Below are 72,089 nucleotides of genomic sequence, written 5' to 3'. Positions count from 1 at the left end.
ACAACTCAATGTGATATAAAAGAAATTGATATGAAAAACTCCACTGGCCAAAAGGAGGTTATTGTTTGTATAATGCATTTTTTTTTTTTTTTGACCCCTCAGATTCAGCTGGTGGTGTTTCCAATTATTATTTATGGAGATGTGTTGCTGTTTTAACCTTTCTAACCTCTTCTCATTTTTTTTTTTTTTACATGAGACTCACATTAATCATCATTCCAGATTTAGTGTGCCTGGAACATCAACAGTGTTGATTTGAGTTTTCATCTAGAGTATACGTCAGTGTCTAGAGAAAGAAAGTTAAAGAAACACAGGCATTGTTTTATTTTACTCCCCAACTAGACAGCTACCAGGGATTTTACACTTGGCAATCCCTTAACCAGCTTTCCTCAGGAGTGGTGAAGTGAAGACGGGCACAACAACACACAACACCAGAAGGTCAGTGAAGCGCTAAACAGTGATGAAAAAGTGAGAAGACTTGTTTATTCTTAGAATTAATCTGAAGACATGGGCCAGTTAGACTGGTTTTCATAAGATGCACAACAGATGGTGGAGAAACACCAGGTCTGTTAGTATTCCCATTCATTTTGTACATCAAGAAAATCAAGCTAATAACTCTCTACAGCCACTTCCATAAGAGCTGTCACAGCATGGGAAAAAACGTGTGGTGCTGATCCATGATGACCACAGAAATTGGAAAATGGAGAGTACCAAAAGCCAAATACATATGTCAAACCCTCTAACACTTTATCTGGACACTTCCATTGTATTTGCCAGTAATGTGGTGTCATGGAAGCTTTTCCAGTGGAATAAAGGTGTCATCATAGCAGCACTTTTAGAACAAAGATAATCACATATTCCATTTCCTTCTGAAGAAACATTTCCATTGTTAAGTTAATGTTTTGATAAATCAACATTATGTAAATCCAAAAAAGAAAAACACAAATCAGTCCGACCTCAACATCAAAACATCACATTCAGTGTGGGAAAAAAATGGGAATCTGAAAACCACTGTGAAACCTAAATATAAATAAATAAATAATATTTTTAAAAATATTATTGTTCCCTGATATTAGACAAATATTTTAGTCTAGGTTTAACACACATTCTTAGCTACCTAAATGGAAACATACCCACAAACATAACGTTTTGCATTTTTAAAATAATGAAAACATTCTCATGAAAACTGTAATAATTTGTTCAAGATGGCGGAATTGTTTGTACATTGTTTGTGTGTTCTCTTGTAAAACCAAACCAAACTACACTGGAATTCGCGAATGGAAAAATCAAGTGAGCCTGGACTGATCTGTGTTCACAACGGACATTGTTAGCAAACCATACCGTTAGCTGAAAGCAAACTGTACCCAACCACCTCCCGAGAACGGTTCGGTTCACTCTAAAGGGGTCTGAGATCATTTGGAGTGTTCACATATGGCCCTAAAATCTTGCAAAACACATTCAGACCTCTTAAAAGGACCAACACCCTTAACTTACTCAAAAATGGAATAGAGGATTGTGAATTTTCACTAGTATCTAAAATATCGGTGTCATAACTGCCTGTTTTTGTTTCATGGCTGGTAGTTTTGGCCAATAAATCTTCTTAAGTCACTGGCCATTGGCAGGTGTGGCACAATTTTGAAGGTCCTGCAGCCATCCGACATGCACCCTTTCACCTTTAGATGATGATCTTTCTTGAGAAAGAAAAACTATATGCAAATGCCAGAAACAAGGATCCAATTTGAGTCCCATCCAGATTAGTCAATCCAGTTTAAGAGATACTGTAACCACCATGGCTTCAGTTAAAAGAGCTGCATAAAACACGTTCCAAGCCTCTGAGCTTCACATCTGTCTGATTGCTATTAGTCAATGAACTTTTGTCACAATGAAATAGTCCAGGAAGTTCAATATTCTTTAGAAATGTCCTTAGGGGACAAGATGCAGAAATTGAGTCATTAATCTTGAGTCTTTAGAATAATAGTAATAAAGAACGCACTCTCTGAACTTTGTATTTAGTGCATAAATCAAGAAATCATCATGCATGTGTGCTTCAACATTTTGAAGTGGTTCTTCTGTGGCAGGTATACTGTGTCTTCAAATATCAAAAAGTCTACTAAACTCTCCCTTTCATCTCAAGTAAATAAGTCCTGCAATCTCAAGCGTGTTACGCAACACTGTGGGCAAGGTAAACATCGTGATGACCCTGGCCTGAGTCACTTTGGGCCAGCTGTCAGATGGTGACTCAATGTGGACTGAGTTGGGGCTGAGAATATTTTTTCTGTCTGTGAGTTTTTAGGTGAATGGGACCCTGTGGTGTCATCATCAAGTTCCCGTTGACCCCAGAGTGATAACAAAATCAGTGTCAAGTCAAAATCAAAAAATGAAGAATTGATTATATCAGGTGCATTTACGCTAATTGAAAAAGACATTCAGACCAAAGCAACAGTGACTTCCACACCTCATCTGAAGCACAAGTTTCATATTGTTTTGGAGGCTGATGACAAGATATAGTCCAAACATAACAGAACAATGTTAACATCTACCCATCTGTGTTGTTTTTATCTTCATATTTTGGTGGCTGTGAAATATTTATAGGGAAGTGAGGTAACAGAATTTGATGACGAACTTAAAAATGCCAACAATATATACTATTGTTTACTTTTTTCACTTATTTGAAATGCTCTAATAACTTACACGAATACCACCCCAACCACACAATAGACTTCAATAACAGTTGATTCTGATGTAAGCATGTTGCTAAGAAAACACGTATTATAAGAAATATTGGGCAAAATTATAAATTGCATAAATCTGAGCTTGTTGATCCTTATGGGATTATCAATGAAGTATACAAGAAATATTGTTCGTTGCCAATGTTGATAATCTTGGCAAAATATGACTTAGGAAGTCACAATCACAATTTGAGACAGTCTTTATGTAAGCAGTTGGCAAGAGAACACATTTTATTCTTAATGGGGAAAAGATGGTTCCACAGTAGGGGGACATTAAAAGCTGACCCTTGCAAGATCACCATGACGCTCCAATACAGAAAAAGCACGCAAACACAAGATTTAACTGAAAAAGACAGAGCACAAAAATACACTGCTCAAAAAAAAAAAAAAGAAATAAAGGAACACTTTGAAAACACATCAGATCTCAATGGGGAAAAATATCATGCTGGATATCTTTACTCATATGGACTGGGTAATGTGTTAGGAACGAGCGGATGCCACATCGTTTGATGGAAATGAAAATGATCAACCTACAGAGGACTGAACCCAGGACCCACTACACCAGCGTAGGGTCTGGCAATGGGTCCAAGGATTTTATCCCGATACCTAATGGCAGTCAGAGTGCCATTGTCTAGCCTGTAGATGTCTGTCCGTCTTTTCATGGATATGCCTCCCCAGACCATCACTGACCCACCACCAAACCAGTCATGCTGAATGATGTTACAGGCAGCATAACGTTCTCCACGGCTTCTCCAGACCCTTTCACGTCTATCACATGTGCTCAGGGTGAACCTGCTCTAATCTGAAAAGCACAGGGCACCAGTGGCAGACCTGCCAATTCTGGTGTTCAATGGCAAATGCCAATTGAGCGCCACGGTGCTGGGCTGTGAGCACAGGGCCCACTAGAGGATGTCGGGCCCGCAGGCCAACCTCATGAAGTCTGTTTCTGATTGTTTGGTGAGAGACATTCACACCAGTGGCCTGCTGGAGATCATTTTGTAGGGCTCTGGCAGTGTTCATCCTGTTCCTCCTTGCACAAAGGAGCAGATACCGGTCCTGCTGATGGGTTAAGGACCTTCTACGACCCTGTCCAGCTCTCCCAGAGTAACTGCCTGTCTCCTGGAATCTCCTCCATGCTCTTGAGACTGTGCTGGAAGACACAGCAAGCCTTCTGGCAATGGCACGTATTGATGTGCCATCCTGGAGGAGTTGGACTGCTTGTGCAATCTCTGTAGGGTCCAGGTATTGCCTCATGCTACCAATAGTGACACTAACCCTAGACAAATAAAAAAAAACTAGTGAAAAACAGTCAGAAAAGATGAGTAGGGAAAAACAGTGTATAAAGAAGTCCATGAAGCTTGGAGTGCCTCTGTCATTAAAGCAAAAGACAAATAAAGTAATTAATACATACAAATGCAAAATAGAAGCATGTTAAACCTCACTATGAATTTCATTCACAAATTATTGCAATTGAGCCATTTATTGTTACGGTACGGTACTAATAATCCAATGAAGAGTGAGACAGAATGAACAAGATATAAAGGGACTTTAATGAACACAGAAAATCCCTACACATCAGACATAGATGACTCCGAATAAAGAACTGAGGCTATGTTTACACGTCAACGATGTACTAAAAACAGAAAAGTTTTTTCTTTGCGTTTTTCTTGTACAGATTGTCAATGTCGATCCCCGTTCATACGGATCCGCCAAAATGACTAAAAACGCTGTATTATGCATGCCAGGCCAGTAGTTGGCGATGCCACTTTGTAAAGAAACACTATGTACCTATAGACTGAAAGCGTAATACGCATGTGCATGATGTCACCGTTTTCATTTGTCTTTTTGTAGTTTGCACGGAGACAATAACAGTATTGTTTTCAAAAACTTGCCCTTTGAATCCTGTTTTCAAAAGTTTGCAGTTTCAGGCCCCCAAAATGCTGTCATTGTGTAAATGATCGGCCAAAGCACATAAAAAGTTTTTCGTTTTTAGTTGAAAACTGTGTTGTTTAAACTGAGGGATTAAATACACATGGAATGATAATCAACGGAACAAGGAAACTCAGGCAAATAGTGATAGGGAAAACGAAACACAACAGAACATGACCGTGACATTTATACAGCAATCATTGCAATGTTAGACTAAAAGCACGACAAACAACTAATAAAGTTCCTATTTTACATCCGCGAACACTGGTACAGTTTAGAACACATGAAAAAAACATCTGTTCTTCCAATGCACTTTAAATTGTGCTAGAGGTCTGGCGAACCCTTTAGACATAATAATCTAGTCAGACTTCCACGACTTCCATTTATTGAAATTGACCCTTTTGGCAGTGTTAGTTTGTTGAAACTCCTGCTGTTTCATTTGTGGAGGCAACATACAAGTTTTCTGCCATAAAAAAATCCTAAGGGTGATATTTAGCCCTTTGTTTGAGGTAATTATAAGCGGCACTCATACCCAGAATTACTTAAATACACATGGTTTCCCGCCAAATGGTCGTCAAAATGTGCACTGTGCCAAGAGCAAATTACAGATCCATATGTGTTTACATTACAGCTTGTGTTTGATATTGGTCAGAAACACTATGAACACTGAGTGCAGTTTAGATTCTGTTTCATCCCCAAAAAGTATTACATAATGCACATCATGGATACATTTTTAAAAACAAGGATTGCTATTGTATGTTATCAATTATCTTCATACTATTAAATGCACAATAACTTTGAAGCCAAAGCATTCTGTGGTTAATAGGCAATAAATACGTCTGTACATCTTTATAGATGTCCTTTTATTCGTTATTGTTGTTTGATTCTATAACCTTGTGAAGGATGCAAGCACCGTAAACACAGAGGGCTGTGACTAGTTTGCAAATCAAAGCATGTCCTTACATAAAAGATTTATTTGCTGGGTGTGATGTTCTTGTCTATCATATGTGTCTTGCAACTCTTGAAAAAGCACCCTGAAGATACATGCATGTCATCGGGTCTTTTTTCTTTGTAACTAGCCATGACAAGGTCATGAATGCTTGTGTGTTGAGAGTCGTATGGATGTATAACTTTAAAACACGTCAAGCATGTTTATACAAAGAATCTTTTAACATGCCAGGTGAGACTGCAGTTGAAACCCTGCAAGCTTTCCAGAACCTCCATAAAATTCTTGTTGCTTAATGCAGCCTTTCAGAACATGGCCAGTAGTGATAATGACATGTAGACATTATATTTTAGGGTCTAATTTCTTTATGGCTCCATTTTCGAAGGTTTGTAATTTTAAGAGTTTTGGGACCCTGAGTTCAGAAGAACTGTGCTGAAGTGATTTGAGGTAAAAGAGATCAAGGCAATCTAACAAATGATTGTTCTCTCCAAATGTCATGAAAAGGAATGAGATCATTATGGCACTCGAATGCAGTCGTTGTGAGTCATTTTAAAGGGATAGTTCACAAAAAAAAGAGAGAATTTCTGTAATTCATGTCAATTTAAACCTGCATGACTGTCTTCTGTGAAACACAAAAAAAGATATTTTGAATTATATTTCTGTCCATACAATGAGAGTCAGTGGGATTCAAAATAACACGGGACTCTACCGACTGAAAAGCACTGGAATCTTTTTTTTTCAAATATCATCTTTTGTGTTTCACAGAAGAAAGAAAGTCTTACAGGTCTGGAACAACATCAAGTGAGATTATCTTATAGAGAGAAATGTTGCTGGGACTAATGTAAAGCTTCTTTGACACTTTTTTTTTATTCTCTGTTTCTGAAAAAAAAAAGTATAAAAACACAGCTGCACGCCTGAGTTCTACTGCAGCTCCAAAACAGAGACCATTTTAAAACATTAAAATGGTCTCATCTCTCACATATCATATTTCACCAGATTTTCCCTATAGAGCTAGGTATGACATGACAAATGAATATATGATGATACATGAATGAATGATACATTCAGCTCAGCTCATTAAACTTTAGAATTTGTAAAATGAAATTTGCATTTAATTTGCATTATTTCAGAAATGAAAATGCAAATCATCCATTCACTCAGCATAAAATAACTGCAGCCTCTTATAGACACAAACATTGTTGAGTTCATCAAACAAAATGATGAATTATTGGCCAATCTAAATGGAATTACACAGAACTAACAAAAATGCTATTGCCGTGCTGTTTGAATATGAAATGTCATAAATTAAGTTCAGATTAGTTCGTTTATTCTCTCAGTATGGTGCACAGCTGAGGAATTCCAGATATGACCAGTAAAATAATGAGCTAAGAGCCGTGAAGCTGAACTTTATGTCCTCTCCATTGGAATATTTTTTCTTCATCTAAAATGTCTCTTAAAGAGCTTAATAGAAAATTCCAAAATAAAAAAACAAACCCACAGGAGCTACAAAATTACTGATGAACATAATGTTCTCAGGGAAGCTATAAAAGCCTAAACAAAATTAAAACTAGCCAGTATGATAGCAAAAGTGTACCTGACCATGAAACCTGAAAATGTTCTTTTGGTTTTGGGTCTTCTGTTAAATGATGACTTAATTTTCCTTATAAACTTTATGTGATAGATATACATTTTGATGACAAAACAGTGTTTGCAATATATCAACAACAACAAAAGAATAAATAAAAACTGATACTACTTAAGTTTGGAGTAAATTGAAAGAAAATTTTTTTGAAAATCCTGTCATACTCACCTTATGTCACTTCAAACCCAGATGACTTTATCCGTGAAGCAAAGGATGAGGGATAATAGGTTGGGGATTGTAACAGTATCTATATGATTCGTGTCCATTACCAAGTCATACGATAGCAGTATGTGAAAAACATACAGAAATGTAAGTCGCTAATAACGTTAATAAAATTTGAATTTGGCGAGAACTTCTGTATATTTACATGTATGGCACTTATGAACATGCTCTACACCATATAAATAGAAAGAAAGTGGAGCGGAAGAAATTGCACATAAACTTTGTTGGCTCTTGCGTGTATCGTCAACAAAACTCACAATGAAATGAAAATTGACAATTCATATTTTTTATGATTGCAGTATTAAAGGTGTAGTATGTAGTTTTTCATCAGCTAGAGGTCATCTAGAGTGCCCCAGGGATGACACGTTTTTGTAGGCCAACCCGGAAGTTAGCGGCGCACGGGTTCCCTCGGTTGAAAGCCTGCATTTTTCCCATAGACTTTTGGAAAATCGCAGAAAATAAGCTCTGTGTTTAACAAAGGGTTATGACACTTACATGTTTTGTCTTTACAAGTTAACACAACATTTATAGATTTTGAAGCCTAAATAAATTCGTCAGATATAAAAGGCTAACAGTATGCTATAAACGGACTACAGCACACCATGGTCACTGATCAACGTCACCACCAACCTTCCTCAAACTTTATTTAGAAAACAACTTTATTTATAAACATGCTCGCTGATTATGATCTGTGCTGTTATGAATACTTATCCGCTTTTTCATGAGAAACGCTGTCCAAATGTCCCATTTTTCATGATGACGTCTAAAGTCCCCGCCAAAGGAAGTAGTCCCTTTTAGCAATTTGTTAGCAACCGCCGATTTTAAGACACAGTAAAAGTTTAAAAATCACAAGTGGGTTAAAGCTGGTGTGTTTTATGCCATAGATCAAAACGTGAAAATATTTAGAGGCTTTGTTTACCACAGACCTTATTTCAAGCGATTTAGCAAAACCCATTCAAAAAACCCATAGACTTCACAGCGTTGGAACCGGAAGTCCTAAAATGCTAACTCGCTTCCGGGTTTTGCCTACAAAAATGCATCATCCCTGAGGCACTCTATTCAAAACAAAGGCGTAGCTTGATGACGGCAAGTTTGAGCGTGGATTCTTGGGATGTGGTCTCCACCTCACAGCCAGTGGAAAAGAATCGGGATAGAACTCAGGTAGAAATCATGTTCATGGATGAGATACATTACTGTAGTATGAAGCAGAGCAGGACCGAGTGTTGTGGGAGCTGAACGAGGCCGCTGGAGCGATGGCGCAACACACGCCTCAAGATAGTGATGTCTGTATCGGAGCTTGATTCGTTTTGCCATAACCACGTGATCGGTGACGTCCGAAGCTTCGTTTTCGCACACAACCACGTGACTGCTTTATAATCTGATTCATAACGTGAACCCTTGCGCAGATGTAAAGTGTCATTTGAATTTTAGAAAAAGAAAATGCCATAATACGAATAAATATTTACATGTGTTCAGTTTGTATTTATTCCCAGTTAATACTTCATTCTATGACAATCATTTATTTTGATAATATATGCCAAAGCTTGCCTATTTCTCCCCCGAAATTTTATTCAGACTCATTTATTCAAATTGTGTAAGTAAAATGACACGTGAAAGACTTTTTTATGTATAATAATAATTTACATTGTTTTATACGCTTTTCATAACTGATTTATTACATGAAACAGTCCAAAAATAGCTGCGTAGCCTGGGACGCAAATAAAAAATGTTTTTTCCACCACAAGATGTCGTTAGTGTGCACCCTTAGACTGTAAAGTGTGCACCGTGTTGAAAAGCTTCGAGTAATGAACCTTTTTACGATACACTTGAGGGGAAAGCATCGGTGCTTCACAAAGCTTGATTTCGCCATCACTACCTCACGAGCAGCGGAACTTTTATTATGACACAGTCGCCAGCGCCGCTTCCGCTTTTCCGGTCAAGCGTATGCGAGTTTAGTATATCATATTAAATGCTGGATGGCTTATGTTGATAAATGGCATGGAATTAATTTTAAAACGTACTGTATGATGGAGAAAATGCTTTATTACTGTTAATAAAAATAAAGCTGCATCTGATTATGCTATGTTTGCTACTTAAAAAAATAGTGTTTTTCTCTGAGGCATGGTAAAGCATGGTACTCGCAAAAAATCAGGAAAATGAGATTTAAACAATAAGACTAAACGTGCATGAGCTATATAACAATAATTAGTTTCTATAAATGTGTATAAATGTAACACCAGTTGTTCCCTTGTCTATTAAAACATGTAATATATTATTTGCGTCTTTGTTGTTTTCATGGTTTCTACAAAATAAAACTGAAAAAAACAAGGGTAAAGCGGATATGATGCCATTGACAGGCGACTCCTCACAAGTCCAGCAGCATAGAAAAGTCGGAGAACGTGATTTCGCCAAATGCAACATGTTCCTGGATCAGCATCTTTGTTGATTCTGGAACAACGTTTCAATCAACCAATCAGATCTTGGAGACAATTTTGCAGTTTATGTCAAGTTTAGGCTTACAACCAGGGGTGCTTCTACATCATTGTTATTCACCTATCGTTTCCCTCTGATTTAGGGATAAAGTTGTGGGCAGGGTTGGGTTTAGGGGTAGGGATAGGGTTAAGATTACATTTTTGGACATGAATGTTGTTGCAGAATCAACAAAATATGTTGATCCAGGAACGCGTCTTACTTGGCAAAATCACGATGACCATGAAAGTAATAGATCTGCGTGCAAGTCCCACTTCACAACTCTTTTCTTGTTAAATTTGATCTCTAAGAGCTGACACAGAGCTTCCAGTGAAGTTTAGCTCAAAGCCAGTGTCCATCAAGACACTTCCTTGGCTGTCAAATCAACGAGAATGGTTGCTCTCATAAAAGTCACAAGGGAACACATTTTCCTCTGAATTTGGGCTTTTTGGCCGCCAGCGATGCATACAAACAGCACCATGTTGCCAGCAAGCTGCATTCTATCTGTCATTTTTACAGCTTTGTGTAAGACTCTGTAGAGCCATTAGTTTTACAGATTTGTGTTATTGACCTTACTGCCATTGATTCGCTTCACATTCTACACGATAAACTTCCATGTGCTCTGCTGAGAAACAAGGCATGATTATACATGCTTTGGTATGAGAAAACAGAGGTGTTTCAACACTCTCATTTGTAACTATTTTACATTTAAAATTCTCTATGAATCTCATTTGTACTTTTTTTTTTGTACAATCTGCTTTTCCACTAATGGTGCAGGAGTGGACCCTCATGCTTATGTATTTTTTTTCCCCAAAAAAATTATATTGTTCAAATTTATACGTAATCGCCACCTAGTAAAATAGTTATGTTCTCTGATGAGGTCTGGATGGTTGTTTGGAAACACTTTTGGAAACTCTTATTAAGGAGTTCTCTTCCATTATTAATTTATAAGAGATATCAGTTATTATCATAATTTGGGTAAAAATGTATACAGGCTAAATAATTTTCACACACAAAAAAAATATTTTTATGATGGATTTTTCTATATAAAAGACAAAGCTGTAATTCATCCTTATTCATCTGTACAGTATGTGCTAACTGCTAAATGATGCCTGTAATGTTCATTTTTTGCAAGCCAGAAAAAGGTTAGAGACCGTAATAACTTTCAGTGACAGCAAGAAGCAGAAGTACAGTTATTTACTTGTGTTTGAAAGGTCTGAAGTTCAATGATGAAACAGACCACAGCCGCTTCAGTATGTTTTATGACTTGTTTGCTCTCGTAAAAACTCCTAATCACTGCAATCATCCCCACGTGCAGGGCTGTTTTGGCAAAGACTTTTGTGCACTGCTTGAGAGCATTTTCTTCTTTCTGCAACTTGACACAGTCTGTTCTTCCATCCAGGATCTGCCACTACTGATACAAGTCCAAAACTCACACAAATGATCCAGTTTTATCTACTATGGTCATTGTGATATAAAAATAAATTTTTGACAATGAAAAAAATAAATAAATAAACTTTAAACCAAGATAGATAGATAGACAGGCAGAAACACAGCTAGATAGCTAGCTAGCTAGCTAGCTAGCTAGATAGATAGATAGATAGATAGATAGATAGATAGATAGATAGATAGATAGATAGATAGATAGATAGATAGAGACAGACAGACAGACAGACAGATAGATAGATAGATAGATAGATAGATAGATAGATAGATAGATAGATAGATAGATAGATAGATAGATAGATAGATAGATAGATAGAGACAGACAGACAGACAGACAGACAGACAGACAGATAGATAGATAGATAGATAGATAGATAGATAGATAGATAGATAGATAGATAGATAGATAGATAGATAGATAGATAGATAGAGTAAACTGAAATAACAAAATAACAGTCCATTAGATTTAACTGACCTTGAGAACCTCCAATAAATAATAATTTTTAATGATCATCTCTGATGTTTTATCACATAAATTCCCACATTCCAGCATGAATGTAGTAAAAATAGTGTTTTTTCAGTTCTATTGCCAATGGCACAGCAGATGTACTTTTGACTTTCTTAGTTGGAGCCCATCTCTCAATACTGAACCAGCCTAATGAAGGAGTTCTTGAACCCATAGGCATATCACTCATCACCTCACTCCCTATATAAATCACTGTAAAACTACATGCTTACAGTCATGATGACTTTATGTCAGATATATGACTGGAGTCAAAGGCATGCCAACACACTGATATCAGGGACAGCATCTTGTTTAACAGAAGGAGGTGCCTCTCAGCTTTATCATTCCCTTCACTGCTGATCTTGTCCCTGGGTTACTAATTAAATATAATGTGGTCTTCAAAATGTTAGTAGATAATGCAGTTAAGTAATAATCATAATTGCTTAAAGGTGCCCTAGATTCAAAAATTGAATTTACCATGGCATAGCTGAATAACAAGTGTTCAGTACATGGAAATGACATACAGAGAGTCTCAAACTCCATTGTTTCCTCCTTCTTATATAAATCTCATTTGTTTAAAAGACCTCTGAAGAACAAGCGAATCTCAACACGCCCCCAATATTTGCATATGCCAGCCCATGATCGAGGCATTACACAAGGGCAGCCAGTATTAACGTCTGGATCTGTGCACAGCTGAATCATCAGACTAGGTAAGCAAGCAAGGACAACAGCGAAAAATGGCAGATGGAGCAATAATAACTGACATGATAACATGATATTTTTAGTGATATTTGTAAATTGTCTTTCTAAATGTTTCGTTAGCATGTTGCTAATGTACTGTTAAATGTGGTTAAAGTTACCATCGTTTCTTCCTGTATTCACGGAGACAAGAGCCGACACTATTTTCTTTATTAAACACTTGCAGTCTGTATTATGCATAAACACAACTTCATTCCTTATAAATCTCTCCAGCAGCGTAGCATTAGCCGTTAGCCACGGAGCACAGCCTTAAATTCATTCAGAATCAAATGTAAACATCCAAATAAATACAATACTCACATAATCCGATTTATGCATGCAGCATGAATGACGAACACTTTGTAAAGATCCATTTTGAGGGTTATATTAGCTGTGTGAACTTTGTTTATGCAATGATAGAGTCGAGAGCTCGGGAGGGGGTGGACAGCGCGAGCAATTAAAGGGGCCGCAGCCTGAATCGGTGCATTTCTAATTATGCCTCAAAATAGGCAGTTAAAAAAATTAATTAAAACAAATCTATGGGGTATTTTGAGCTGCAACTTCACAGACACATTCAGGGAACACCTTAGACTTATATTACATCTTGTAAAAAAAAAAAAAACGTTCGATGGCACCTTTAAAAATATAAATACATTTATTTTTTATAAATACATTTATTAAATACATTTTATTTTTTTAAAATATAATAAGGGATGTAATTTTGTTTATAGTGCAATAGTATCTTTTATTTATATTTAAGTTTAATTGATCATAATAAATATTGATATAAATAATATAATATTTTATGATACATTTTATTTAAAAAAAATTGAATACTATGCGACTAATTGTTTGTTTGACCAATGGCAGGCAGGGGTAGAGTTTTTAGGAAAACCCATCTGAATTCTTTTTCCAATTTTTCTAGTAATGAACTGATGTATGAGATTATCCAAATCAATTTTGATTCTGCATCTTCTAGTAGTGTGAAGTTATCCAAGCAAGTTTTCCCTCATCTCTCCAAACATAAGAAATCATGTTCTCAATCCCCATGCAAGAACACATATGGAGAATAATAGAACTCATATGTGAACCTGCAAGTTCAGCCACAATGCACACGACTTTCTCAGATGTGTGGAGATTGAGAAAGAAATGGCCTTTGCTATTGTCCATGAGTTAAGGCCAGTTGTTGTTGGCTTGCTAAAGGCAAAGCAAGATCACTGGTCAGTTCGACACTTACACAAAGAACTGTTAAAGGAGATGTGCTGAAAGATGGCAATCTAAAGTTACATAGCAATCGCTATTATAAATAATAGAAAAGGCAAAAACATTGTATGTTACATATTAAGCAGATTAATGTCCGATTACTCACAAATGTTTCTGCAACTAGCTGAAAGTTTTTTATATTTTATTTTATTTTAATGAAAATGTTTCTTTATGGTTTTAGTTTAATTTGGATCGATATTTGGTGTGAATTTAGCAGCTTTTACTTTAGACCATGTGCAAACAATGTATGGTGAGTGAATATACATCTGAAACAACTTAGTCATGTTCATCCTCCCAATGTTTTTTCAATATAGTCTGGGGTTTCATGTTCAGGAGCAAAGCTTGACTTCTTTCAAACATTTAGTCATCCACGTGTCTTTGTGTAAAGGCATCTATGCATGCTGCCACATAATCCCTTATGCCAACATGTGTTTCTTTTACTCTGCATTGTTAGTTTTTACATTCACTTCATGTCATTTTTTACATTTATCATCACGATGCGTGGAGACTATAAAAATCAGCCATTTCAAAAGTGACTTTGTACAGTACTTGGATACAAATGATTGGTTATGGCTATCATTAGGTTCATCATTAGCAGTCATTGACATCAGGATATGGTTAAGCAAACAGTTGATGGTCCCCATTGACTACCATAGTATTTTGTTGGTCCATCAACTGTTTGCTTAACCGTATTCTTCAAAACGTCTTATTTTGTGTTCAGCAGAAGAAAGAAATTCATACAGGCTTGGAACAACTTGAGGGTGAGTTATCACTGTAATATGATTCATAAAACAATAGTTGCAACACAGATTCAAAAATGAATAGAGTTTTGAAGGTAAACAGTAAAATCACAAGTGGAGTTGTTTTAAGCAGAAATTGTTTTATTTTTTTAAGCTCCATTGAGGCTTATTTCAATATAATGATATGTCTATTAAAAAAAGTTTTACATGAATGATCTTCAGCGGAATGATAGAAAGTTACAAGCTGCATAATTTAAAGTAAACAACAGCCAAAGCTATTCTGATCCTGATCAGATAAAAATGCATTCATGTGTCTGAATGCAAGCACCACAAAATATCATGTGCACGACAAGCTCAATGACAAGGCTCATACAGTATATATTCAAAGAAACAATATAAACAGCTGGGGAAAAAAATGACCATGTCTCTCTAACCACCACCATTTCAAGTACCCCTTATCGGAGTTGAAGTGGGTTTTTGTGTTTGCCACACAGATCCAAGATATTACTGCACTGGTTTGTAATGTGTAAACATTCAGTGCAGTTTGTAGTAAAAGCATATTTTCAGGACAAACACACTGTTCTACAACAATGATTTTCACTTAAGCTGGATCTTCAGGTACAGTGAGCCTCCATTCATCTCACTGTTTGGGTTTGTAGTGATGCCTGACCAGTCTCACTCTTCGTCTTAATCCTGTGTTTTAGTCCACAAACACACACACACACACACACACACACACACACACACACACACACACACACACACACACACACACACACACACACACACACACACACACACACACACACACACACACACACACACACACACACACACACACACACACACACACACACACACATATATATTTATAAAAAGTTGCCCTACACATCTATGGTTCATTTTCCTCTTTACAATATAAAGGTCTATAGATTATGATAAAGTTGGGTTTGAAAATAAATCATTTTAAATGTCTGTATAAAAAGTTAAACTAAATGACTTAAAGGGCACATCAGATGTTAATGAACTGATATGCATACCTTGCGGTTGTCTGATGGCGGCTCGTTTTTGAGAACGTCCCTCTGAGAGAAAAAAAAATCAATTACACTTTCAGCATCAGATTCTTCTTCATATCAATTGCAACGAGCTGTGAAGCCACTAACCCTTGATGATTCTGGTGATTCTCTCTGTTTCTGATTCAAAGAGTTCTGGATTGTCCTTCAAAGATACAATCTTTGAGAAATCTGGTCCTAAAAGGGGCATAAAATTAAATTCAGTAAATAATCAAATATACAATATTAAATCAGATATTATCAAATATTACTTTTTTCTAATTATTGTTTTTAATATTATAATTTACTACACTCTATATAGAACTATATAGAAACTTAAAGGGTTTTGTCAGGCGCTTCATGCAGAACCTTTTAGGGCTTCTCAATATGGAATCATTTTATGGATTTGGTTTTAATTCATTTTGTATTTTAATTAAATTTTATAAATTAAACAGCTCGTAAACATACTTTATCACTAGACAAAGTGAAATAACCCATTAAACAAGAAAGTATTATGCAATCATTTAAGACATTTCTCCTTATATTGAACTTTTTTGGCATGAAGTGTTCTTTAAAATGTAGTCAAGAACTGTAGAGTTCTATATTAAATCTATTTTTTCTCAGAGTGTAAAGTAATTGAAACTGATAATAAAATTCTGGCCGATAGCAATTAGCCAATAATTGCCATGTTTCAACTAATAATCCAATTTTTTCTTTTTAAAACATCATTTTAAACATCACAGCTGAATTTAGGCATCAAAACATTATCAATCAATCAATCAAAATTTATTTGTATAGCACTTTCAACACCATAACAGTAGACCAAAGTGCTTTACATGGTAAAAATCATTATATAAGTCATAAAAAGTATAATCATAAACACATCAAACAAACTATTATAATGTACATAATAAAAAAAAGGACATTTTGAGATTTGATAAAGATTTCACAGTGTTAATTCATTAATGTTTTTAAAGTCTTTAAAACAACAAAAATATATAAGAAGTGTAAAATCATATCTTACCTTCAATGATCTGCGGTTCTGGTTTAATTACTCTGGTAATAGTGGTTTCCCCTGGTGCACCTTTAAGCACAAAAAGATGAACATTCAATTTGGTTCAAAATTTTAAACCACATCATATCACTAATCAGGGCTTGACATTAACTTCTTTGCCCACCAGACACTGTGTCTAGTGGTTTTCCAAAGTTACTATACACTCAGCATTTTCACTGGCCACAATTTTGACATCGATATCATGGGGGACAAAAAACTGCCATATAGTGTAGATATTTTTAATATTATCTCATAATTTGGCAGCAGGTATATTAGGCTGCTGTCACTTTAAGACCTGACACACAGATACATTATACTGTTACACATTATACTGTTTTCTTTCTGTTTACCGTTTCTTAAAAACAGTAAACAGTATCGATACGTATCAAAAAAATCTATATTTCAATATAAATCAATATAAACACTACATTGCGCTTAGTTTATTATTTCAGACGCCTTTTTAAAAGAATACAATTGAAAAATGTATATATTATAAATACAATTCAACATGCAAAAATGGCTAGTAAGAGTGACTGCATTGCTGAAATCCACCCGCATTTGGCAGGTTGGCGGGTGTTAATGTCATGTGTATGGATGTATTACATCCCACCTTCAGTGATCTGAGACTCTTTCTTGATTACTCTGGTATAGGTGGTGATCCCTGGTTCACCTTCAAGCAAAAAGACAAGTCTATGAACCAAACATCTGGGCAAAACCTATATTATATCACCATTTACTTAATCAGGTCTTACTTTCAACAACCTGGGGCTCTGGTTTGATTACTTTAGTTATAGTGGTGATGCCTGGTCCACCTTTGAGAACAAGGATACATGAGAACAATGGATGAAGAAACTTCTGGGCAAAAGTAAAAACAACCCTGAGCCAAATCAGTGAGTAATAGTCAATAATGAAACCCTTAATCTTACTTTAACTGTACTGCTTTAAGGTTCTGGATTAAAACAGATTCTTTTAGCTAAATCATCAGTGTGATCTTGCCAAAAATGAATCAAAACCATAGGGTAGGAATTTAAATCAAAAACATATGGAGTAGAGCCATGTGTGTGAGGCCATGGGAAAACCAACAGGGCTTTATTCTGTTACGTAACTAGGGATTGTAATCCATGGGCATAAAATTAGACAGACAAACAAACATTAAACATTACTAAACAAGAATGAATCACTGAGTTCACAGCTGCTCTCAATAAAAACGTCAAGCTCTTTAGGAAGCTACAAAAGAATTTTACAGATCCCAAGCCGTTCTAATCATAAATCAAACTAAGGTTTGGATCAATGGCCTAAAAAAAAAAAACAATACGGGAAAGAACACGATCACTACATGTGCCAAGGATTATGGGTAAAAGTGTTTGGCAGCAGAGAAAGATATATCTGATCTGAAGATTCAAAAACGGTCTCTTGGTTCAAGTGTAAATGGCTCAGTGTCAATGAGTTTAATGTTCAAAACACAATATTAACCTTTAAATATACAGTACAAGTACCAATTTGTATCCAGGTCAGTGTTGTTACTGTTGACTAAAATAAAAACTAATAAAAATAATTTTCGTTAACTGATATAAAGCTGAAATAAAATAAACAATAAATATTAGATGAAAAGTTTAACTTGACAACTATCTAAAATAAAATAAATTACTAAAACTGAAATGCAAATTATCTAAAGCTAAAAAGCAAGGACAAAGGCACAAAAGCTAATTCAATAAATTAAAGAAATACTTTAATAGATCAAATAATATTAATATAGCACTATGATGATGTTTATGAAAAAAAAAGAGTATATTATGCAGTTAATAACAGATAAAGGGGTTACTTTTATCATTTCAGCAACATTGCGGCCTGGATATAGGCTCTCTCACCACTCAACTCAACTAAGACTCTCTTAGACCAACCTCCCTGAGTGATTGCATCAGTGATTTTTCTGATGTCTTCATCCTGGAGTATATGTATGTCACCACCTTGAAATGGCTGCACCTTGGTTATATCTACAACATATAAAGTGATAAGATTTGACATAGCTGTGCCACAAAAATCATTTCAATGTAGACAGAATAAAAAAAACAACTCTGTTTACTGAACCAAACTGAAATGTTAAAGTAAGGGAAACTTGTCTATTTTCTTTTGAGAACAGACTTGAACATGCTGAGTATCTCAATCTAATCCAATTCTTACTGCACTAGATTTCATTTTTCAAATGTTAAAAAAATTAATGACCTTCACCCATGATTCTCTTGAGTTCTCCTTCAGCAGCAATTTCCACATCAGATGAGGCACTGTGAGCTAAGCAAAAAGAATGGAGGCTAAAAAATGTTACAAGAAATTGTGTTTTTTATAAATTAACCTTAATACTTAATTTTATGTTTGGACATACTTTCAATGAGCCTTGTGACCTTTGTAACAGATGGTTCTCCTTCAACCACTCGTGTAACTTTGGTGACGCTTGGTTCTCCTTCGACCACTCGTGTAACTTTGGTGATGCTTGGCTCTCCTTCAACCACTCTTGTAACTTTAATGGGCTCACGCTCAATGACCCTAGTGACCTTGATCTCGGGACCTGTGGGAAAGGAACAGATCCTGTCAGGTGTCATGTCAAATCATAGTGGCCATGATATTTTCAACAATGTTGTGAAAAACAAATTATTCAGAGAGTTAAATGTTAAAGTTAGGTTTGCTTCCAATTGCTGCAAACTTGTTATGAAATCAATTCGAGCATTGTGCCAAAGTGACATAAATCACAAGTAAATGATCAAAGATGAGCATGTGAGTATAAGCCAATCATTAATAGTCACTGGTGCTGACAGAGCTGTTAATGAACACCAGGTTGGCCTTTCTCTCTAGACACTGCAACGGGGATCACGTTTCATGCTACTGCTGAATTCATAAAACATAGATTAGTATATTCTGCCAAAGATGAGATAAGACATTGTGAACATGTGGCTGCGGATCAGGATCGTGTCTTTTTTTTGGAATGCAGGCTCAGCATAAATGGTAATTTGGGTTTTATGATGGAACTCAAACACAGTTTGCACTGACTGTATATAAGAAACTGTAAAAAATAAAACACTAAATTACACACACAGACACAGACACACTCTCTCTCTCTCTCTCTTTCTATACAGTACAGTTTGGGATCAGTAGCATTTTACATGTTTCAGTAATCAGTAAAAATAGTAATAATATGAAATATTTTTACAATTTAAAATAACTGTTTTCTATTTTAGTATATTTTAAAATGTAATTTATTCCTGTAATGGCAAAGCTGAATTTTCAGCATTTCTATTCTAGTCTTCAGTGTCACATGACCCTTCAGAAATCATTCTAATATGCTGATTTGGTGCTCTTTTTATTATCAATGTTGAAAACAGTTGTGCTGCTTAATATTTTTATAGGAACACTTTTTTAGGATTCTTGATGAACAGAAAGTTAAAAAACAGCATTTATTTTAAATTGAAATATTTTGTTACTTTTCATTATTATTCATATTTCATTATTATCATGATCAAATTAATGTGCCCTTGCTTAATGAAAGTATTAATTAAAAAAAAAATCTTACTGTTATGGTTCACAGATCACAATCAACATTTAATCAAAAGTTAAACCATTTACTTAAACCATTACAAAGGTTTCATTGTACTCTGTGTGGTATTAGAGACTTATTGGAACGTACAAATCGATAAATGAATGACACATGCGAATGTTACACTGTATATTAAATTAAGCCGTACAAAGACTTCAAATGACGTGACTTTCATGAGGCCCATCTGTATTTCATTTATAACTAACTTTGTCATTAAAAGATCTTTCATGGAAAAAGTTTGTCCATTATTTACTAATAAATAAGAGTCCCGATTGGGTTTTGCAAAGGTTCTGGAAATTCCAGAACCTTATAATAATAGGATATGTATAATAGGATAATAGGATATATATATATATATATATATATATATATATATATATATATATATATATATATATATATATGTGTGTGTGTGTGTGTGTGTGTATAAGCCAATGTTGGGCTTTAGCTTTACAAAATTGTGGGATTTTATTAATTTTTTCAAGAAGAAAGTTAGCCAGTCGCTGACCACTAAAGTTTGAGATCCAAAGCTCTGCTCTCTAGGTCGTAACTCTCGCAAACACTGCCAGTACCTAAGCTTTAATCAGTTTTTACCTTCACAAATACACATTTTAAGCCAAGTTTCCAATAGCATCAATGCACATAAATTCCATTTCAAATTTTCTGAGCTTCAACATTAACTCCTACTCAACAGGTAGTTCTCCTGCCATGGTCTGGGGCGAAATCCTCTCCCTCTCTGTCTCTAATGGCTCTTTATCTGCTCTATCTGTCCAGCGACTGCCAGAGGAGATGCCAGTGCTGGTTCCAGCCAACAAAACAACATGTGCTCGCTCTCCTCTGAGGCTCTATGATGAATCCGTTTACTAAGAGTTGCAGCTGAGGCAAAGTTCAGGCTTGTTGTTATATTGAATAATGACTTGAGTACATACATAATTGTACAAATACCTAAAAGAGCTTCTGGGAATAATCGGCTGGCAGAGAAAGGCTTGCCTGAGGAGCTCAGTATCACAAATAAAATAAATTAATGCTTTTATACCACTAAATGCATTTAGTAATGATAATAATTAACATAATAATAATAATTAACATAAATAAAATAAGTGATGTGATAATGCTTTACCTTTCTCAATGACATGTGTAGTTATAGTCCTCTCTGCAAGGTGAAACACAATATTCATTCATAAAAAGCATGTCAAATATAACCCATATGTCCTTGATGATGTTTTGTTATGTGGAACTTAAAGAGAGAAATGAAACTGAGAGGGATGAATCTCAACTTACTGATGAATGTAAGTGGAACCTCATGATAGGTGAATCCAGATACAAACTATACACAAACCAAACCAAAAAATAAATAAAACCAACTGATAAAACAGGATTTGTGTTTGTACAGTGATGTACTGGACTGTGATGGATCTGTTATATAATGTGAGTCAGTGTTCAGATATGAAGTGAGTTCTGTTGTACCTTCAGCTGCATGTATTTGATGAGTCTCCTCAGCAGAATCAATATGTCTTCACGGCCAACTGGCAGATCTGTGAAATGCAGTAAAGTTCTCTATTAAGCTCTAGGGACTGTGTCTTAGGTCTCAGGAATTGTACAGTTATATAAGAGTGGAAAAAACAGGTACATCGAAGATAGTCCATCTATGCAATTGATTTTGCAATTGATTAATGCTTGTAAAAGTCCCACCAAAATATAATATCTTAAACATTTCAAAGATATTTGCATATAAACGCATATTCATTGCTGTTAATACTTTACCTTGAGGATATAATATAGTCTTCACTACATGAATCACTCCATTGGATGCCATAAGATCAAAATCTGGAACCTCCACTGAATTTACATGGATGGAGTTGTTAACCTGAGTATAAGATGGTGTTAATCAATAAATGAAAATGACCATTAATTAGATGAGAGGGAAAAAAAACACAATTATTATTTTATGTAATATTATATGCATATTAAAGTATAACAATATATTTTAAAATCCATAAAATAATATGAATAAATAATAAATAAATAAATGTTGTTCTCCAATATTTATGTGAGCCTAAGTGGGATGATCTTATAAAACCATTTGAAACACTTCAGCACATGTAGACAAATACAACAGCTGCATATCATTTTAAGAAGTCACTTTCTTGTATTGGCTCTGTTTGTAAGATATCTCTTGACTAAAGTAAATTTACATTTACAGTGCTGATTTCAAAGGAAGTATCTGAACAATAGGAGACCTATTGTTCTAGCTTTTAGAGGGAGTTACGGATGGAGGCGTTTCTGAGATTTGAGCTTGATTTTGATTGATGGCAACAAACTGTCTGGATGTTATGACCTTATCACTGTAGCAAATGCTTTAAATGCACAAACAAAATGCCATAGACCCTTGGCTATACACAAACATAAAAAGAAAAAAGTTCATAGTCCTAATTAGGATGAGATGATACATGTTTTTTTATAATCAAGTTAGTTTCATACTCAGTGTTAACCTACTGGTACCCGTTTCCTGTAAAGGATTTACGTGAATGGTCTGGATTTGGTTCATGGAATTTTTGAGAACAGACACAGGAAATTTGTCCTCCGTCTAATTGCATTGTCTGATGATAATCGCATGTCAAGTCCTTCCTCTCTTGTTCTTAAAAAAACGTTATTATTGGCTCAAATTTAAAAGTCACTCTTTTGGAGTCAAACAGTTTTATTATGTGTGCAAAAGCCTTTAAACATTTATCATGTAACTGGAAAAGCTAATTACAGGACATTTTTATCATAATCACTGTTGGGAAAATGCTGACATTTGAGGAAATCTCTGTTTTCACTGATTACAGTGTTTAATCAGATAGATTTGGTTTGTTAGTCACTAAAAACCACGACCGATAGAGATCCTATCAATGTACTTACCGAAAGCACTTGAAGGTTGTTGCCCTGTATGGTCTTGAGAAGATTAGTCACTCCACCCTCCAGTCCTCCATTAATAAAGATGCCATTACTAAAATGGTAGAGCAGGATTGCCCTGAGGGCGTTGATGTCACCTGGATAAGAGGATAGTCACATGTGAGGTAATAGACATAATTGGACAAATTCGAGTGGAAAAATGGCTTACTTTTTAAAAGAGCGATGTCTTCCTCTGTCAGGGTTCCAAAGGCGGCATCGATTGGAGCAAAGAGTGTGTACGATCCCTCCTGCTTCAGCAGGTCTGTTAGTCCAGCACTCTCCATCAGAGACAGGAAGATTCTGGAACAATTCAGCCAGTTGATGAAGCATTTGTACTTAATATTTTGTAGTTTTTCATTAAAGTCTTCTTAATCATTAATTTCATTAAATAATTGTATCCCTTAAAACTCATCTTTATTATCTTATTTAAATGTTTTTTTTCCTGTGAAAAAAAAAATCATGCTTTAAAATAGCTTAAATGTAACTCTACACCCTTGCTTAATTTAGTATATGCGGAGCTGTGAATTTGCTAATTAGCCCCGCCTCCACTCACTCGCACAAGCTCAGAGATCCACTCGGTCAACTTACAACGTCGGACACATAACGCTAATTAATATGATTAGCTTTTTGCTTGACTGTTATCAAACAGCTAATAATGTGATGCTAATGTTACATGACTCACTTGCTTCAGAGCGGTCATAGTCAATGATATGCTAAAACCTGCCGGCACATTGAAGTGATTGGTTATAAGGTAGTTTGTGATGTAAGAAACACCAATGATTTCAAAGCGTGTTTTTGAAACTGTCTTTAGATCACTGTTTTAAAGGCAAAATACTCAGCAATGGTGTTGACTCATGAATTTTCACATTGTTTGTCTTAACGCTTAATAAAAACACCACATAGACATATGAACAACATTAAAAACTTGATTTTCACCACAGACGGACTTTCATTATTACTATAAATATATATATAATCATTTCACATGATGACAATCTCACTTGAATCGTCCGTCTTTCAAGAGCAGCTCATAGATGGTTTTCTGGGGCGGCCGGATCAGGGACCTCATGAGATGAAGGACTCCGTTACTTCCTTCTCTGCTGCCTCTGACCATACATGCATTCTCAATACACACAGCCTAGAGTATTTAGAAACAATATAGTCAAGACAAGGAGAATTTTTCTGGTCTACAAACTTACCTGAAGCAAATATACTTAGTGTATAAAACTTAACTGCCAAAGACCAGAGCAATAAAGCATTTAAAAAGTGGTTGTTTTCACTCATTTAGTTTACACAGTAATTGTTTGCAGGTCCTCAATCTTTCTCTAAGAGTCTTTCTCTTAGACAAAAATATTATAAGTCTTTGCCTCTCACCGTGCGATAAATAAAGACTCGGAGCAGTTTTCCTCCAATGGTTTCGAGCAGCTGGCCGTTGTAGAGTTCATTCAGAGAGACCTTGAATTTCAGGATGTGGTTTTCCAGAATAATCTTCAGGAGACGCTGATCCATGGACATTACCTCATCTGCATGACAGGTGATGAGGAGACACTTGAAGTTATTTTGACATTTTAACCAGGACTGTGTGGCATCCAGAAGTGTAACTATATGAAATACAAACTGAATATATCTGCTGAAACTTCCTGCATTTTGCTCATAGAGTCAGATTCATGAGGCCATCTCACCAGAAAAGGCTCCATTCAGTGGGGCGAGAAGAGTATACTCAGTCTCAGGCTGCATGGCTGCAGAGAGCCCGAGCTCAGACACCAAGTCACCAAACATGCTCTGAGATTTGCCCACCAGCTCCATCACCTGCTTGGCTGCAAGACATACAAAAGATACACACTATTCATAACTTCGGATTGAGAAAGTTGTATATTTTATCCCTTTAAGATCAAATAATGTCAGGTTGAACCCAGTGGGCATGTACAGAGTCTCACCCGAGTCAGGCATGAGCACCTGGTCGATCAAATGAATGACCCCATTGGTGGTGACAATGTCCTTCTTCAACACCATCTTGATACCATTGACTGTAAGGCTCTCACCATCACATCCAATCTCAATATTACTGCCCTCAAGGGTCCCATAGATGGAGCCTGCCATAATGGCCTCAGAGCACTGCGCTGAGTTCAGGAGGTGGTACTTCAACAGGGCTTGGAAAAATAACCAGAACAAGAGAGATTAAGAAAGGTTAAGTGACAGATTGAAAGATAAACATTGTTGTGATCTAAACTGTTGAAATTACTTCATCGTCATAGTCCAGTAAGCTTCTGGCTATAGATCTCCAAAGACAATTAAAAACACAGAAGCTCATGTAGACTACTGGGATATCCGCCCAGTTCTTCCTGTGCGGGGGCAATCTGGTGGAGAGTTGAGACTGTGATATCACTTTTCCAGCAGCTGAGCTTATTTCCTGAATTTGTTTAAGCAGTACATATATGTGCATTTTGACAACTTTAAGTGCTTCGCCCAACCAATAAGACAATTCGGTCCTATTCAAAATGGCCTTTTCTGAATCTACACTTACTGTAGGAACATGAACTACTGGGAGACAGTCTGCTCTGGAGTCAACGTCAATGAGCAAGGGTGGCCACAAAGGGAAAAAATGGGACACTTTAGAGCACTGGTTTACATTTCCACTTGACGGCTTTAGCACACTTTCAAGGGGGCTGCAAGATGATTAAAATAATTTTTAAAAGACAAAGCAAACTTTTAAAATAAGCTAAAAAGAGATCTTAACTGGATTTATATTTATATTTTATTTTACATTATGTTTTATATTTTAATTTATTTCCTCAGCAACTGTCACTTTTATTAAGAACCATATGAGGGACTTTTAAACCTAAAAACTCAAGGAAATGAATAAAATCTTAAAAAGCTCTTGGGATTTCTTTAATGAATATATCATTTTCTATTTATGTCAAGCTCTAAAATGTTTTATTGGGTAGAAATTGCTTTTTGTGAGTAAATAACAACTGGAAAAATCATGTAAAATTCACTGGTCATAAAATGCGTTAACCCTGAATTGCATTCAGTACTTAAAGGTGCCCTAGAACTTTTTTTAAAAAGATGTAATATAAGTCTAAGGTGTCCCCTGAATGTGTCTGTGAAGTTTCAGCTCAAAATACCCCATATATTTTTTTTAATTCATTTTTTGAACTGCCTATTTTGGGGCATAATTATAATAATAATCTGGTGCTCCACACCCCAAGAGCTCGCGCTTGCCTTAAACAACATAAAAAAAGTTCAAACAGCTAATATAACCCTCAAAATGGATCTCTACAAAGTGTTCGTCATGCAGCATGTCTAATCGCGTAAGTACAGTGTTTATTTTGATGTTTACATTGATTCTGAATGAGTTTAAGAATGTGCTCCGTGGCTAACGGCTAATGCTACACTGTTCGAGAGATTTATAAAGAATGAAGTTGTGTTTATGAATTATACAGACTGCAAGTGTTTAAAAATGAAAATAGCGACGGCTCTTGGCTCCGTGAATACAGTAATAAATGATTTAACCACATTTAACAGTACATTAGCAACATGCTAACGAAACATTTAGAAAGACAATTTACAAATATCACTAAAAATATCATGTTATCATGGATCATGTCAGTTATTATTGCTCCATCTGCCATTTTTCGCTGTTGTTCTTGCTTGCTTACCTAGTCTGTTGATTCAGCTGTGCACAGATCCAGACGTTCTGCCCTTGTCTAATGGCTTTCATAATGTTGGGAACATGGGCTGGCATATGCAAATATTGGGGCGTACACCCAGACTGTTATGTAACAGTCGGTGTTATGTTGAGATTCGCCTGTTTTTTCAGAGGTCTTTTAAACAAATGAGATTTATATAAGAAGGAGGAAACAATGGAGTTTGAGACTCACTGTATGTCATTTCCATGTACTGAACTCTTATTATTTAACTATGCCGAGGTAAATTCAATTTTTGAATCTAGGGCACCTTTAAAACTTTGTTTTTTTATTTATTTAATTATTTTAATATATTGACAACTCTTAGTCTCTGTAAACGAAAAAGCTGTGTCATTTTACAGCCCAAGTACTAGAAATATCGTGGCCTATGGGGAGCCTTTGAATATTGTCTTGGACAACTGGGCTTTAGGGTCTTGTGGACATCATGTACACATGCGAGCAAAGTCCACGAGACCGCAGGTCCACATCAAGTGAGCCATTTGGACAGGACCAATGATCCTGTAAGAGCCAGATGTGATGTAATGCTGACATTATACTGTACATCTGTGTGGTCCTACTAGCCTTAAATGAGTCATGCTAAACAAATCTAATTTAAGTAGACAAAATCCACAAGCAATCTGTTTTTTTTTTTCTATATGCTATTGGCCTATAAACCAGAACCCTGATGTATGATCTGCTCTAATGATTTGCGTTTTTGCACACTACATTTACATCAGTGAGTTCTCGAGATAATGAGCCTCAGAAGAAATTCATGTTAACATCAAAGCTAGACTTTGCTTTGAATAAACGTCTATAAGTTGTTTTCTTATAACACTTTTTCTTTAAATGTTAATCTAATCTAAAGCTCACACAGATTAGATTAGTTGTAAAGAGACCCACTTCTTAGCCAATATTTGCTGCCTTTTCTTTGTGAAACTGTATTATGGGGAAAACAGACATACTTTGCCTGTTACAATACTTATAATTGTCTCACCACAAAATACCTAATCTTTTTCATCAGAATCCGATGAAGTATTATTCAGCATCTAAGCATTTCCCTTTCTGTTAGAGGTCTTGACCAAACTTGATTTTGGATCCCATTGTGGCTGCGGTCAGATCTGCTGTTTGCCCGTCGTCTGAGAATGTGGCACTGCTTGGATTGGACTGCATTTGTGGAGTTTACTTAAAACATGAGGGTGCTAGTCTTTCAAATCTTTGAAGGTGATTATTATATCATCCAGTGCATGTTTTGTATGCACATACACTGCCGTTCAAAAGTTTGGGGTCAGTAAGATTTTTGAATGTCTTTGAGAAGTCTCTTCTGCTCACCACCAAGGCTGTTTATTTGATTTCAGGATTTTTTGATGAATAGAAAGTTAGAACAGCATTTATTATTTGTAAAAGACTTTACTGTGACTTTGATTAATTTAATGCTGAATAAAAGTATTCAATTCTTTCAAAAAGAAAATCTTACTGACCCCAAACTTTTAAAAGTAAGTGTATGTTGTGACGAAGACTTTAAAACCAAAGTAGCAGTATCACTACTAGCTTTGTAGTGCAACCCCCTGAAACCCCTTAAAAACAAAAATGTTTACCTTGAAGTACAGTTGTGTCACTCATAAGTCTCTCCAGGACATCGCTGTCTAGTTTATCAAATGCCTCGTTGGTTGGAGCAAAAAGTGTGTAGTGTCCGTGCTCATCCAGTTGAGCCTGGAGTCCTGAATTCACAACAGCTGTCTATAAAAGTTGTAAAACAAATTGTTAGTGAGAAATATTTTTCATCTGTAATGGTTTCTAGAAGAAATTCAGCAAGCCTACAAGGAGTTTTGGTATTCATTTACAAAACCGCAGTCATAACACCACATACGTTCAGCGTAGACAGTTCATCATTGTTTTCGATCACGTCCTTTATCGTTTGGCTTACGGCGCTGATGACCCGATCAATGACATGCACAACTCCATTAGTGGCCACCTGGTTACCGTGAATGATCCGGGCACAGTTCACAGTGACAACCTGAAATCATTGAAACAGATCAGTTTAGTGACTTTAAACTGAAGTGAAAGGATTAGTTCAAACAAAAATGAAAATTCTGCCATCATTTACTCTTCACTCATGTCGGCCCAAACCTGTATGACTTTATTTCTTCTTTGGAACACAAAATAAAATATTCTATTTCTTTTATTTTTTTTGTCCACTCAGTGAAAGTCAATGGGGTCCAATCAATATTGTTTTGGCACTGACTTGCATTATATGCATAAAAATGGTTGAAACCTTCAAAAAAATTGTTTCACAGATGAAAGAAAGTCATACAGGTTTAAAATGACATGAGGATGACTATATGATGGCAGGATCTTTAAAGTGCATTTCAGAACAATTTAGCAATTGCAAATAGCTTTTTTTTAAAGCAGAAATAACCTTAAAAAATTAGAAATAAGCCAGGATTAGGTCTTAGTTCAATTAGGGCATTTAAGTATCTTTTATAAACGTTCACTAGAAAAACACATTACTGGTGCGCATCTTGAGACAAAACAATGGCACGGACATATTTTAAGATATATATCAGTACAAGTTACTTTCAGTTCAAACATGCATTTTAGTCTAGGACTAGCTTAAGCCTTGTCTGTGAAAATAATACTAAAAAAGTATATACACACAGTGAATCTGAAGAAAAGAAAAACATACTCCATTCGAGTAGTGATTGATATAGAGGCCTTGTTTGTTATACATGGACTCCAGAGTCATATCATTCTTCAGGTCCTTAGTGAGAAGACGTTTGTTGACCATGTGATACTGAAGTGCATTGTAAAGCTCAAGGTTTCCACTGTTGACCATGGCATCTTTCGATACCTGCAAATATACCGAAATGACGTTATAAAATGTAAGAGCTTTGCACTGGGAAAAGAAGTTGACAGCATGACGACATATTCCTAAATTTATTTATTTTTCATAAGTTCCATTCAGTGCTCAAAGTATGCTTATTTATAACACATCACTGACTTAAACATAGCATGCAAATACTGCAGCTCAAATGAAGTAGAACATGGCCTGGAATACGACTCACAGGATCTAAATCTTCCCAGGCATCGTCGCTGGGTGCAAACATTGTGTAAGATCCTGCTCCCTCAATTTCTTCCCTCAGTTTGCATTGGTCTGCATATCGCTGGGTGATCTTGGCTTTCACCAGATCCAGGGTGCCGTAAACATTGTCAATAGGGGCCACTGAGTGGTGGAGTGAAATTTACAGGAAATAAGCATAAAGAGTCTCATGCACAGTTTCTATTAAATAAAGAGATTCAATATAGAGTTTTAATACAGCAAATAATCCAAAGTCAGATGATGTGAACCTCGAGTCTATATTCAACACAGGCTGTGGCTCATTAACCTCATGTATAAGTACAGCCAGCTGGGTCTAGTTTTTGTTTAGGGAACAAAAGCTAATGTTCTCCTCTACTGAACTCCTAGCCAATGAATAACCTGACATTTAATCTAAGCATGACCTTAAACTGAAGTCAAATGTATTATAATTGTTGGCATAATCCAATATACCAATAAAATTAACCATATGTGAATGTTAAGTTATTTGTGTTACAGACATGACTGACACTTCAAATCATGCTGCTTGGACTTCATCCTCAATCATATAGCAATATGCTAACAACCACTCAGACCAGCAACCTCATAAGAAGATATAAAATACAATGTAATATTCCTATTGATGGAAAGAATGAATACAGACCTGCAGGGCATCCACTCTTCCCGTCTAACTTCATGTAACCTGGGCAGCACTCATATAATACCATCCTGCATAGAAAAAAGAAAAAAAAAGAGTCAAATTATAGAAAGAGTATCATATTCAACTGATGTTGAGATGACATATTTTTGGTATAGCATTTAAAATATTTTATTCTCAACCTAATTTATTCCTTTGTTATAAAATGGAAGAATTGACATTTTGTTTGTATTCGATCTAGAAAACTCACAATCGCATGATAAATTATTTTAGCATGTCTTGTTAATTTTTAAGTGTACACAGATGTGTCTTTTTCATTTAAAACATGTTTGTTCAACCATCTGGACTTTTATCTGGATTTGTTTTTCTCCACATTTTTTAAAAATCAAAAATCAAAATTTTCTCCTCAGAATAATTATATGTTCTGTGACAGTAGGTTCCACAGTATTACCTCATCTGCAAATCCTCAAACATTTTGACAACATAAGAGGGCAAAATCTGAGCCAGGCCTGACAGAGAAAGCATGAAACATGTGAGGTCACTTGCCTCTGGGCTGTTTTGACAGCATGATGATTGATCTTCATTTTTAACAGTAACTTCAACTGGTATCTCTATCTGGCATGCAGTTTGGAAAAATGTGCAGCGTTCCAGTGGTTTATTGAACACATCATTAGCGTACAGGTTGATATGCGCTTTTAGAGGAAATTGTATCGCTCAGGGGTGGCTCAGGTAGCCTCTGTTACATTTCATTCAAGTATCAACTTTGTTTTATATGCTTTTCAATAATTTACTTTGGGAATTCACAATTTGATACAAATTTAAACAGTAACAGACATATAAAATTATCATTCCAGCTAACAAAAATATGTTCCAAGAAGGTTAAATGTTCCCATTACGTTATAAAAACATTGACGGAACATTCAGTTTCTTCATTTTGCAGACATACTTTTGAATGTTCTCTGAATGTTCTGAAACAAACGTTCTGAGAACGTTCCCTGTTAGCTGGGATGAATGTGATAATGAAATTGAAATGAAATAATGAATAATGATAATGAAAGCTACAAATTCCTGATTTTTAATTGAAATCTTTTAATGCGAGACTTTTTATTTTGACAGATCTGAGCACAGTAGAGATCTTTTCTTAAAGTCAAGAGGAGACACATTTGCCACATTGAAAGTGTTTTCCTTATGAAAATTTTCAAAAATGTCTCAATTTGCTTTGTGTTCACTCTCAATGATGTCTAATCAACTGCAATATTTAAGTGAACATTTCAAAAAACACAACACTACCAGAACTATAGTATGTGGGAAAAAGCTGATAAAGAAAACAAAATCTCCTTCCCAGGCTGAATATCTTAATTTGTATAAAAGATTATTTTATTTTATTTATATTTATATTTATATTTATTTTAAAGTCTTTTTAAGAGTCATGATGTTCAAGATGTTTATTAAGAGTCAACACTAATTTGAATCTTGGCCACGTACCTAAAAGCTAAAAGTTCTAACCTTGTATTAAAAAAAAAAATTAAAAAAATTCTAACAGCTGTCTGCAGATGGTGTGCATGTAATTCTCCCATGACTAATGTCGTTCCTCACTGGTCTTAGTGAGAGATGTGTGGTTTTGAGAATTATCGTGCCATGTAGCCCTGCTGTTTGTCAGATATGGCTGGAACCACGCACCTGACACTGCACAGATTAAAATGCTCTTTTTCTCTTTTTTTATCATTGTGATAGCGTCTAGAGGCGCAGACGTTGCAGCTGTGGTGGAGTTCATCCACTGACACTGAACAATGTTCCCAGTGTCAGTGAAGGAAGGAAAAAGGAAGTCAGCGGGACCCCTGAGAGAGGCCTGACTCAAACTTTCCCCTAAGTGGCCAGAGGAGAGACAGCAAGCTGGGCAGCTCCAGACCTACTGCTGCCCAGAGTTTAGTCAGGGGGAACTGGGGGGAGACGCCAGCCAGAGAAGATTTTTTTGTGCTTCTATTATTTACCTCCCAGTAGACACATTCAAAATTGCTTTCATATGTTTCCTACAGTAACCAGAGAGGCTACAGGCATACTGTATATGCTGGAGGAAATTCAAGAGTAGAACAACACTGCAGGTGAGAAAAAGGATGACAGTTGAACTGAGCTGTATCATAAATCACACAGAACACTGATTAATGTACACAGGAGACTCTTTATAATTCTTTATAATTCTATGTAAGTCTCTCTTGAGAAGGTTAAACTGGGGGCAATGGTTGTGATATATAATTCAAAGCTTAAAATGGAGCTGAGAATATTTTATTTGCTTTCTCTCTTCCAAAATCAGTGTATGTCTGAAGACTACAGGCATGAAGAGGAATCAGTCCTTTTGGTTCCTGGACATGCTGCTGCATGATTAAACACAGCTGTACACAGCCACACACACACACACACACACACACAAAACCAACCAAATTGACCAAGACCACACCCATACAAATTGTCCCACACATACAGTGGCACCAAAAAGTATTTGGACACTTAAGCCACATCAAAAATGTATGAATGTGTATATATACACACACTTAAAAAAAAAAAAAAAAAAAAAACTGAGAGAGAGAAAAAAACTGTACAATCAAACACAGACATTTCCTGAGGCCAAAGGTTTTTCTCTGTTCTTTCACATATTGCAGATCTCTGCCAGTGGAAAGGCTGAGTTGAGCCTGAAAAATTTAGCCTGCCAATTACTAGTCACCACTGTCCCTAAGGCTTCCATCACAGTCTTACAGAGCCCAGAAACATGCTTACATCATCCTCTCAGCGAAGATGTAGTAAATTATTGTGGCATTTGAAGAGAAAACGATGCTGGAGCACTGGAGCAACGATAAATATGTCAAGTCATAGTCAGAGCATATGATCTGTGGTTTATCTGCCATAAACAAGTACAGTTAGATGCACTCGGCTGACAACTATTCTTTCACCCTGCTGCGAGCTGAGAGAAAGGCTCTAAAGTGTAATATGTTTTTGCATCATAAATCATCTCACTCTAGGGAGCATTTACCGTCTGGACCAGCTTGTTTTGTCAAAAATCCAACTGTCTTGAATTATTACTAATACAAAACAAAAAACAAACAAATCTATATGAAGTGTACAAAATAGTTTCAAATGCTTTTGCTTCACTGACTTCACTGAACACGCCCTACAGCACCGAACAAGCCTAATCAATGTAATCCATCACCATCATGACCCACCTTCACCCTGAGAACCACAGGCGTGGTTTCACAGCGACCTCTGACCTCTGACGAGATCACGGGCAGAAACCCGGCTAAAGCAGAGAGTGTCAAGAGTGAAAAGGGATGGATGACTTACGCCGCCTTGCCACAGATGGATTTCTTGTACCAGTTCCTGCATGTGCTGAAGTACTTTTTCTTTGTCCCCATGACCTGCTGTAAAGCGCACACATTGGGCCTGGAATAAAGACAGCATGTGTGTTAAAAAAAAAACCCTCTGGGGATGGTTGATAACTGCAGACATGACAGACTTACAGGACGTAGAGGTGTTCAATTAGGCAGGTGATTATATAGAAGTACTGACAAATTGCTTTAAAGTGCTGACTGAACAAAATAAAAATTGCTTTTTAGTCTGTTTACGTTTTAGAAATACATTTATGGTCAATAAATAAAAACAGATTAAAATATTCTGCATTTTTAAATGACATATTGATGATACATAGATTTCAGAATGTGAATTTTGTATTGAATTTGAATTGTAAATACATAAATACAAATTAAAAATGATCTAAGAAATATTATATCATATTTATACTTATAAAAAATAAAATGTAACAATCTTTCAGATTCAGTTCTAATTAAGTGCATAATGATGTTTTTTAAACAATAAAACTACTTTTATTTATAAAATATATTATTTAAATGATTGTGTGTTAGGTTCATTCAGTATATAACATAAATAAAATATAACCTAATATAAAAATACAGTGGGAGTCTGACACTCTTGCTTTTTCTTTTTATTTGATACATTTGTTTCCATTACAAATATTATGTCCGTATCATTTGTGTGAAAATCTAACAAAAAAAGAAGTTTTTGGTAGGTATATAACATGGCACAATTAAAAAATTATGATATTTAATTAGTAACTAAAAAACGGTACAAAATAATTTTACGTTTATGTATCATAATGTGTTTTTATTGTTGTTGTTTTATTTTAAAGGCTTAAATAGCATTTTGAGTCCCAACATTTCAATGTGGACTTGTATATAATTTTATGTTTTAACAATATTAACAATAGTTATTAACAATATTAACAAAATTAACCATCTTGTTCCCAGTCAGCAAAGGTGAACTTTTAAAACAATCTTACCCTTCTTTCTTAGCCCTGATGCGACTGTGTGTGACTATCTTGTCATAGGCTGAAGAATCCACCTGGTCCAGGGAGGAGAGTGCCAGGATGGCAAAGGTGGCCGTAAACAAAAATATCATACTGGAGAATCCCCTGCAGATCAAACCCACTCAAAAAAAAACAGAAGGAATGGGAGCGAGCAACAGGGAACCAGCCTTTATATCACCCCTCCCCTTCTCTTTCTGTCTGAAACAATGACAGAGATTAATTCAGAGAGAATCAACCTGCTTCCTATGGATCCGCCCCCTCCATGAGAACCCTGTACGCCTAAGAAGGACCTTCCACATTTACAGAGACAGAAAGAAGAGAGTCAGAGGGTCTTACAATAGTATGGCCATCTGGAAATATTTAGTTGCATTACAAATAAAATATCAGCATTTTGCCAAATGTTTTGGACACGCTTTGTTCCTTATAAAATCACATACTCTGCAAGCATTACACCTTTTTTTTTAATCACTGCAGCTCAATATTAATCTTATAAGTGACAAAAAAGCTTTATCATTCATTTACACCATCACCATTAACTTTCTCAGGTGCTCTGCAGGTTTGTCCTCAGACACAGGATGCTCATTATCTGCAGAATGCTACTGAGGGAATCAGATGAAAGGATAATGTCTAATCATACAGTAACCGTTCAATCTCCTGCCAGTTTCTTTATCACCGGGCTGTTATCCATATCTGAAATCTGACGGTTTTAAGCTGGAGCTCTTGGTTCAGGCCTCAGGTGGTCTTTTGGACAAGTCAAAGCCAGATGGGAACTTTAAAAGCTCCCAAGAATCTCATCTGCATTTATCTCATGCTGTCTGGCATGAAAGGTAAGTGAGGGAAAATGTGAACTGAGGATGGGAATAACACTTGGAAGGGATTTGAACTAGTATGAGAAAACACAGGTTTCAGAGCTATGGTCATTAATTTACGTCTTATGTTTTAACCCTGTGTGTGCATCTACCTCTAGTGGTGAAGTCATAGCAATACACAAACGACAACAATAAACTGGCTTTTGCTGCAGATCAGCGTCCTGTAACGGCAGTAGCCAAGAACAGATTTTCATAATGATAAACATGATAAGGATAGTCACTTAATTTGGCCATTTAATTATTGTATCAAATTTATGACTTGAATTAAAATAACAGCTGTCACGAGCAACATTTTTGCAATATATCACACGAAGCAAGACCGGTGTTATGACTATCACGGCTGTGATTCGGCTGTATCCACACAGCTACAGGCTTTTACACAACAGTTTTATAAATAAGGGGTTTATTGTTGGGTTACTTACATTTTTAGAAATGTATATTGCTTGCTACCATTTTCCAATTAGTTCCAAACGACGCCACAGCAGGATTAACTGATGCAACAAGCAACACAAGCAAATAGGATTTCCTTACAGAATCATAAAAGAATCGGTTCAGTGTATGATTCAGTGACTGATCAGGACCAGCTTCTAGTCAATTCGAAAACGAAAAACTCGCTGTGAGTATGCTTGGTTATTATTTGCACTGATATTATTATTACCTATTTTGTTATTTTGTACCTGTTTACTATCCATGCTATGTTCTAGGCCAGATAGAAAGGAATTTTATAGAAAGACACAAAATGAACAATGGTATGACCAGAATTTGTAATGTAAATTATTATTTTTTTGAGATACACTAAACTTTATCAAATTTTACCCCAGTCCAGCTCTGGATATAGGTACAGACTGTAATTAGCATAACTGAAATGGAATATAATAACCGATTTGGAACATATTAGTAGGCAGCAATCACACAAGTGACCTTTATTGTATAGTGTTTTATACATTACAGAGTGTTTCAAAGTAGCTTTTCAGTAATAAACAGGAAAATAACAGATAATAATGCAAACATCACAAGAGACAAATTCAAGTTCTGCTGTAAAGCAGCTTTACAGAAGACAATAGTGTCATTATTCAGCTCAAATCAGTTGATTCAGTTTTGTTCAATAACTATGTAAAGTTCATCAATTATTAAATTAGTTCAATTCAGCTATAAGCAACACTACAGAAGACAATTAGTGTGGTTATCCGGCTTAAGTTCAATGTTGATTCAATTCAGTAAAGTGTTGATGTTCCAAAATTCATCAATTATGAATCAAATAAGTCCAATCAGCTAAAAAGCGGCTCTGCAGAAAACAGTGGTAACATTGTCCAGGGCTGCGCTTCCCAAAAGCATTGTAAGCCAAAGTAGATTGATGAACCATTGCCACAAATGGTTTCTACAATTAACTTGGCTCACAATGCTTCTGAGAAACACAGCCCAGCTCAATTCAATTCAAATTTTGTTCTCATCCAATAGTGTAAGTGCAGTCAAACCAGGCTCAGTTGGGGATATTTCTCCTCTGGCCAAATGAACAAGCATGGTGTTACTCCAGCTCCTTTTGCTTGTCACACTAGCATTTAGCATACCACCAAACCTAACTCTGTTTTGTTTTTCATCTTTTTTTTTTTTTAAATTCCAACATTGCTAGTCATCAGCATAAAGTATGTTTTGCATGCATGGGGTGCTGGTTGCAGGTCCCCAACATGGGAAGCGGGAGTGCTGGTGGACCAGCTACACCAGCACAGTTATGCTTGAGAACAACATTACTGGTCCACCAGCTAGAACACTATACCAGCTTTAACCAGCAAAAACAGCCTTGACCAATTTATGCTAATTTATGCTGGATTTAAAAATATATATTATATATTATATGTGGATATTTTAAAAATCAACTTTTCATTGAACTTACTGCAATGTATTACTACAGTACAGTGATTAATAATGGCACTGAACTAATATACATTTATTGACAGAAAAAATAAGAAATAACATCTTACATCTCTGAATCATCTACAGTTCATTGCTGGATCACACAATTTCACTGCTGATCCAAAATAAACCATAAACCCAGGATAGATCGGCTGTGTGAATTTGCCCTGGAATATGTAGACGAGTTTCATTTTGTCAGAGATGCTGAAGTAGTTCACAATTCCAGCACTGTAATCCACATACACTCCTAATCTAGAAGACTTTAATTTAGAAGTGTTTACGTAGAGTTTAGTCTTTTTATTATTGTCCCAGAATATGTATTTGGAAGGAGAGCAGTACAAATTCATAGACTGATCATTGCATCCAAATTTACACTCATCACCCCTTCCCTTCCTGCAGATGCTCCTATAGGACAACGATATACCCACGCCTGCACTCCCACTCCACTCAATCTCCCAGTAGGCACGTCCACACACACTCTCTCTGCACAACACCTGAGGCCAACAATCAAATCTCTCTGGATGATTGGGATATCGCTGGACTCTGCCAGTGTTAGTAGCCACTCTGTTCCCCCCAGACAGTAGGAGTATTTCATTCATTGTGTTTGAATCCATTGAGAGCTCTTGTGAGTCTGATGGAGATTAAACACAGTGTTTGACTAACTATAAAAACAGTAAAAGGCAATGGAAAGTCATGTCATAAGTGTATATGTTTGTGTGTGTGTATGTGTATGACATACATTGTAGGATCTCATTCCTGTTCCTGGGTGCGTCGGCAGGATATTTGTAATGCATTACTAAGAAAAAATATATATATAGTGTAATCAGATGCAAGGTCACATCTTTGTTTAAATGTTCAGTTTTTATTTACAAGCTATACTTACCCAAACCAGACACAACCACTACCTCTGAAGTAAGGAAATCGTCCATTTTTTTCTTTAGTTTTTTACAGAAAGATTTTCTCACATAATTAGAAGGATGAGTTCTGGCATCAAAGCTGAAAGGGTTAGCATGTGCATGAGGAACAGATAGAGATGAAGAACTCTGTGAAAAAAATAAAAATAAATGAACACACTTATCTACACAATGATTAGATTTTACTGTGATTGTTGACTCAACACATGACAAAAAATTCTGGCATGGTTAGACTTGATATTTGTCTAATTTAGGTTTTACCAAGTCTTCTTGGTACAGTATTTACATAAAAACATGTTTGTTAGTTTGTTTAAAGTGATAAAAAAAAAAAAAGCAAGAACAGTTCATCCATGTAGGGAAAAAGTACATTAATTGTACCTTTTAGATTTGTATAAATTGTGTATTAATATGCATTTTTAAATTAATTAACAACGCAAACACGGTAACACTTTGCAACAAGGTTTCATTTGATAACATTAACAACATGAGTTAAAGTACCAACAATGAATACTTAAGTTTTTATTTTATGTTAATGTTAACATTTACTTGTAAATTTTAAAATCAAAAATTGTATCTGTCAGTGTTAATGTACTGTAAACTAGTGTACATTTGAACATTTTATTAACCAACATTAACAAAAGTTAATAAATGCTGTTAAAATATATTGCTCATTGTTAGTTTGTGTTAATTCATTAACTAATGTTAACAACAAAAAACCAAAAACCTTATTGTAAATTGTTGCTCAAAAATTTGTAATGTAGTCTGCTGTCTGCAAGGCGTACTTTACGCAAGTATGCAAATGCTTTGGCCAGAGGGTTTGTATTCGGTTATTCGGGAACTACACTCTTAAAAATAAATGTTCTTTAATGGCATCAATGATTCCATGAAGAACATTTAACATCTATGGAACCTTTCCATTGCACAAAAGTTTCTTTATAGTGGAAAAAGATTTATATAAAACCTTAAAGGTGCCCTAGAGCTTTTTTTTTAAAAAGATGTAATATAAGTCTAAGGTGTCCCCTGAATGTGTCTGTGAAGTTTCAGCTCAAAATACCCCATCGATTTTTTTTTTATTCATTTTTTAACTGCCTATTTTGGGGCATAATTAGAAATGAGCAGATTCAGGGTGTGTGGCCCTTTAAATCTGGTGCGCCACACCCCAAGAGCTCACGCTTGCCTTAAACAACATAAAAAAAGTTCTTTACAAAGTGTTCGTCATGCAGCATGTCTAATCGCGTAAGTACAGTGTTTATTTTGATGTTTACATTGATTCTGAATGAGTTTGAGGCTATGCTCCGTGGCTAACGGCTAATGCTACACTGTTGGAGAGATTTATAAAGAATGTTTATAAATGAAAGTTGTGTTTATGCATTATAATGACTGCAAGTGTTTAAAAATGAAAATAGCGATGGCTCTTGTCTCCGTGAATACAGTAATAAACGATTTAACCACATTTAACAGTACATTAGCAACATGCTAACGAAAAATTTAGAAAGACAATTTACAAATATCACTAAAAATATCATGATATCATGGATCATGTCAGTTATTATCGCTCCATCTGCCATTTTTCGCTGTTGTTCTTGCTTGCTTACCTAGTCTGATGATTCAGCTGTGCACAGATCCAGACGTTAATACTGGCTGCCCTTGTCTAATGGCTTTCATAATGTTGGGAACATGGGCTGGCATATGCAAATATTGGGGCGTACACCCCGACTATTACGTAATAGTCGGTGTTATGTTGAGATTCGCCTGTTCTTCAGAGGTCTTTTAAACAAATTAGATTTATATAAGAAGGAGGAAACAATGGAGTTTGAGACTCACTGTATGTCATTTCCATGGACTGAACTCTTGTTATTTAACTATGCCGAGTTAAATTCAATTTTTGAATCTAGGGCACCTTTAAAAAGTTCTTCACAAAAAAATGGTGTTCACTAAAGGGTTCTTTTCGGGTGCCAAAAATGGTTCTTCTGTGGAAATGTGCTGGCCAAGCTTTCATTGACATCATTATTAAATATGTTTCTAGTCTAATTCATACCTGATTCATTCTCTCTGCTCCTGGTGACACGTCATGGTTTTTGTGGATATCCATCGTACATAGCATACAAATACTCATCTGATCAGTATGACAAAAAATCTCCAAAAGCTCATTGTGTATTGGACAGATCATCTCCTGGAGTTGATCAGTGGCATCTATAAAATAGTGTCTCTCATCTTCAAAGAGATTCTCATGTTGTTGAAAGTGAATTGGACAGAAAGAGTTCAGACACACCAGACAGGATTTGATGGCTTTGTATTTTCTGCCAGTACAGACATCACACTCCACATCTCCAGGTCCAGCGTCACAGTGTGAAACATGAGCAGTCTGGGGAGCAGCCTGGGGTCCTGTCCTCCTCAGTGTCTCCACCATTTCAGCAACCATCACATTCTTCGCTAAAACTGGTCTCGGAGTAAAGATCTGTCTGCACTGAGGACAGCTGTAAACTCCCCCGAGAGCATTTTCATCCCAGTGGCGTGTAATACTGTTCATACAATAACTGTGTCCACAGGGGATGGTCACTGGATCGTTCAGTAGATCTAGACAGACTGGACAGCTGAAATGTTCCCGGCTTACAGAAATATTAGCTTCTGCCATTTCAGTATGTTTAGATGTAGAAAGACAGCACTTACCACACTAGTTTCCTGGTTTTGTGTTTACGAGAAGAGCCAAACCGGTGTGTCTATAAGACGTGACAGCCGGTATTTTGCTGCACATTAACAAAGTCCCATATAAAGTCCACTAGGGTCATCAACCAGTTTTGTGCTAACTTTCGATTTTCCAACATTTCTGAGAAATGTGCAGACAATAAAGATAATTTTGCCAGATAGTTTTGTAAATGACTGGCTAACTGAACAAAGGTTTTATACTGATTACAGTAATTTTTAGTCTATTTTAAAATTGTTTTACCAGAATAGCAATTTAGAATGTGCAACACCCACATAAACAAACAGAATGGACATGATGAATTCGATGAGTTGCAACACATAGGCCTATTGAAATGTAATAAACGAGATTCTTTGGATCATTGCCAAATTCGGGTCAGAAAATGTTGAGACATGGAGGGAATGGTGATGGAGGGAACATAAAAGATGGAAGGATAAAATAATATTTAAAGGGGTCCTTGATTATGATTTCACTTTTTTAACTTTAGTTAGCATGTAATGTTGCTGTTTGAGCATAAACAACATCTCTTTTACAGAAATCGCTTTTTAAGGACTACATCAAATGGCTGGTAGGGACTACAACTAGCTTCTTCCCAGGTTGGTGACATCACAAACCCCAAAACTTACATAAACCCTGCTCCCGGGAACACGCAACAAAGGGGGTGAGGCCATATTGTGCTGCTTTAGTGAAGATGAAGAGTTGTTTAGAGTGTTGTTGCCATGCCGTCATTTTACGCCGCACTGCTTCACAAACGAGGATCAATTCAAAGCCGGATTTGCACAAAAGATTAACATGACGGCACATGCTAGTCGAAGAGTTGAATCAACTACATACATTTATCTACTAACCATTCAGAAACTCCTAAAAGTTGTAACTTCTCCCTGAGTCTCTCCATCAGTGTCCGACTCTGGTTTGAACAATGTAAGGCTGAACATTCATTTTGCTTTTGCTTGAAGAGCATGAAACTTTTGCGAGAGAATGCAAAGGTCTTGAGAGGTGTTTCACTTGCAAAAGCATTAAAATATAATTTTTCCTCTCATCTTATACTTTTTTTATTTTTTTTTTTGATCACCATGTCCTATTCAAATGCAATAACTCAGTCCTTGCATAGCTACTACTACTACTACAGAGTATATTATGATTAATAAGTAGGTTGTTTGCAACCAGCTTAGAGAAAACACATGTTTGTGTAATGGTAATTTTAGTTACTGAAATATAACCATTTGTTCTCTGTGTGACAACTAACCCCAGTCTCCCCAACATATACATTGTACTCAGGCACTGAATGGATATATCTAAATAGCATCTACTTTTGCTGCGCTAATGAAAATAGTTCCAAAGGATGTCAAAGCAGTATCAGATGTTATGTGTCTCCGAGCAACACATATGGTTCCTGAACGAATTGGCTGAGTAAATGATTCAGTGACTCACAGAGGGTTGTTTAGGTCCTGAATGACTCAATGGCTGCAAAATACACTTCTCCATAGTAGGTGAAAAACAGTAGGCCTATGTGGCCATTGAGGCCATGGGAGAGGGTTTGCGAATAGCAGTGTAGCAATGCACCTGACACCTTAAAGTCACCTGACATCATGGCGGATGTAGTATGTCTTCTATTTATAATACACACATTCATACTACACAGAACATATTTTAACAGTCGCAAAGTAATTACTTGATCAAAAGAAGTGCCTACCCTGACATGCAATTTCAGATGCAGCAACCATGTCTTTGAATGAATGATTCATGCATCACTCGTAAGTCACTTATATCGCCACCTACAAATGTAACTTGCAGAAACAGTTACTGAAAAAAAACCCTCAATACTAATTCACAGACTGACAGCCTGTCTGGAATGCACAAATGTCAAATTTTCAGCATTGTGCTATTCCTTTTCCATGACTTAACTTTCCAAAATCCCTGTGAGGTCCACTCCACAGTTCTGGATTTTAGTATGCAGAAAGCAGAGCATGTCAACGCATTGCCCCTTGCTGCAGTGCAGATGACTCGCTGCTCTTTTAAACTTCATTCAAGTGCCTTTGGGCTGCACACTGGACTCTCTAGTGTGCTAATTCAAATAAATTATAGATAGGCCTTTGTACCCTGGCGAAGGACGGAGAATGTGAAATGAATTAGATAGTGAAACCTGCCCACAGTTTAATTCTTCACCACACCCCATCTCCCTGTGTAGCACTACATGAGTCTGTTTAAAACCATTACAGATTCTCCATTTTTTCGTAGTTTCACCCTACAGATTTAGTCCACAAATGTATTGATGCTTAATCTGTGCCCACATTATACATACACTATACTAATTTCCCAATTTCTAAACACTTACCTGTACACTATAGTTAATGTTAGTCATGCAGCTTTGCAAAGATCAAATTATGTAAACTCTCTTATTTCTGAAATAAACTTGGATGGGAACCAAGATCACAATAATGCAAAAGTCATAGTACAGCATATGTTTATTTATATTTGTGCATTAATTCATGATCTGTAATACGAGGCAGTAACCTGTTAAGTAAACAACGAGGATAGATGGAATAAGATGTTCAGATGCAAAAACGTATGTACTGATGCTGTGCAAATTGTAATAATACCGTGTTGTCCGTACCTTTTTATTCTTCATTATGAATACAAATGAGAGTAGGATGAAACATACATGATTACTGTAACATGACTTTACAGTACATTTAAGATATGCAGTGTTTACTTTGGACTTATCAAGTGTTGGTATGAGCAAGTTCATCCAAGTTTATTAAAAGACACCCTTCAACTTGTAATTTCTCTCATACATTTGCCTCATGCACAATGCAAGATGTGACTAAAAAGTTTTAAAAGTTGTAAATATTTGCATAGTAAACTTTATTAAAGATATTAGGTTGCATGACGGTAATGACATCTTTTACAGTGGAACCACAGATAGCATAAAATGCTAAATCAAATGGAGTAAGGCAGAATGAAAGGTCTAGAACAGCGAAGTGTCCGCCATTGCTCCTTCATACACGATTCAACAGAAAGGAGAGCAGAGCAGCGATTAACTACAGGAGCATTTACACACTTGACAGAGTGTAAATCACTGTGAATGACAACGTCGGACCCCGTGTTCTCCTAAAAGAGACAATCATCCCTGAGACCCAGAATGACTCTTGATATTCGTATCATACAGATGCAGCGCCCTGCACTGGACTGTCACCACAGCTGCTTCTAGGATAGAGCAAAGGTTCAGGAGAACAGCATCTTTCTCTTTGATTTCCTGCATTCGGTATGTGATCACTTTTTCAGAGTTTTAATGCCATTATAATCTGCTTCCTTCATATTTGTTTGTCTCATTCATTTCTTCGTCACACATTTTACGCATGTATGACATTTCATCGTCCTCTTCTTCAGTTTTTTTTACTCTGTCCCTCTCTGTTTCTTTGTTTTGGTTCTTTGCTGCATTGCAATTGATGTTTCCACCGTGTTCACTATCCTCCTGTTCTTCGCTCTCGGATTCATCAGCTTCCTCTGACACGGAGTATATCTCTCCCGGGTTGTTTGGCCCTTTGCAGTTCATTTGATGGCTAACAGTCTTGTTTTGGACAGAACCACCCTCTAGGCCGCTAAAGCCACCAGGCTTCCAGGCATCGGCCTTGGATGTGCCCTCCTGGATTATAGAGGTGGTGACACTCTGCAGTCTCATTTTGCCCTTCAGTTGACTTCCAGCTGAAGCAGAATTGCACTTCAGAGGGTTATCAGAATGCACTAGGTTTGAGGCTCCTGTGCTCCCTTTTGAGGTCGACGTGCCAATCTTAGTGCCCTTCATCATTCCCATCACCTCGTAACGGAAGCTTGAGATGTCCTGTTTAAGTTCCTATTAATGATATTCACACATTGCTCAATAAAACATGATGTACAGTTATATCGTAGAGTAAAAAATAGATCAAATAACCTTAAAAAATTAAATCAATAGGAACTATTTAAATGAAAAATATATATTTTATATTATGACTGAATAAATCTGATCTGCAACATGCTAACAAAACATTTAGAAAGATAATTTACAAATATCACTAAAAATATCATGGATCATGTCAGTTATTATCGCTCCATGTGCCATTTTTTGCTATTGTCCTTGCTTGCTTACCTAGTCTGACGATTCGGCTGTGCACATCCAGACGTTAATACTGGCTGCCCTTGTGTAATGCCTTGAACATGAGCTGGCTTATACAAATATTGGGGGCGTGTATATTAATGATCCCGACTGTTACGTAACAGTCGGTGTTATGTTGAGATTCACCTGTTCTTCTGAGGTCTTTTAAACAAATGAGATTTATATAGGAAGGAGGAAACAATTGTGTTTGAGACTCACTATATGTCATTTCCATGTACTGAACTCTTGTTATTCAACTAAGGTAAATTCAATTTTCCATTCGATGGCACCTTTAAGGCTTAAAGTAGGCGTGTCAGTCCTAAATTTAGGACTCCTACATTTTTGCACTAAGAGTATGTCACAAAGCATTTTAGCGCTAAAACTAGCTCCTAAATCTGTACAAAGTTAGGAGTAATCAAGAGGACTCCTAAGTCACTAAGACCAAATCACAAACTATCCTAAAATGGTTGTTGTCGGCAATGCGCCACATCAGTCCGCCCAAAGACACTGACACCATTGAGGCAATAGGCAAAGGAGCCTTGGGTGCTGAGCCTTTTCTTCATAAATGCAATAAATATTTAGATTCATTGATTATAATCTGCGATGACATAACATAAAGTTTAATTTATGTACAGGCAAAATGGATTGAATGATGGAGAATATAAAACATTGCAGTGAAGTTGAAAATAATAACCTATTGTCTGCTCTGTTAGCCTTGTGGGCAGTTTGCGTGACCTGAGTTCGAATTCTGGCTCGTAGACCTTTCCCTATTCGTCGATTAGCTGAAGATATACTTGTTTAAATGGCAACATTTTTATTTTAAAATCTTTATTTGAATGTGGTAACATGATACCTTGTTCTATAATATTAAATCACTGACAGAGACCCATCCCTTATATCACTGTGGGCGTAGTTAGTAAGCTTGTTGACATCAACCATAGCAATGAGTTCAACCCCGCCTTTACTCTTAGCTTAAGACTTCTCTCTATTCCTTAGTAAAAGTTGGTCTCAGCAGCTTTGTAAATAGGTTTTAAAAGGAAACGCTTACCTACGAACTTTTACTGCTATTTAGGAAAACTCTTAGTGGTAAGATAAAATGTTGTGAATACGCCCCTGGATTTGAATAGATATTTATTTACCTTTTTATTCCCCTATGTATGTATATACTTATATACTTACATTTATTTATTTATTAATTTATTTAAGTAGCTGTGTATTAGGCAGTGTTGTTATTGTTAGCTAAAACTAAAACTATTAAAAATGTTTTTTTTTTTTTTTCATTGAAATAAAGCTGCAATAATTATGCTGAACAAAATATAAATATTAGATGAAAACCTAAAGCTTATGAAACTTTAGAAATGTTGCCTTGGCAACAACTGAAATAAAATAAGTCTAAGGATTAAGTTTAATCTAATGATTAAAATGACTAAAACTAACAAATAAAATTAATGCTAAATAGAAATATAAAAAAAATGAAAAAAGTATAATTTTAAAATAAAAATAAAAGCGAAAATGTCAAAATAAAATGTAAAAAAATAACACTTAAATAATGTACAGTTTACAAGACCAGATTAAGGATTATATTGTGATAATTTTTGGTTGACTGTACATTGTCCCTTATTACCATATTAAAAAAAGAACCATATGCAATTTACCTTAAAGTTCTCCTCCGTTAACCCCTCTTCTTTTTTGGCATCCCTGATCATTGCTGCCACATACCGCTTAACCAGGTTTCTGAGTACCTCCTTAAAAATTAGATTAATTAAATTATGTACATGTAAAACAATCAGCCCTTAAAGACTTTCAGAGGAGTCAAAGTGTATATGAAAGGCAGTTTAAAGGGATAGTTCACCCAAAAATGAAAATTCTGCCATCATTTACTTGGCCTTAAGTTGTTCTAAACCTGTATAAATTTCTTTGTTCTGCTGAACAGAAATGAAGAAATGTTTGTAACCAAGCAGATTTCCCCCCCCCCCCCCCCCATTGACTACCACAGAGGGAAAAAAACATACTATGAAAGTAAATGGGGGTGAAATTTCTTCCAAATTTCTTCCTTTGTGTACAGCAGAACAAAGAAATATATACAGGTTTGGAACTTGAGGGTGTGTAAATGATAAGAAAATTTTCTTTTCTGGGTGAACTATCCCTTTAATCTCTAAATTCAGAAAGACATGGGTTGATTTACACTGCATAAAATAAGAAAAGAGATGGCGGCTTTTCATCTGGTGATCTGTTTCAAAGTGCACTTTGTAGACCAATTAGTTGCTTTGAAAGAGACACCATTACCTGGTACTGGCGGTTTGTGCGGACGTTTTCAGCAGCTCGCATCTGAAAAAAGAGAATAACTCAATTGTATTGATTTTTCATGACACCTACTTTGCTATATTACAAGGTAGTGATCACAGTAGCTCCATTTTGTTCACAGAATCATTTTGTTTTTCAAAAGCAGATTTTTAGTATCGACTGTTGTTTATTCCCAACACATATCAATCGTGTGAATTAAGAAGACTTGAAATACAGTGCAAATTCTATGAACTAGTTTTGTCACATCTGTTCAAACTTTGACCTGTGGAGGGCAGTAATACGCTTAGCAGTGTCTACACTGCTAGAATTCTAATAGAGGAGAAGAAGAGAGCTAGTTCAAGGTAAAAACGTATATAATTTTCAATTTTTTTCAGAAAATGAGCGATGGTTTCACTAGATAAGACCCTTATTTCTCATCTGGGATCGTGTAGAACAATTTGAAGCTGCAGTGAAACTAATTTTGACCTTCAACTGTTTGGTGCCCATTGAAGTCTACTATAAGGAGAAAAATCCTGGAATGTTTTCATCAAAAACTTTAATTTCTTTTCGACTGAAGAAAGAAAGACATGGACATCTTGGATGACATGGTGTTACATATCCCTTGTTTCCCTGGACTCCATTTCCCAGAATCCTCCTGTTCTCCACACCTGCACTCACTTCCCTCGTCAGTTCCTCATCATCACTCATCACCTGCACCTGGACTCTATTGTTAGCACTCCTATATATTGCACTCACTCCCTTCACTCCTCGTCCGTTCTCTGTTGTGTTAACGTTATGTTTGGTGTTTCCTTGCCTTTGTTTGATTAAAGCTCTATGTTATTGTGGAAATCCGTATCTGCCTCATCTCTACACCAGCATACCGTAACAGAAGAACGGACCAAAACCGACCGGATTTTCCACAGAGAAAAAAAAATGGAGACTTTCCCCAGCTCCCTGGATCCAGCTCCTCCATCGCCTCTCACCCTAACAGCCAGCGAACGCATTATCGGGCTCCTGCAGGTAGGACGTTCGCTGGAGAGGTATGTGGAGGAGTTCGTTGAGCTTGCTTACTTGTCTAACTGGCCCGACGCTCAGTTGATCTCCCTGTTTTTGGATGGATTGGATGACGACACTATCCGTTTTGATGAACCTGTTTTTTGTTTCTCCTTAAGCTAAACTATCAATTTAATTTTGTGGTTGAATGGCTCCAAATTCTTAGTGAAAGAGGTTCAGGATCAGTGTTGTCGTCCGGTCCATCCAGAAACACGGTTGGCCGGGCCAGTTAGTCAACCTCCGGCTTCCTCCGCACACCGCTCCAGCGAACTCCCTGCCTGCCCCAGGCTGGACCCATATTCCGCTACTGGGCCCAGTAAGCGGAGGAGGAGGAAGAAAGCGGCCCCAATGTCTCCAGAGCCCGCTCCAGTATCTCCAGAGCCCGCTCCAGTATCTCCAGAGCCCACTCCAGTGTCTCCAGAGCCCGCTCCAGTATCTCCAGAGCCCGCTCCAGTATCTCCAGAGCCCGCTCCAGTATCTCCAGAGCCCGCTCCAGTATCTCCAGAGCCCGCTCCAGTATCTCCAGAGCCCGCTCCAGTATCTCCAGAGCCCGCTCCAGTATCTCCAGAGCCCGCTCCAGTATCTCCAGAGCCCGCTCCAGTATCTCCAGAGCCAGCTCCAGTATCTCCAGAGCCAGCTCCAGTCCCCACAGAGCCAGCTCCAGTGCCTGTGGGGATTTTAATTGTATTTGAGGGGATGAAATGGCCCTCAATCCCAGTCTCCGCCGAGCCAAGTTCTCCAGTCTCCTCCGAGCCAAGTTCTCCAGTCTCCTCCGAGCCAAGTTCTCCAGTCTCCTCCGAGCCGAGTTCTCCAGTCTCCGCCGCCGAGCAAAGTTCTCCAGTCTCCGCCGCCGAGCAAAGTTCTCCAGTCTCCGCCGCCGAGCAAAGTTCTCCAGTCTCCGCCGCCGAGCAAAGTTCTCCAGTCTCCGCCGCCGAGCAAAGTTCTCCAGTCTCCGCCGCCGAGCAAAGTTCTCCAGTCTCCGCCGCCGAGCAAAGTTCTCCAGTCTCCGCCGCCGAGCAAAGTTCTCCAGTCTCCGCCGCCGAGCAAAGTTCTCCAGTCTCCGCCGCCGAGCAAAGTTCTCCAGTCTCCGCCGCCTACGAGCCCTCAGCTCCAGCCGCCGCCTACGAGCCCTCAGCTCCAGCCGCCGCCTACGAGCCCTCAGCTCCAGCCGCCGCCGCCGAGCCCTCAGCTCCAGCCGCCGCCGCCGAGCCATGCGCTCCAGCCGCCGCCGCCGAGCCAGCCGCTCCAGCCGCCGCCGCCGAGCCAGCCGCTCCAGCCGCCGCCGCCGAGCCAGCCGCTCCAGCCGCCGCCGCCGAGCCAGCCGCTCCAGCCGCCGCCGCCGAGCCAGCCGCTCCAGCCGCCGCCGCCGAGCCAGCCGCTCCAGCCGCCGCCGCCGAGCCAGCCGCTCCAGCCGCCGCCGAACCTACTGCTCCTATGAACTGTGTTTATGAACCCTCCAGCCCAAAGACTGTTTTCCCTCCCTGCCTCCCTCTCCCGCCTCCCATGTCTGTCTTCACTGAACCTTCACCTCAAGCCCCCTCGCCCAGATCTCCACCTCGGACCTCTGGGCGATTACCTACACCCTGGCTCCAACCTCCCTCTGCTCCACCGTTGCCCATCAGTCCTCCAGCCTCACAAGTCTCCATCCTGCCCCCGTTCACACCTTGGTCCCTCGTCAGCCTGCCTTCCCCTCTGGACTGCACTCCTCCGTCTCCGCTCCGTCCCTCCGTCCCTCGCTTCCAGTTGGCTTCCTCACTCCCCCTAGTGTTCACTTTGTTGTCTGTCGTCTGTGTTCAACTGCGGCCTTCTGGAGCCCCGGCTGCGCTTCGGTCGGCGGAGCCTTCGGTTCCGCCATCACCCGCCAGTCCTTCAGCGACGCCTGGGCTCAACGCCTCGAAGGCTTCGGCTCCTGACCCGCCATGGCTGCCCGCTGCACCTGACCCGCCATGGCTGCCCGCTGCACCTGACCCGCCATGTATGCCCGCTGCATGTCTGCCCGCTGCACCTGACCCGCCATGGCTGCCCGCTGCACCTGACCCGCCATGGCTGCCTTCGGCTCCTGACCCGCCATGGCTGCCTTCGGCTCCTGACCCGCCATGGCTTTTGAGCCTGCCCTGGAGACCTCCACTCCAGTCTACTCCTCCCCCTGCTTCGGTTTGAGGTCTCCAGGGCGCCCGCCCCCCTCCCGGTTGTTACATCTACGGCGCGAGGTCGCGCCTACCGGGAGGGGGAGGTACTGTTACATATCCCTTGTTTCCCTGGACTCCATTTCCCAGAATCCTCCTGTTCTCCACACCTGCACTCACTTCCCTCGTCAGTTCCTCATCATCACTCATCACCTGCACCTGGACTCTATTGTTAGCACTCCTATATATTGCACTCACTCCCTTCACTCCTCGTCCGTTCTCTGTTGTGTTAACGTTATGTTTGGTGTTTCCTTGCCTTTGTTTGATTAAAGCTCTATGTTATTGTGGAAATCCGTATCTGCCTCATCTCTACACCAGCATACCGTAACACATGGGGGTGAGTAAATAATAAGGAAAAGTTTATTTAAAAGTGGACTGATCCTTTAAGCACCCTTCGCACTACATTTCACGTACAGGTATGAAATTCGGTGGACACATGTAACAGCCCAATACCTACAAAAAAGTTCCCGGGTGCAAAATCTGAAAACCCAACAGGAAGCGAGATATTTAGAATTTTCTCTGCAAAATTTTTGCAGTTCTTGCTATTACCAGAAGTTGTATTTTAACTCCTCCTCCTAGAGCTTTAATCAGATCAACATCATATTTGATCAGTCTAATCTAAAGGCCTTTGATTGCAAAGATCGTGTCCATGTAACATGGACATACAGTGTCTGATTTGCCCCAAACTTCACGTTTTATAATAGTCCTGGCCTGATGACATCTACATGGCAATATTCAGTTACAGTCATAGGGCTCATTCACACAGAACGCGTTTTTGCTTTGAAAAACGTGAGGCATGGGTAGTGCAAGGAGCGCCGCGTTTTTAGTACACCATGTCATGCGTGAGATGCTGCAAAGATGCAAGACACGAGCGTGATGGTTTTGAACGTCCGTCTAATGCATGTTTATATAGAAAAACAATGGAAAAGTAGCGCATTGGAATGGAAAAACGTGTGGCCCCATAGCGCCACCTGCAGGCAACAGGAAAAGTCATGTTTTACACTGATTAATTCCTCGTTGAGATTTAACCAGAACAACATCATATTTGGTCAGTCTAATCTTAAGGCCTTAGTGATGTTAAATTGCAAAGATCTTGAGTTTTTTCTGAAGGGCGTGTCCATGGGGGCCTGACTAAGTCTGATGTTTCACCATGAAATAGGAAGCAGTTGTAAGTCAGGCATACAGTGTCCAACCTGCCCCAAACTTCACATGTGTCATAAGAGTCAAGTGCCCGGTTGCATAAAGCACCTTAAGTGTAATTTTCTTAAAGCTCCAGTAACTTTTGTAAAAATGTATTTTTTACATATTTGTTAAACATGTCATTATGTCCTGACAGTAGAATATGAGACAGATAATCTGTGAAAAAATCAAGCTCCTCTGGCTCCTCCCAGTGGTCCTATTGCCATTTGCAGAAATACACCGCTCCCGGTAAGAACCAACCAATCAGAGTCAGGAGGAGTGTCTTAGCAGTGTCAATCATGCTCGTGTGCGCGCTGACCACACTCCTGTCATGCACAGCCAGCGTGTACAGCCATTCAAATTCAAGATTACCGGTGTGCAGCAGCTTTGCTTATGGCGGACAAACAATCCAGTTTCGTACGTATAATACCCTGTAAAGTGCGTATCATTATGCACGCGAAAAACTCATTTTGGCGTATATATTCTACGAGATTACAAACTCGTACTATTGATATGCATATTAATGCTCATATTAATTCATGATATGCATTTTTAAGATTTTTTTCAGGCGAGAATGTGCTGGTTTAAAGCTCAAAATTGTGGTTAATTGATAAAGATAGCTAGCCTGACTACGTCAGACTTCCTACTTCCGCTCAATTTCATTTCGCTTCTGTACTCAGTCTGAGACAGCGTCAGAGCTTTCTGTTTGCCACCGGTCTGGAAACAGCCGGGCCAATCAACGAACAGAGGGCGGGCTGAGAGCCGTGACGTAGATACTAAGCGTCGAGTTTTACATTGTAGGTTAGAGAAATCGAAAACCGAAACGACCGCGGAAATGGGAAACGAGACACGGGATGCAATTCGCTCTGTTATGGAGAACATTCAACTCTTTTTCAAACTGAAGCCAGAACAAGAAGAGTGTTTGATAAACATTTGTTTTATCATGTGTTTACAACAGGTTTACAGTGGAAGTTCAATCATAGATTTGAGTTCGATGCATGATGTCTGTGCTTCGATGCGGCTGTACAGGCACATAACATACGTCATAACTAAACGTATCTGATTGGCTTACGGGTAACGGGTAACGGGATTTTAAACTTCAGACAAGCGCCCCCTGGCGAGAGAGAAAACACTTCTCTATTATGCCATTCCAGACTCCGTCTACGAAGCAAAGTGAAGTAGCAGAGTCTGGTATTACCAGGCTAAAAGATAGCGCCTTTCTGACAATTTGATCTGACGTTGTCGGAGTTGTGAGATCCAGGCGATCACCGGACGCTCAGCGCTCATGTACCCAGTCAAGAGCAGCCTTACCTCGGCTAATCGTTCTGACGTTTGCCGCTGGCTCCGTTTTGGCTGAGGGCAACGTGACGTTTCATAAATTTATATATGGCTATTTAACTTTTGTATCCTACTAAAGCACTGATTTTGTACGCTTGACTGAATTGTTTGCCTTATTTCTTATTGTTTATTTTTATACCTTTTATAATGGCTATTATTGAACATTAAAACTGACATTTAACAAAAAGAGAAGGTTGTGTTTTATGTTAAAGCCTATTTCATTTCATTACAGTGAAGATAATCAGAGTATGCACAAATAGTATTACATTTAATATGTTTGAAATGTAAACGAAAAGAGGCAGGGTTGTTTAATATTTCGTTTTGTTATAAATATAATCAGACATTGCAGATAATTAATCACTCGTTGCCTGAGGCTATTAATATGTTTTTGTTTGTTTCTTTAAATAAAACGAAAAGAGGCAGAGTGGTTTAATAACAAATTTTGTTTTATTCTTGGCTAAAATATACATACAGAGATAACTGGAGAAGCCAGTTATTTGCGTACTGTAACATTACCGTTAAATTATCTTACTAGCTATTTATTACTTATAGAAATAGTGCATAGGTCATATAGTTACATTACATGTATTGCAAAATACGTAATGTTTTGAGGACCAAGTTTGTAGTCAAAGTATGGGAAGGCCATAGTCAATGTAAATCTTATTGTTGATGTTTTGTCCGTATCAGTGAATGTGCCATAACTCTTTATCCGCCATCATCGGTCCTGCTTGCTTACTGGGGTGAGTTTCCCGAAAGCATCGTTGGTGAACCATGGTCGCAAGTCCCATTGAACTCTATTGGTAACGACGGAACTTGCGACCATAGTTCGCTTTGGGAAACGCACCCCTGCGCGTTCACGGCAGGCTCCGTTGTAATGGGGGAGGAGCTGTGGAGGGAGGGCTGTAGCGCAGCAGAGAGCAAGGGGGAGTGACCTGTGAGTTGTGCTTGTTCAAATTTTCAGGCTAAGTCAACGTTTTCTAAAAACTCCCTACTGCAGCTTTAAGTAATTTTCCCTGAAACATAAGGGTGTTGCAGAAAATAACTGTTAAGTGTTACTTAAGGGTTTCTTTAGGTGAAACGTTATAAACCCTAAGAATTTCCCTTCAGTATATATTTTTCACTTAAGTAATCCCTTAAAAAAACAATAAGTGTTGCATAAAGCCCCAAACTTCACATGTGTGATAAGAGTCCTGGCCTGAAGACATCTATTATGCCAATATTCAGTTAGTCATAACACCACCTTCTGGCAGCAGGAAATGGCATCCTTTGCACTGTAATTTATTCCTTGAAACACATTTGTATATGCCATGAAGTACACAAACATGCTAGAAACATGTTAAATCATGCAACACTTGGCTAAATGCTAATGTATGCGATTATCGCCACGAAACAGGAAGTTGTTGTAACTCAGGCATACAATGTCCGATCTGCCCCAAACTTCACGTTTGAGAGCAGTCCTGCCTTGAACACATCTAAATGACAATATTCAGTTATATTAATAGCGCCACCCACTGGCAACATGAAGTGACGCGTTTAATACTGTGATGCACTACTAGCAACATACTAAAATATGCAATTGAGTACTAAACATGCTAGAAATATTCTAAAGCATGCTAGCAACACTTAGCTGAGTGCTAACACATGCTATTATCATCATGAAACAGGAAGTTGTTGTAACTCATGCATAAAATGTCCAATCTGCCTCAAACTTCCCATGTTTGATAAGTGCCCTGGCCTGAAGACATCTACATGCCAAAATTTAGTTATAGTTATATCGCCACTAGCTGGTAGCAGAAGTGTGGCAAATACAAATGACTGATGTTGTCCTCCTATATTTATATACTTAAATGCCCACCGTGCTCTGTTTTCCAGGTGGCGGTGGCATGGGTGCGAGGGCCTTTTCATCACTGCGTGCAGCTTTAATTATTATTGTAATGTTATGTGCTTTGAGACATGAGGTAGTTTAACGCAGTTTCTTGTGACGCTTTGCAGAGAGCAGCTGTTTGTGTGCGTTCATTTGTTTTGGAGGAGACGCGGCTTTGGACAGCGATTTGCAGGGAGGGTGGTATGCGTTCAATGCCAACAGGCTAAAGTTAGCATTTCCCAGATCACCTACTGCATCTTTAATAATTACTGCACATCAGTTAAACTCTGCTCGCCTTCAGTGGACTCTTATTACAAATTTTATGGTGAATTTTTGTTGTTTCTTTTGAATTACCATTTACTTTTTGTCTCGAAGGGAAGCATGAACATCTAATAAATAACTTCTTTTTTGTTCCATGGGGGAAAAAAAAAAAATTAACATGAGGGTGAAAAAATTATGAGGTTATTTTCATTTTGGGGGTTGACTAACCCATATTTCATATTAATTATTAATAGCAAAAGAGAGGACATTGCTCATTACCCCAAGTGATCCAAAAGTCTCTGTTCTTTTTTGTTGTTGAACTTTGAAGCAGTGGCTCTTGATCCATTTGATGAGGTACCACGCTGATTTTGGGCTTGGAATGATGTTGAAGGGAGGAGGCAGCGTGCCGCCCTCTTCGAAGTAGCTCATCCAAAGTTTAGTTCTGGCAAACTTCCACTCAATATCAGCATGGTCCTGTGGACCAACCAAAGAGAAGTGCTGAACATGCCAATCAAACAGTAAACTGAATGATACAGATGAATATTTGTCCTTTAAAAAATTCATTTATCACACCAAAGGGTCATTAAATTACCTAATGAAGGAAAAAAGTGATTCAAAACTTTAAGTATATAAACAAATACATACATTTTAATGGTGAAAAAACTTTAATGTACCGAAAAGCAGTAAAAACAACTAGTAATTTATTGTACTTACAGCAATATGTTGGTAGGAATTATTCATCATAGCAATAAGCATATTAAGAAGCACCACCAGAGAGATTATGCTGTAGGTCCCAAACATTGTGGCTCCAACAAACTCGGTGAACTCGTGTTCGGCTTCAACATTGGTCACATAAAGGGAAACGAGACCAAATATGGACCAGAACAATGACTGCAGTGTCTCAAACATACTGGAAAAAATAATAAAAAAACATAATATCACTATTTATTGCAAAACAAGCAAAATGATGCTTACATTTGAGAAAACTACAGTTCCTTACGTGGTGAATGCATTGTTCTGCACAGAGCAGCGGATACCCTTGCATAAGACGTCATTATCTGTTTTTGTGCCATTGGTTTCATAATAGAAATATAGTTGATTGAGTCCATTTGCAAAGGAGAGCAGCACCAGGCAGTAAATGAAAAGGAACTTGAGGATGTCCAGTAGCATTCGGCCAAGCGAGATCTGAAGAGGGCCCAGGTGGGAGTTGGCTGTGAAAAGTGAAATCAGTCGTAGGGAGCTAAATATGTTAGCAATGGCGAACAAGGCCTCTCCCACCAAGGTGGGGTGCCACATCATCCAATCCTTCCGGCACTGATTATCATTGAACTGCAGAAAGAGAAGTGTTGAGAATTACAGTAAGTCATTGTGTTCAACCCAGTCCAGTTGCATAAACCACTTAGACTAGTCTTAAAAGTTAAGACACTATTTTTTTTCTTGAAGAGTGTTCCTAATTTTTTAAAGTCTGTTACATAAAAAGGTAGACTGGTGTAATTGGAACTGGAAAAATAACATTGATTACCCCTTGGTTAACTGCAAGTTGGTCAAACTAGTTCTTAAGACACAGTCTTAATATAGTGACTAAGTTTATGCAACTCGCCCAGGCTGTGCTGATCATATTCTATTCTTGCTTCTGATTAAGACTAGTCTAACATCTTATTCTTTGCTTCTGATTAAGACTAGTCTAACATCTTATTCTTTGCTTCTGATTAAGACTAGTCTAACATCTTGTTCTGACCAGGCGCAACTCAACATGTATGTGGTCATGCAACTAAATTGTATGTCCACAGTGAAAGTTGAAATGCTTTGAAAGTAAATCAAAGACAATCAAAAAAAATTATGTTTAACATACAGTTATGTGGACCATGAAATTGAATTTTTGTATGAATAAAAATGTATTTTTTTTATTATTATTATTTATTTTTGCAAAAATCTCTTTTATACATTTTATATTAAATGTGTATAAAATGTGTAAAATCGAACATATTAACTTAATTACAATTTGTTACCCTAAAGTGAGCGACAATCTTCAATGAGATAGTGGCCAGATACAGAGAATTCATGACAAAGTCCATGAGGTTCCACCAGTCATGAATGTAATCCTGAAAGCCACCATCCCACATTTGTTTGATCTCAGCCCATACAAAGCCTGTAGAGCAAAGATATTCAAATTCAAAAAACAAACAAAACTACAACTGATCTAAAATCTGAATGAAATCAAATTAGACAATTTCAGTCCTAAACACTCATTACCTAAAACCCAGGGTAGGATCATCCATTCCACAGTGGTAGTGGTGGGCCTTGAGACATCCATAGCGGTGAGAGCGGTAGTATTACTATTGGAGTCCACATGTTGGGAGGCCAATAGCAGGAGAAAGAGGAAGGTCAGATAAGAAGCAGTGTGGCATATAAACTTGATGAAGGGTTTTCGGATGAAGAGGCCGTAATGGCTCTTGGGGGCGATCAAGTAGAACAGCGAAAAGAAGGGGAAGAGGAATCCGATGAACATACAGGTGACAAACTTGCTGCCCCAGTGGCGACGTCTCCAGCCTGGGAACTCATCGTACCAGCGAGATGCGAGCAGCTGCTGACAGTTTGGCTGTGCTACAAACTAACCACAGAATAATAAAGAGAGATGAAATTAAATGAATAAATTAACTTTCTTAAAGCAGCAAATTCACCATTAACCATAAATCAAGCATACAGTACGTACAGTAATTTATAGAGTTGTTGAGATTTTGCCTGTACTTTAAATGAATGATTGGCTTGCATTTTCTAGAATGTGCAGTGAAGCAAAGTCATTTTCTGCCTTCTATCATGCATAGAGACTGACATCATTTTCTGCAGTTGCAAAAGAAATGCTCTCTGCGGGAGAATACAAATAACGGAGCCATGTCCTAATGAGAAACAAGTGTCATTTAAAAAAAGCGCAAACACAAAAGGCACAAAAAGGCTTACAGTAACACACTGTTCTTTTCTCTCAGGCTGCTCTATCTGGTTCTCATCATTTCTGGTTTAAATCCTTCTCTTTTCTGCACCTTTTCTGAAACCATCTGGGCCACACATGGATCGCAGCAAGCCAAACACTGACTCATGTGTGAATTAAACATATATAAATTAAAGTTTTGTGTGATTTTCTTTTTGTGATATCATTAGTACTTAACACTTACTTTTTAGTTTAAAAAAAAAGTCAAAAATATTAATTCTGTATTTAATTAATTTATTGAATTATTTATAAAATATAAATTAAATAGATTTTTTTATTAATAGAGTTTTTTTTTTTATACTTATAAATGTTATATTATATACTGTATCTTATGTATCTCTTTTTTGGTTCTTTTATTTATAAAAGACAAAAAATGAAACAGATCAACTGTGATGTAGGGCAAAATCTTCCAGAGCTTGTAGGCATAAATTCTTCTCCACTTTCAGTCATGTTTAAGCAAGCACACACATACAGCACTGTACACATGCATGACAAAGTAAAAGCTTGCAAGTTGATATATATCCACACATAGAAACCTTTCCTGCATAAGGAAAATGTCCTTCAACCTTTCAAACAGAAAAAGCTTGTAATGTTTAATGTGGACAGAAGGGGGAAACATAGATCCACATAATGTTGCAGCCACTCTGTGAAATCCCTCTGGGGTGGGCAACTGTGGCTCTCGAAGTCCACTTTCCAGCAGAGGTTAGCTCCTCCAATCAATATCAAACACACCTGTACAAGCTAATCAATGTTGTCAAGATTACTAGAAAGCTACAGGAAGGTGAGTTTGCTCTAGAGGGAATAGAGGGTATTCGTCGACGTCACTTTCCTGCCGAAAACGCGCTCCCTCAGATGTACTGAGTGGCAAAAGAACCTGCTGCGTGACTGGATTTAGTAGAGGAAACTGCGAAAACGCGAGTAAAACTAACGAATTACACTAAAGGTTGGACTGGAAAGTGTTCCTTACAACTTGTCAAATAAAAACTAATCCATGGATATCGACATGCAGCCAGGAGTCGTGTTTCATGACATTTAGCCTATGTGCCTGATTTCGACGGAGGGGAAATACATAAAGCAAATCTACCTGTGAATATTTTATATAACTACAATATAGTTAGGTTTAAATCCGCGTAATCACTTATATCAATGTTATATCGTCATATTGTCCAGCCCTAAAACATATAGTTTTATAGTTTTTGTCAGTGTTGTTTAGATCGAAAATATTGAATTGATGAGCTGTCAACATAATATATAACAATATAATATATACGGTATGATTTTTACCTCAAAATCCAACATTTTGACACAAAATGATAACTGCAAATCCAAGTTTCCCTGCCTGGAGTTCAGATGTTTGTGTGAATTGCAGTGATCCATTTGCTTTTTTTCTGTTGCTTTCTGATTTTTTTTTTTTTTTTTTTTTAAATATATGCCTCAGGTTTTGTGTCAAAGTCAATCACAAAGCTCTTTCCCGTTTTGGATGTGTTTTGTGTGTTTTTCGCGACATTCACGCTGAAAACCAATGCCGCCGCTCAGTCTTTGTGCCTCTCAGTGGACGTGACCGCAGCCGTAACGGTCGACGGTGACGTCACTTGCATACTCTCTATAAAAACACAACCTACAGTACCTTCTTGAGTTGAAAATATTCTGCTCATCTTGATTAAAACACACCATATTGCTAAATCAACAGGGCAGTCATCCAAATATAATCCCAGATCAACTTAGACAAACAGCTAAACACCTGTGAACCTTTGTAATATGCTTGAGTGCTGTTCCTATCTGGAGTGCTTATTTTGCACTTCTGCTATTGATCTAGCAGCATTTGAGGATTGTTTTCAAAGTTCTTGTTGTCACAGAACCATTGCTGACATTTGGAGAGCAAATATCTTACCTCTTTCTGGTGGTACTTGATAGCCAGTTTCAGCCTGGCGAGATCATTATTCCCTTCATCCTCCAGGAGATTCACATCATCCTTGTAGTTCAGAATCAACTCGAGCTCTCTGGAGCTGCGCGTTTGGTCGAGCAGATCTTTGGCGAACTGCTTGCACTGCTGGGAAAGCTCTTCGTACTCTGACTTAAATTCATTCTCCACCTTGCTGAGCTCCTGGAGCTCCCAGCTGAGCTGAAAGGCTGTCAGGAAGGGGTCCTCGCTGGAGAGGGCGATGAGCGAAGGACTGGCCAGGGCCCGGTAGATGTTGAGACGGGATCGGGAATGTCGCAGGCTGTCCACGTCTGAGCCGGACACACATTCCATGCAGTTGCAACGCACCTGGTGGGGCTGGGGCACGGACACCCCCTTCTGAACCAGCATCTTGATGATCTCATAGTTGTTTGTGTGTGCAGCCAAAATAATGGGCGTTATGTCAGGGGTAAAATCGGAGAACTGTTTATCCAACAGGATAGGAGGCACCTAGAAAAGAGAGAAATCTGGGATGGTAAACAAGAAGTAAATAATTTTCTTATTCTGTATTTTTGTCTTGTTTGTCTAATATCATCATTAAAACAATATTACTATTTTTGTTTTCTTAGAAATCAAAACAAGAACTACTTGATGGCCAGAGAAAATAACTTAATTCACAGAGAAACAAGTTTACTCTAATCCTGATGGAAAATATTTTTCTTGTTTTAAGCATAAACCTCACTAACTGTTGATTTCTCAGAAAACAAGACTTAGTAGACTCTTCACTGGAAAACAAAAAAGAATACTGAGTAAGAAATTGATTTTTTGCTGTGCTGTTCAAGAAGCCACAAGTTATCATGGTGACCTCGGCACTTAACCCCAGGATGCTTCAAGGTGTCTCACTCTATAATAAATTAAAGTCCATGCAAGGCAAGTCAATTCAATCAGTTGCTATTTTGGTTATAGCAAACCTGGGCAACAATTTTTTTATGCAAGCAATAGATTAACTACTGAAACAAACAGCTGAACACCTGTGTTTAGAATAATAAGCCTTTGTGATATGTGTATTAAATGTTACACATGGGCGCCGCTGGTGTTTCTGGGCTCACCAGGGTGTGGGGGGGATGAATGAACAAATAGCTGATTGGCTCTTCTAACTGAAAGGCAAGATTTCTTTCTTCTTGCAGCCATACTGAATTGCGATTTTTCTTATTCAAAGTGGTATGGGTCCTCTTCCTTATAATGTCTGTGATGCCATTTGCTTTGAATGAAAGTGTATAAATGACTTTGTATACACTAACGATTAGATGTTTGAGGTCAGTAAGATTTTTTATGTTTTTGAAGTCTCTAATGGTGCTCCAATTAGGCTTTAATCAAAAATAGAGTAAAACCACTAATATTGTCAAACATTATTACAAAATAAAATAATGTTTCTCTTTTAATACATTTTAAAATCTAATTTATTCCTGTAAGGGCAAAGCTGAATTTTCAGCATCATAACTCCAGTCTTCAGTGTCACATGATCCTTCAGATCCTCCTAATATGCTGATTTGGTGCTTAAGAAATGTTTCTTATTGTTATCAATGTTGAAAATAGTTGTGCTGCTTAATATTTTTTGTGAAAACCATGATGCATTTGAAAAGAAAGTTCAAAATAGCATTTATTTGAAACAGAAATCTTTTGTAACATTATTAAAGTCTTTACTGTCAATTTTAAAATGCGTCCTTGCTGAATAAAAGTATACATTTCTTTCAAAAATTAAAAATCTTACTGACCCCAAACTTTTGATTGGTAGTGTAGCTGTACGTCTATGACAACACAAGAAAACTGTGGGAAATGACCATGTTATCATGTTATCATTCCTATCATAGTCCTAACTGTTGTATTCTAACCCCCAGTTTATGGGAATACAACTTCCTTGGGGTGTGTGCGCAAGTAAACGGAAAATCTGTTCAAGCTCTAGAGTGGAACTGAACTGCTGTTAAATAGCTAAACTATGACAAATCACTATAATTATATATTACTGTTTACTCATACTCATGAGATGACTTTCATACAACATAGTTAGCCACATAGTTAAATATACAGGGTAAAATCATGAGGAAAATGAGTGAATTTGGACACTATTGTGCATTGTGTATAACATCACATACACGTTGTGCCATGAATGATGAAAATAATTGAAATCCAAGCTGTTTAGACTGAAACGCATTTTCAAAAATCCAGTTTTAATTGAGTTGCAAACCTTCTGCAAATGTGATCTGGATCAGGTTAGTTACAATTGAATGTGTTTTTGTTTTGCTGTTTAGACTACAAGAAAAAAATCCATTTGAGTGGGATACACCAAAAAATCAGATTTTTGCTGCCTATCTGAACAAAGCCTTTGAATTGCTCAAAGCATGATTCAGTTATTCTCTGCTATCCCACAAAAAAACCTAACCAGCTAATATGACAGATTCACCTTATTTTTCTGTTACATGGTAGCACGATGATCAATTTGCTACACTGTCTGGCGCTAAAGTCATTAGAGTTTTATCTGTAACAAAGGTCATAGCTCTTCAAACAAAGTAGAAAATGACTTAATCTTCAGTTACAAGACAGAAAGAAGGATAATGCAAGACTAGCAACACTACTTTCAAAACTTTTAATTAAACAGCCACATCTACAGGGAAAAACGTCCCTTTCAGAGAGGATTAGTGCATCATCAGGTTCCAGGTATCACTGCGACATGGTCAGGAAAACTATTTGAAACATCTGAAACAGTTTGGACGTAATCTGCACATTTACAGTCGCTTCACAAAAGAAAGGATTACCAAGGCAACTGGGAATTCCTGCATGCGTAAGTTGAATTGAAAGGAGGACCCAAGAGATGCTACAGTAGGAGAGACATCAAATTGTTTCAGTTTGGAAACTCTGAAGTAAATTTGTCAGTGATTGTCATCTTACCTGCATGCCCCTGCTGGGCTTTTTATGGTTCAAAAGCAACTCCACAGCCCCCACCACCTCCTTTCGTATGGCGTGTAAGAGCGCATCCCCCACATACACGCCAAAGCTGAGCAGCAACTCGACGATTTCCAGATTCTCATTCTCTATGGCAATCAACAAAGCCGTCCGTCCCAGAGGGTCAATGCAATTGATGTTGATTTTGAAGTAAATCTCGGCTTCTATCAGTGATTGTTTGACGCTGGCGTAGTCGCCTTTCTCCACAGCGCACAGGTAGGCCTTTTCTAGCGGTGACAGCTCCGACTCGGCTCGAACTATCCGCAGCGGGATCCGGTCCCTGTATGAGAAGTTCTCCGTTCTGCGAAAGTAGAGCTGTGACATTGCTGCTATGCTTTCATGTGAGACAACTGGGCATTGAGAGAGATGAAAACAGAGAGAGCCAGTACAGACAATGAAGAGATGCTGGTAAATGAGGGTAGGAATCATGCATTACAGAGGAAATGGCTTTAAGCATTGCAAACCGTCATTTCCACACCCAAAATCCCATTAGCATGACACTCAGCCCTCATTTGCTTGGTTTTCTTTTGACTCTGAGGTTATTAGATTTAGACGTTTTGTTGAAGGCCATGGTGAAAACCTCAGATACTTCTAATGGGACAAGCTCTTAATGGAGTTAAGAGAGCACATGCTATAAATTATGCTAGAAATGAACTGGTGTTTATAAAGCAACTCAGTACTTTCAAAATGCATCATTATTGTTAATCAATAAAATGTCTGCAGGGAATTCAACCTGTTGATGTTATCCAAACTGTTTTAGGGACGCCATATTCAAATGTTGGGATCAGTTTTGCTTTCCCTCACCACACAAATGATCTCTGAAAATGCCCTCTTGTAAGCTGTCATTTGGATCAGAGTAGATCACAATAGAGTGTGGTTAACACAAGCTAAAGATATTATCATGTTTTATTCTACAACATAAAATACATCAGTAATACCCCCTTGTGATTTTTTTAAGCTTCACTTGTCTTGAAAAAGGCAGTGACTACAAAGGTTGTTGGGGACATTAAACATCATCACACCAAACATCTAACCTTATCCACTGACTAAAGGTCCGTTTACACAGAAAGTGTTTTTTTCCATTCCAATGCACTACTTTTCCATTGTTATGTAAACACGAGTTACACGGACGCGAATGACCGTTGCTCTCGCTTCTTGCGTCTTTTGCAGCATCTCGTGCATGACACGGCAATCTAAAAACACGGCGCTCAAGTTAAAATCAGTTCAACTTTTAAAAAAGTGTCTTGAGACCTTTTTTTCAAAGCCAAAACACGAAATAGGGTTGGACGATGTCTACCAAATTGCCATTGGACGATGTCAACAGTGAAACATCCCGATGGACGATAACATCGCTCTGCTCCGCGCCAATGGATAGAGAAGCGTCTCGCTGCAGCCTGTGGTGGACATCTAACCTGGTCCACATCCAAGTGTGATGTCAGAAGCCAAGCCCATGCCACCTTGCAGGCGATTCTTAAGATTTTATTGGTCATGTCAATCACAGTACTGATTGTCTACACCTAACACTGATCCCTAAACCTACCCTTCACTGTAACCAATGAAATTACCTGCAGGGCGGGATTTCTGGTAAAGTGGTTTAGTCACAAGGTGACGTACTGACATCACACTTGGATGTGGCCGGGGTTGGATGTCCACCGCAGGCAGCAGCGAGCCCTACTTGAGTGGACACACACATGTGGCGTGTGTCTGGAGAAAGAGAGAACATGCAGGGAGCTGGAGGGGCTTGAATGAAGCTCTTTGGCTTTAGATAAAGCTACTAGGATATAGCGCTGAAATATCATTGACACAAATTATCCTGAGTGCTTGTGGTGTGATTCGCACTGCTGTTTTGACGCGCTGCTGACTTTAACTAGAAACAGTAAAATGGTGCTACCATTCTGTCTTGCGGATGGAAACATGCCGGGGTCCGGATGCGGACCATGGTCCGCCATTTGAATATCAGTGGTTTAGTTCAAATGACATGGAATCAATGCAATGCCGACTCAACATCTTGATGTCTGTCGATGGCATCATCTATCGGCCTAACCCTGGTGTGAATAAGCCCCAAGTCTGTTTTAACAGCCTGACTGTGTTCATAATCGAGCACTTGCAAAATATTCTAGCTATTCAAGAAAACTTTTTTTACTTTAGTCTTAGTGATGGTGATGCTGAAGTCATACGAATGTAGTGTAGTTAATTTATATATTGAATTACAAGCTTGTATTAGTCTTGTATTGTATTAGGCTTCAAAATTCATTTGTGAAGAATATCATGATGAACAAACCATATCAAACTGTTGTTGGTCACACAGCTCATTAATGCAAATAATCTAAAATCCAATGGAAAAATCCAATTGTGTTTTTGTCGAGGGAACCAGGATGATGCTCACTTCCGGGTTTGGCCTAAAAGATGTCATCGCTGCAGTACTCTATATAGGGATGACATCTTTTAGGCCAACCCGGAAGTGAGCAAACCTCTAGTAATTCGCTCTAAAGAGTGCTTAACATAAACTACAGCACTGCCTGAAATAGCCTGTTTTCACAATAATACAAGCTGCCTACCAATATACAGCAGTTTTGCGTGCATCATTTATAGGCATTAGGTGCGTGTGTAGTATTTTTTATTTTTTTTTTGCTAACTCGAAATGTGGCACAAACAAAAAAAATAAAAATAAATTGAATCTATGACCAAAAATGTTGCTGAGGACTGAGGTAGGCAGCTATAGACAACATGTGTCAAATATCTGTAACTGCTGAAATCTGCATGTATGTGTCCTCTGGATATGAGCTGGATATTTTGTCAGTCTGATAGTCACCCTGTAGAAGATGCTGATGTTTTATGGCATGTGCTTTCTCTTGTGCTTTACAGGAACATGCTGTTAAAACATTTTGTTCCTCAGCAGACTTAACAGTTACTAAAGACCTCATGGTGTTTTAATGGTCCATATATACAGTACATTAAGTTAAACAAACATTTATACTTGTTACTCTCTCCCAGAGACATCTATTGTTAAGATTATTATTAACACATATTTTATAGATATATATCATAAATGTAAATGTGCATAATGTGGTTTCAAGACAAATACAATTAATCTCTTTTACCACAGTAAAAGTATGAAAATGCCCTCTTGTAAACTGTCATTTGGATTAATGAAGAGAAAACATGGGTCATCCAAGTCAATTATTTGTATAATCTGCATATGTGTCATCTGCATGAATGTGGCTGATTGCCAAGATATAAATAACCATAACCTGTAAATAATGATGGTCAGTGCTTCTGTGTGATTTGAAAAAAGAACAAAAAAAAGTCTACTGATAAAACATTATGGTCCCCAACAGATTTCACAGCTTCATAGTGTTTCTTGTAAAAACTTGTACACTTATGAGGACCTTCCATAGGCTTCTATTGTTACACTCACTGTATGTAACTTGATACAAGAGAAAGACATGCAATTCCACTTCAAAATAATGTTTACGTCTATTTTAAAGGCTTTTTAGACAACGTTGCAATTCATAGATTTGAAATATAACATTATTTAGGTATATTTATGAACCTTTTACCTAGTGAAGAGATATTCCTATATTTATGAGGGCATTTTCAGAATGTGCGCAGAAGTGGTTGATGAACACAGACAGATCAGTGCGCAGTGCGCTTTAGTCGCCACTCATGATTGCCGGAGGCTGTTTCAAAATATAATGAGCTGCCTACCTCAGCAACATTTCTGCTCATAGGTGCTTTTTTTGTTTTGTTTTCTTTGCCGCGTTTCGAGTTAGCAAAATGTCCCAAAAAATAATTAAATAAATAGCCTACTACACGCGCACCTAATGTCCATAAATGATGCACGCTCGTATGATGCCCCAAAACCGCTGTATATTGGTAGGCAGCTTGTATTATTGTGTAAACAGGCTATTTCAGGCAGTGCTGTAGTTTATGTTAAGCACTCTTTAGAGCGAATTATTTGAGATTTAATACGTTATTTATTTTTAAATACCACACCAATTAATGAACTGTGTGAAACGCGTTTATAAAATAGAACTCGTTGTCACTTTAAAGGAATTGTACACCTAAAATGCGAATTCTGTTGTCATTTACACACCCTCGTGTTGTTCTAAACATGTGTGACTTACTTTTTGGTGTGATACACAATATGAGACGTAATAACAGCCTCAGTCTCCATTCACTTTGTATGGGGGAAAAAAACACCCTCTTTTATGTTTAAGGAAAGATATTCATACAGGTTTCGAACAACACGAGTGTAAGCAAAGAACAGAATTTGCATTTGAGTGAACTACCCTTTTATGAAATAACGGAATCTCACCTCACCTGTTGGTTTTTGGATGTTGCACTGACTCGTGACTGATTCCGTCTAACTAACGTACAACAGGTGCCTAGCGCGAAGAAAACCGTCACACTCCAGCCGCCTCCACTGAGAAAAAGCGCGAAAATGCGCAACGATAGAAGTAGGACGCGGGAAAATAATATCCATTTGTACGCGCAGGGAGGCTCAATGATCCTCTCATTTCGCATTCAAGATGGAGCTAATCTGCAGAGTTTCCCAAAGCCAAACATGTTTGTTGTCTCCAGAAAGTGCATGTGTGAGATCTTTGATCGTTTATCATCTTGCATATTCTCTTTCCCATATAAATTTCATCGCACTTTGGTGTGACGCGTTCTCATCTTTCGTTAAGAGTTATTTTGCTGATTGAAGAGACTTGGAGCGCAAAGGCTACCAGATGTCCTGTCTGCAATCTCTCTCTCTGCAATCTCTCTCTCTCTCTCTCTCTCTCTCTCTAGTGCTTGTACACGGTTCTCCACTCGTCTAGTGTCACAGTCTTTAAAGGTGCACTCAGTAATTTCAGTCATTTTAAAATTGATTATCATTACAATATATATAATATAATTCCTGATTTTTATATATATATATATATATATATATATATATATATATATATATATATATATATATATATATATATATATAACAAATGATAATAATTCACTTTCACTTATTGCTCAAGACACTTTAAGTATACAAAACAAGCAAACCAAACATTAACAACAAAGCAGGGTCAGAAATTAACGGGGACTTGGGGCAAAAACATATTTTAAAAAATAATTAAAATAAATCTAATTACGGTTGTCACAATTAAAGTAAACTTTGAAAATGAATGAAAAGTGTCCATTGAGGCTTTACATTTAGATCTGCTCACATTGCATCAGATTTCTTTTTAAAGGTACCCTAGATTCAAAAATTGAATTTACCTTGCCATAGTTAAATAACAAGAGTTCAGTACATGTAAATGACATACAGTGAGTCTCAAACACCATTGTTTCCTCCTTCTTATATAAAAGCAATGTGACGTTAGATGCACCAAACGGAAATGAGGGTGAGTAAATGATGATAGAATTTCCATTTTTGGGCGAACCCTTTAAATTATTTAGAATAATAAAATCTGAACATTTAAGAAATAAACAAATATAAATCAACCAATTCATCAGGCTAACCTGCGATTTGTCTTTTTCAGAGTCTAGCCAGGACTTTTCAGTAGTTTTTGTGGCTTTTTTCAGCATCTTCATCATTGTCATCGCCTTCATCTGGATATTGTTCTGGGTGTTAAAATGTAAGGCCTCCACTAATATTTGCTCTGAAGTATGACACTCTAAAAAAATAACTGTATATATAAATTCTATATAAAATTTGTAAAATAATTGTATATAAATGCTTTTCCATCCAGCAAACAGAAAGTGGGTGATTCGGCTTAGAATCTCTAGACCAGCATTCATTTAAATTGAAGATGAGCTGATCTTACTAAAATGAAACTTTTTTTTACAGATAGGCAGAGAGTGAGACTTTGACATTCTGCCATGGACCCTCAACATGAGAGCATCACAAGAAGTTATGAAGTCATTCTGTTACTGTAATATTTTTAAAAATATAGGACCCACTTTATATTAAGTGGCCTTAACTATGTACTTACATTTAAATTAAAGGTGCCCTAGGTTCAAAAATTTAATTTACCTCGGCATAGTTGAATAACAAGAGTTCAGTACATGGAAAAGACATACAGTGAGTCTCAAACTCCATTGTTTCCTCCTTCTTATATAAATCTCATTTGTTTAAAAGACCTCCGAAGAACAGGTGAATCTCAACATAACACCGACTGTTACGTAACAGTCAGGGTGTACGCCCCAATATTTGCATATGCCAGCCCATGTTCCCAACATTATGAAAGGCATTAGACAAGGGCAGCCAGTATTAACGTCTGGAGCTGCACAGCTGAATCATCAGACTAGGTAAGCAAGCAAGAACAATAGCGAAAAATGGCAGATGGAGCAATAATAACTGACATGATTCATGATAACATGATATTTTTAGTGATATTTGTAAATTGTCTTTCTAAATGTTTCGTTAGCATGTTGCTAATGTACTGTTAAATGTGGTTAAAGTTACCATCGTTTATTACTGTATTCACGGAGACAAGAGCCGTCGCTATTTTCATTTTTAAACACTTGCAGTCTGTATAATTCATAAACACAACTTCATTCTTTATAAATCTCTCCAACATTGTAGCATTAGCCGTTAGCCACGGAGCATAGCCTCAAACTCATTCAGAATCAATGTAAACATCAAAATAAACACTATACTTATGCGATTAGACATGCTGCATGACGAACACTTTGTAAAGATCCATTTTAAGGGTTATATTAGCTGTTTGAACTTTTTTTATGTTGTTTAAGGCAAGCGTGAGCTCTTGGGGCGTGGAGCACCAGATTTAAAGGGCCACACACCCTGAATCGGCTCATTTCTAATTATGCCCCAAAATAGGCAGTTAAAAAAATGAATTAAAAACATCTATGGGGTATTTTGAGCTGAAACTTCACAGACACATTCAGGGGACACCTTAGACCTATATTACATCTTTTAAAAAAAGTTTTAGGGCACCTTTAAGCATTTTTGTATTTTTTGCTTTTTAAGCATTTTTAGAACCAATCACACATTTCTGTTGAGCTTATGAACGCAATAGCCAATCAGAGGAATTCAGATTTAATCACAGAAAATGCTGGAATTTTGTTCAGTGCGCGGACTCACTGACTGAGTCATAAATAACAAAGCGCAAATACAAAGTAAAAGATTCAAGCGCTTAGTGATCATATTTACAGGATTTCTTTTTTTTTTTTTTTTTTGCCAGAGTGCATAACTCACACTAGACTGAAGTCATGGACCACTTTAGTGATGGGGAACAGTCCTGCTCATTTTTTGTATATGACTGACTCCCAGTTTGAATAACCGTTTTGTTTTTCATGCTACTAAAATAACTAATTAAAAATGTTCAATGAAATGTATAACAAGCAATAAGCGAAAAACAGGTTTTTACCAGTTTTGTCAGACTTGTTGGCAGAATAATGTGTCATTTCCCCAAACACAAACAAATTTTTATGTATTGTTTTAATATTAATCATTATTACAAAATCAAGAGCAACACTGCAGCCCTACCCTCTAATGATTTCCTGGTCCTATTAGTTAGTCTAACATTCAACCTGTTTCTTCAATTCAGTATAGCTGAATTCACCCAAAAATGAAAATAATGTAATTTATTACTCACACTCATGTCGTTCCACACCTGTAAGACCTTCGTTCATCTTCAGAACACAAATTAAGATATTTTTGTTGAAATCCAATGGCTCAGTGAGGCCTGCATAGGCCTGCATATTCAAAACACTGCTTCATGGAACTTCGGAGCATTATGAATCAGCATGTCGAATCATGATTCGGATTGTGTATCAAACCACCAAACTTGCTGAAATCACATGACTTTGGCACTCTGAACCGCTGATTCATAAGCCTCATGAATCAGTGTTTTGAAATCGGCCATCACTATATAAGTCTTTTTTTTTTTTTGACGCACCAAAAATATTCTTGTCGCTTTATAATATTACTATTGAACCACTGTACTCACATGAACTGATTTAAGTATGTTTTTAGTACATTAATGGAGCCATCGGATTTCAGCAAAAATATCTTAATTTGTGTTCTGAAGATTAACGAAGGTCTTATGGGTGTGGAACGATATGAGGGTGAGTAATTAATGACATTATTTTAATTTTTGTGTGAACTAACCCTTCAAACCTACCCATCCCACCTCAATAGCAGCAAAAGTGTTTTGCAATACAATATTAGCTCAATAAGTGCATTGTACTTATTTTTTATGTAAATACATAGTGGTCAAGGCCACCTAATATACAGTGGGACTGTTTTTTATACTATTAGTCCTATGGTAACAGCTAAACAACTCTTTAGCCAAAGATCTTGTGTTAGTTTTTAAACATGCAGTTGTGCAACCTCATATCTTGATCTGGAAATGTGCAGTAACTATCGGACAATCTCTTTCATTACTAAGCTTTTAGAGAAAGTAGTGTTTTACACAGCTTCAGTCTTATTTGGATTCTTTTAATATTTTGGACATGTT

General features: G+C 37.5%; 3 protein-coding genes across 4 annotated transcripts; all 3 read right to left on the bottom strand.

The window, feature by feature from the left end:
- Positions 1 to 14,729: 14,729 nt before the first annotated feature.
- Positions 14,730 to 35,262, bottom strand: postna (periostin, osteoblast specific factor a). 2 transcript variants are annotated; one of them, XM_067397932.1, is made up of 26 exons: positions 35,015 to 35,262; positions 34,003 to 34,101; positions 30,676 to 30,740; positions 30,001 to 30,158; positions 29,622 to 29,786; positions 28,806 to 28,952; positions 28,534 to 28,675; positions 25,190 to 25,402; positions 24,935 to 25,069; positions 24,627 to 24,775; positions 24,254 to 24,390; positions 23,422 to 23,552; positions 23,220 to 23,350; positions 22,083 to 22,185; positions 21,786 to 21,853; positions 21,600 to 21,645; positions 21,439 to 21,471; positions 19,113 to 19,295; positions 18,956 to 19,021; positions 18,634 to 18,726; positions 17,485 to 17,544; positions 17,343 to 17,402; positions 16,703 to 16,762; positions 15,790 to 15,876; positions 15,667 to 15,708; positions 14,730 to 15,319 (listed from the first exon to the last, which is right to left on the bottom strand). In XM_067397932.1, the coding sequence occupies exons 1-26, from the start codon at positions 35,131 to 35,133 to the stop codon at positions 15,267 to 15,269; spliced, it is 2,745 nt and encodes a 914-aa protein (XP_067254033.1). In that variant the 5' UTR covers positions 35,134 to 35,262; the 3' UTR covers positions 14,730 to 15,266. The 2 variants fall into 2 exon arrangements, 1 of the variants encoding a protein (XP_067254033.1); XR_010896194.1 differs by lacking the exons at positions 14,730 to 15,319; positions 15,667 to 15,708; positions 15,790 to 15,876 and having other exon boundaries at positions 18,609 to 18,726.
- Positions 35,263 to 36,762: 1,500 nt separating this feature from the next.
- ftr54 (finTRIM family, member 54) lies at positions 36,763 to 41,478 on the bottom strand. Its single transcript, XM_067397933.1, has 4 exons — positions 40,774 to 41,478; positions 38,705 to 38,864; positions 38,561 to 38,617; positions 36,763 to 38,452 (listed from the first exon to the last, which is right to left on the bottom strand). Exons 1-4 carry the CDS (start codon positions 41,368 to 41,370, stop codon positions 37,899 to 37,901), a joined length of 1,368 nt encoding a protein of 455 aa, XP_067254034.1. The 5' UTR covers positions 41,371 to 41,478; the 3' UTR covers positions 36,763 to 37,898.
- Positions 41,479 to 44,737: 3,259 nt separating this feature from the next.
- trpc4a (transient receptor potential cation channel, subfamily C, member 4a) lies at positions 44,738 to 63,945 on the bottom strand. The gene is made up of 10 exons (XM_067399322.1): positions 63,568 to 63,945; positions 60,613 to 61,131; positions 57,989 to 58,346; positions 57,745 to 57,884; positions 56,736 to 57,064; positions 56,450 to 56,645; positions 56,015 to 56,209; positions 47,858 to 47,899; positions 47,227 to 47,316; positions 44,738 to 45,292 (listed from the first exon to the last, which is right to left on the bottom strand). Exons 1-10 carry the CDS (start codon positions 63,943 to 63,945, stop codon positions 44,738 to 44,740), a joined length of 2,802 nt encoding a protein of 933 aa, XP_067255423.1.
- Positions 63,946 to 72,089: the final 8,144 nt, after the last annotated feature.

Source organism: Chanodichthys erythropterus, chromosome 10 (assembly GCF_024489055.1).
Source record: "Chanodichthys erythropterus isolate Z2021 chromosome 10, ASM2448905v1, whole genome shotgun sequence".
In the NCBI taxonomy this organism is placed as follows: Eukaryota; Metazoa; Chordata; class Actinopteri; order Cypriniformes; family Xenocyprididae; genus Chanodichthys; species Chanodichthys erythropterus.
This window is presented reverse-complemented; position numbering and strand designations above follow the sequence as displayed.

Coding starts and splice junctions, on each gene's coding strand:
- postna (XM_067397932.1), bottom strand. CDS start 35,133: ATGATATTTTTGTTTACGGCCACCTTTGCCATCCTGGCACTCTCCTCC. Junction 25,403..28,533: donor TGACACAACTGTACTTCAAG/GTAAACATTTTT, acceptor TATTTTTCCAAG/CCCTGTTGAAGTACCACCTC. Junction 19,296..21,438: donor TACACATGTCATTGAGAAAG/GTAAAGCATTAT, acceptor CCTTTCCCACAG/GTCCCGAGATCAAGGTCACT.
- ftr54 (XM_067397933.1), bottom strand. CDS start 41,370: ATGGCAGAAGCTAATATTTCTGTAAGCCGGGAACATTTCAGCTGTCCA. Junction 38,865..40,773: donor GAGCAGAGAGAATGAATCAG/GTATGAATTAGA, acceptor TTTTTTTCACAG/AGTTCTTCATCTCTATCTGT. Junction 38,618..38,704: donor AGTGGTTGTGTCTGGTTTGG/GTAAGTATAGCT, acceptor ATTTTTTCTTAG/TAATGCATTACAAATATCCT.
- trpc4a (XM_067399322.1), bottom strand. CDS start 63,945: ATGTCACAGCTCTACTTTCGCAGAACGGAGAACTTCTCATACAGGGAC. Junction 56,210..56,449: donor ATTCCTACCAACATATTGCT/GTAAGTACAATA, acceptor GTTGGTCCACAG/GACCATGCTGATATTGAGTG. Junction 47,317..47,857: donor GCACAAACCGCCAGTACCAG/GTAATGGTGTCT, acceptor CTAATTTTTAAG/GAGGTACTCAGAAACCTGGT.